This window comes from Lathyrus oleraceus, chromosome 4, assembly GCF_024323335.1.
Source record: "Lathyrus oleraceus cultivar Zhongwan6 chromosome 4, CAAS_Psat_ZW6_1.0, whole genome shotgun sequence".
NCBI classification, from domain to species: Eukaryota; Viridiplantae; Streptophyta; class Magnoliopsida; order Fabales; family Fabaceae; genus Lathyrus; species Lathyrus oleraceus.
Window position 1 is genome coordinate 468973679 of NC_066582.1, and position 72089 is coordinate 469045767.

General features: G+C 38.7%; 1 protein-coding gene and 1 long non-coding RNA gene across 6 annotated transcripts; one reads left to right on the forward strand and one right to left on the reverse strand.

Annotated features, from left to right (window-relative positions):
• Positions 1-44696: 44696 nt before the first annotated feature.
• LOC127076164 (NAC domain-containing protein 69) lies at positions 44697-50980 on the reverse strand. 5 transcript variants are annotated; one of them, XM_051017745.1, is made up of 6 exons: positions 50537-50968; positions 50188-50453; positions 49787-49933; positions 49316-49681; positions 48828-49136; positions 44697-44854 (listed from the first exon to the last, which is right to left on the reverse strand). In XM_051017745.1, the coding sequence occupies exons 1-5, from the start codon at positions 50712-50714 to the stop codon at positions 48870-48872; spliced, it is 1224 nt and encodes a 407-aa protein (XP_050873702.1). In that variant the 5' UTR covers positions 50715-50968; the 3' UTR covers positions 44697-44854; positions 48828-48869. The 5 variants fall into 5 exon arrangements, 4 of the variants coding, with proteins under 4 accessions (XP_050873702.1, XP_050873703.1, XP_050873704.1 ...); XM_051017746.1 differs by lacking the exon at positions 44697-44854 and adding an exon at positions 45691-46684; XM_051017747.1 differs by lacking the exon at positions 44697-44854 and adding an exon at positions 46698-47723.
• A 4525-nt stretch (positions 50981-55505) lies between these two features.
• On the forward strand, positions 55506-57191 carry LOC127076165 (uncharacterized). Its single transcript, XR_007786771.1, has 2 exons — positions 55506-56717; positions 56840-57191. It is a non-coding gene; the product is annotated as an uncharacterized LOC127076165 (long non-coding RNA).
• The last annotated feature ends 14898 nt before the right edge of the window (positions 57192-72089 follow it).

A 72089-nucleotide genomic window follows, 5' to 3' on the forward strand; every position in this document is an offset into this window, starting at 1 on the left:
GCTAAACAAAGTGTAACACCTCAAAATTTGCCCTCCTCTCTTGGGACTAGCTTAGCATATTGCCTTTCATTTTTTAGGACATTAGTCATTGCATATTACACATCATGTGGAAACAATAAGCAAGTCATCCTCCTAGGTCTTTATCAGAAGATGGAGAGGTTAAAAGATTCAAGCCTAAGGGCTTCATGAATTGATCACTAGCCATCTGAGGGTTTGTGCTTCAATTAGGGTTTCTTGGTTCCTCAAGGAGATTGATCATTATCTTGGTTGAAATGGTACATCATCATCATCATGGTCTTATCATCACCAAGAGATTCATTGTGCCTGATCAGTTCCTTGGGATTAGGGTTTTGACCTCTGGTCAACCCTAATCAGTTGAATTGTGCCAATCAGGGTTTGTCAAGGAGATGAGGTCTTTTATGAGATGGGGATCATTCTATGATTTTGTTGAGCTTGTGAAAGCTAGGGTTTCATTATGGAGCCATTTCATCAGGAGATTGAGGCTCAAATTCATCTGTGCATGACCAAGTCAACAGAAGTCAACCAAAAGTCAACTGATGGATTTGGAGGTGGGAAGTGATTAGAAATACTTCATTCATGTTCAAACAAGTCTCATTTGACATTTCAAACATCAACATTGAAGAAAATAAAGTCAGGACAAAACTTTCCAAAAATAGAAAGTGACTTATAATTCAAAATTGCCAAAAATGGAAAGGTTTTCTCCTCAAGATTACATCATCAAAAATGTTTCAAATGAAATTTTGTTGAACAAGAAAGTTGTAGATCTTGTTCTCCCATTTCCAAAAAGTCAAAGAACATGAATTTCTCATGTATGGTTGAAAAGATATGGATCAATCTTGGTCAAGATAATTTGAACTTCACAAGTGCATAACTTTTGAACCATAAGGCCAAATGAAGTGGTTCTTTTTGCAACATTTCTATCTTGACATGAGCTATCCAAAACATGCATCATATTCCATGCATTTTGATCACAAAAATATTGGCATTTTCATTTGAATTTTGGAGGGAAAATCCAAATTCAAAAAGTATGCATTGTTTTCACTTCCAAGCATTGCATTTGGATTCTACATGTCATTTTGAAGTGAATTGAAGCATAATTCGTGTACTGTAGCATCTATTTCATGCATGTAGGGTGCATTTGAAATTTGGCATAACACTTGGTTTTTACTTAATTCACTTGCATTTGCTTAATTGTGATTAGCAACATCATTAACAGACCATATATATAGCATAAGCATAACTGTTTTTGTGATTAACACATCAAATTCTCAGATCTAGATCCATTTGCAAAAATATTCACAATTTTCTCTCTCACTTTTTCTTCAAAATTCTTCACAAGCCTTGCATTGTTCTTGATTGCATCATCATCCATAAGCATATTTGGAGATTTTGGAAGCAAGATCCATTAATTTGCAAGCAGATTTGAGGACTGTTGAAGTTTTGCTCAAGAATGGCAAGTGGAGATTTAAGCTAGATCGTGCCAGTTTAACACTCAAACTTTCTTCCATTCATTCATCCAAGAGCTGAGGAGCTTCTGTTTGTGCCTTGCCAAGCCTGAAAGCCTCGATTTCACTTCTGCACTTCCAACAAGGTTAGAATTCGACTTTCATGATTTATGAAATTCATGGATGTAGGTTGTAGATCTTTCATAGGTGGTTAATCTGCACTTTAGATCATTGAAACCCATGCTGAAATGAATTAGTTATAAGGATTTTAAGTTTGATGGATGAATGTTCTTTGGCTCGAATCTCTTGATGCATGTAGAGTTAGGTTAAATTGAACTTAGATTCGTATTGCTTGTTGAAAGATCTATCCAATGGTGTGGTTTTTGTGAATTTCTGGACGAAAATGTTTTTGAGCTGATGAACGCGCATGAACATGAAGAACACTTAGGGTTTCATGTCCAGAAATGCTTTTGATCCGTCCTAGCGCGTTGTGCATGTGATTTCGTGTTTGTGGCCATGCAGTGGTACAGCGTGTCTCCTGCGTGGCTAATTGGTTGGTCCAGGTTGCTCGCCCTTGCCACATAGCCTTAAGTGAAACGGTGCGTTTCACTTAAGGGCGCTTCAATTCAAAAGCGCAGCCACTTCGATTCCTGGCTCTGGCTGTTTCAAATTTGGCGTTTGCATTTTTGCTCATTTCACCCATGCCATTCATGTACATACTTTCACATGTTTTTTAATTTTTCATCCATTTCAAAAATTCATAAGTGCATGAATAATGATCCAATTGGCCTGGGATATTTTGCACTTTGTTCCTCATCATGTCTAGTATTTTATGAGATTTTTTCCAGAAATTGTGCACGCATGAATTTTGTTTTGGCTTAGGGATTGTGTATGTATGTGCTATCTTGTACCCTGCTTTCCATATCCTTCATGAAATGATGAGTTTTGATCCAATGACTTTGAAATTTTTCATGCTTAAACTAGACATCCTAATGGACATTTTGGTATAGAGTTTGCATTTTTCTCATTTCTGGTTGTTGAGATATGATCTGTTTAATGTAGGTGTGACAATGTGTGTCACACCTTTGCTTTCTTGACTTGTGGATTTTCTTTTCCATGCCAATTCAATGCCAAATAATCTGATTTTTTGCATGACACTTCTTCTGGATGTTAGGTTTGATCATGAATTTTTGTGGAATTTTTGGATGCATTTCTGATTTGTTTGAGATTTTATTTGCTGATTAGTCATTTGTGGACTTTTGGATAGTCATGAACTTAGATGATTTGTGAAATGCTTGATGTTTATCATATGAACTTGAAATTTTGTACATTGATTATAGACACTTTGAAGTTTATTGTGGCTTTGGTTTGAGACATTTATCATTTGTCATCTCTGTTTTAGGCTTGTGTTAAGTTGATGTATGAAATTGTGCCTCAATTGAGCTTGTTTGTGCATACCCTGACTTGATGAATTTATTTGACTTGCCTAAACTTGTCCAAATGCTTTGAATTTTGGTGTGATGATCATGTAATGTGTTCTGTTTAGCCATGTTTTCTCTTGAGATTTATTGAATCATTTTGGAATTAATGTGGATTGGTTCATTCTGGTTGCTTCAATGAGCTTTCAACTTGCATGCTTTACCATATTTGACTTGTGAAATGAAATTGGTTGATGCTATTGATATGAGACCACTTGGATGATGTTCTTAATTGATTGAGCTTGGTTCTTGTCAATTTTCATGTTCTGTTTTGAATTATTTCTCCCTCTTTAAACCTAGGCCTTGTCCTAGTGGTTTGCTTCTCATGTTTGAGCTTGGTTTGCAGGTTAAGAAGCATATGGCCATGAGGGAATTGATTCACATTGCTTGAGTTGACTATTTGGTTTATCTTGACTAATCTTGACTTGTTTTGTAGGTGGATTTTAGCTCATTTGAGTTGAGCTTGTGCCTTGCACTTGTTGCTTGTTTGACTGTTGTTGACTATGTCTGTTGACCGTTGACTTTTAATTGTCTGTTTGACTTTTGTTGATTGTATACTGATTGTGTTGGATTGCTTTCAGGTACCTTAGTTGCTATAGTTCTTGAACTTTGCTTGGTTGCTTAACCATCTAGGTATAACTTCTCTGACTTCATGTAGTCTGGAAGACCTGTCCTGTTACTTGGGCAGGCACCTGTCTGAAGCCCTCCTTAAGAGGCAATGCTTGTGTTTGTTTATGTTTATGCCAAGCAGGAAAAGACCTTTGATAAGGCAATTGGCAGATAAAAGAGATGTGCAATCCATCTCCTGCTATTCAGTTGAGTCATCCCTTTGCTCATACACCTTGTGTTGATGAATTGTGGATATTAACCCAAGATCTATGTTGAGTCAGTCATATGTGGATAGAAGAGTTCCTGCTTTCTGAACTCCCACACCTTCTATTTGAGTCAAGCTCTCCCAGGCTAGGGATAAGAGCTGTGAGGCACACCCCTCACTTCCCATTTCATCTGCTTCACCCTAACTCTCAATGTTAGGGTTAAGAGCTAACATCACCCGATTCCAGTTGGCTTGTGTTTCACAACCTAACCTTGTGTGAGCCCACTTTGTTTGTATATAGTGTGTGCTAATTGTGTGTATGTTTGCTTCGTTTTGATTGTGATGTTTAGGATAGCTTGCTGCCTGTGCAAGTTAGATAGAAAACACAACCTAGGACCATTGTGGAATACATGATAACTATTAGGCTCGAGTCAGTCTCCCTTCTAGTTTGTCATTTCCCAGTCTCTGGTTAGGAGAAAGTTTCTCCCCTGTTGAGGGGAACTACGTTGCCCTGATCCTCATACCAGATGAGGTACGTAGGCAGAAGGTCGCACGAGATCTCTCCGGGCACCCTTTTCTTTTTTGCGTGTGTTTTGTTTGACAGCTATCAGGCTCGAGTTCCCGACTCCCTGTTAGTCTGTGCGTTCACCCTTTTTCTTTTTGTGTGTGTGTTTGCTTGACAGTTACTAGGCTCGAGTGCCAGACTCCTTAGTAACTTGTTGTTTGTTAACCTTCTTGTGTGTTAGGAGATGGATGTAAGCCCAGCGATTGGCATTCCGTATCCTATTGTTGTGTGCTTGGAGTCCGATATAAGTCCAGCAATTGGCATTTGGTTTCCAGTGTGGGTTTGTTTGGTTCGGAGTCTGATGTAAGTCCAGCGATTGGCATTCGGTTTCCATGTTTGCCTGTTTGCGTGTGTTTTGTTTCGGCGTGCGTGAGCCGAACTACGGTAGCTCTGATTCTCATTCCAGATGAGATACGTACGCATGGGATGCGATATCCTAGCGAGCCCTTTCCCCTCTTCCTCCATCTGTGTTGTTTTCAGGGTGTGTGTGTGATATTTGTGAGCAGTTTTAGCAACCTTTCTTCTTTCCTTCTGAGCGTGGATCCCGTCGAGTACGACGGATGCGTAGGGGTGCTAATACCTTCCCTTCGCATAACCGACTCCCGATCCCATCTCTCTTTGGTCGCGAGACCATGTCTTTTCCAGGTTTACTTCGAGCATTTCCTTTCCCTCTTTTGGGATAAATAACGCACGGTGGCGACTCTATTTGTTTTTCTTTTTCCCGCCGGTTGTTTTTCACGGATGCGACAGCTGGCGACTCTGCTGGGGACTTGGAGAAGTTGACCTCTTGCTGGTCCATCTTCCCTAAGCGAGTCTTTCCTAGCGCTCTAGGATAGTTTAGGTTGCTTGTGTCGCTCTATTTATTGCATTTATGATTATTATGTTGTATATATGTGCATATCTGTTTGCATGCATCATACTATCATTTTGCTGTCCTCTGTACAGGTGGTTCCTCTGATTTGGGGTGGGTGTTCTGAGTGGGGCTAAAACCCAGGCCCGAGTATACACCTAGGATTAGTGTGGTCTCACGTTTCCTCACTTGCTTTATCAGCATGATGTTGTGACGTGACATACCACAAGCCGGACGAGGTTCTTCTGAGTGAGCTCTTCCATTGTGGGGTATCCCACTTTGGTTGGGTTATCTCTTTAGAGCTGTTGACTTCGGTGACCGATCTTTCCCGGATCTTTGGTTTAGACGATCTTAAGAGAGCTACAATGGCACACCAGAAAGGGCAAACCCGTTGAGTATCTTTGCCCGATTGTCGAGACCATTATCCGCCTTAGGATGACCTGATTAGAATTCACCTGTGAGGGGAAGGTTGATTCTTACAGATGCATGGTCTGATGGTGACTTTGATGGTGACTAATGGTTCAGCCGTTGATCAGAGTCCTATTTATAAGTCGGATTTATGGATTTATTTCCGAGACGCCGGAGTTCCGTCCGTGGTATTTATCAGTGGGGATCCGTTTATTTCAGGATTCCCTGGGCTGGTACGGATGATCTTGTAGTAATTTGTTCAGAGGACTTTCTAATGATGATGGTGATGTATCTTCAGTTCCGTTTATTTCGGAACCCCAAGTCGGATTTGTGGTTACATATTCCTTCAGATGGTGGTGATCAGTTCAGAGGCTGTAACTCAGTGCAGTGGTTATTCAGATGACTTGGAGGATGGCACAATGCATTGCATTCATACATTAGCATCATTAACATTTTGCATTTACCTGCATCTAACACATGTTTATCCATATGCAGGGACATTTTTGATTGAGATCCTGGTTGAGAGACTTCTTTGCTCAGACATGAGGACCGGTTTGAAAGACGACGTTGTTTACAGTTTCTTTGACCCAGAGATCAGTGTGTTGAGACATATGATAGCATTGATTACACCCGACCATGTGGGGATGTTCCGTGAGGTATACGGTGGTATTCTGAAGTTGGTTTTCAGGCTCACGGACAGTGATAGGAGCGCCATCCATACTCTTCTCCAGTTTTATGACCCTGGTTTGAGATGTTTCGTCTTCCCGGATTACTTGTTGGGACCTTTGATAGAGGACTATGCTAGCATCCTGGGTATTCAGATCAGAGATCAGATTCCTTTCTATGTCACTAAGGAGGAACCTGATGTTACTGAGATCTCTCGTGCTCTTTATTTGAGCCCAGAGGTGACCAAGGGGGGTTTGAAGGAGAAGGGAAGGTTACCCGGTTTTCATTTGAGTTTCTTGGAGGCTAAAGCCAAGGAACATGTTGTTTTGGGTAATTGGAAGATGGTCTGTGCCTTGATTGCTGTGAGCATTTATGGGACCATCCTATTTCCTAATCAGAAGAGCTTCGTAGATATTAATGCCATTAGGCTGTTTGTGCAGAGGAATCCTATTCCTACTCTGGTTGGGGATGTATACTACTCGGTCCATAATCGGAACGAGAAGCGGCGTGGGGGATTGATCAGATGTTGTGCTCAGCTGCTGTACAAGTGGTTTATGGGGTATTTGCCTTCCAGAGGTGCCTTTGTCGCTCTTGATCCTACTGTCAAGTGGTCAGTCAGGTTGATGGGTTTGCGAGCCAAGGACATAGCTTGGACTCACAATGGTGTGGCCGGACGAGATTTCATCTACAGTTGTGGGAGTTTTCCCAATGTGCCTCTTATAGGAGTCCAGGGTTGCATTAATTATAACCCGACGCTTCTTAGGAGACAGATGGGGTTTGCTATGGAGGTTCCTCCTCTCGAGCGCGAGATTCAGGAGTCTTTCTATTTCCCGACTGAGGGTAATCTGATGCGGTTGAGGCAAGTGTCTGGGGCATGGCGTAATATTCAGAGGAAGGGCAAGGTTCCTTTTGGTAAGGTTAACAGCAGGTCTTTTCCTCCATTCGATGATTGGCTTAGGAAGAGGATTGAGCTCACATATCTACCATTTCCTGGAGGTGATCCTTGGTGTCCTACGATTGAGGGGCCACGTTCTTCTGTCAGCATGGAAGAGTTCCTTGAGATGAAGAAAGCCAGAGATCAGCTGCAAGCAGAGAAGACTGAGTTGGAGATGAGTGTTGCTAGGATTCAGATGGCTAATCAGGAAATCAAAGGGAGAATAAAAGATCAGGATAAGAGACATGCTCTTGTGGTGAAGCGCTTTGAAATAGACACCGCTTATTATGGCAAAGTCAGCCAAGCTTTAGAGTCATCCACAAGGGAGCACGACATCACCAAGGAGAGGTTGGTTAGAGCTTCGAAGGTCATTGAAGATGAGAAGAGGAGACAAATCCTTGTGAGGGATCAGAGGGACGACAGAGTCAGAACCCTTATCGTCGAATGGGAGGCAAAGCTGAAGATTAAGGAAACAGAGAATGTGAAGATCATTGCTGAGAGAGATCACTATCTTGCTGAGAGGGATCATTACTTCAGACAGATGAAGATTCACCAGAAAGAGATAGGGAGATTGCAGCAGGAGAACACTGAGCTTAGGTTCACGGTGAAGTTTACCAAGATGGTAGATGATGCAGAGCCTTCTGTGGGGCCTTCTTCAGTGTAGCCTCTTGTTATCATTTGTGTTGAATTACTGTCAGGCCTGTTGACGGAATTCACTTGTCTGTATTTTCTTTCTGATTCTGGAGAATTGTATGTGACTTGTATCAGCCTGATGTATGACTCTTGCACTTATTGTGCACTTTTGGTATACAATGATTATTTTCATTCAGTGATCGATCTTCAAGCTTTATTTGCTTTGCTTCACTCACACAGCACACACATGGTTGGGTGGTATCTTTGTTAAATCACATATCTCTGATTTGTATGATGAAACCAGATGTGATGTCAAAATATTGCCGCCAAATTATTATCTGTCTCGATGAAACCAGGATCGAAAGACAGAGTGTTCCTCATATGGGTAGACATTGCATTCATGCATGAATCATATTAACTTGTCTTCTGTTTCGTAGGTATCAGTTTCTAACCTGTTTGATTGACACAGGAATGACGAATCTCCCCAACGCCGACCTTCTCGAATTAAAAGAGATGATAAGGGAGTTGTCCAATGTTGTACGAGGGCTCGCCAAGGGGCAGAAAGCGATCGCCGAGAAGGTGGAGAGGATTGAAAACTGGCTGAGAATGGGGAAAACCCAGGGAGATGCTCTGTCGTCTGGAGTAAAGAATCCCTCTGGCGGTATTCAGCACAAGAAGGAGGTTGAGTCAAGTGATGGGCATGCCAAAAGGGGTAAAGATCGTTATCACCCGTATGCTGTTGCATTGACTATTCCTGCTGGTAATTCATCTGTACTACAGCAGCGGCAGTCACCTCCACAGAGAACACAGAAAGCTGGGTGCCAAGTGAGGAGAAGGATGGCAGATCGTCATTTCGATAAGCCGCCCGTGACTTATGCCTCTCTGTTTAAAAGGTTGATGGATCTCGGGTTGGTGCAGCCAAGGACATTGGTTCCAGGGAAACCGGATCAGAGGCTTGCAAGTTATGATGAGAATGTCAGGTGCAAGTTCCATGCTGGTGCACCCGGACATCACATTGAGGGGTGTAAAGCTTTTAAGCATGTTGTTCAAGATTTGGTGGATTCTAAAGCCATCAATTTTGCACTGATGTCGGATGTTAATACTAACCACATGCCGATGCATGGCCCTATGGGGTTGAATGTGATGTCCAAAGACAAGAGGAAAATGGAAGAAACGAGCGGGGATCAGTTAAAGATTCCAATGTCTGTGGTTCAGAAGCATCTGATGAAGAGTGGGGCTTTCCCTGGTGTTGATAACTGTTGTGTGGCTGTCGCCACAAATGGGCGTGCAATGATGAGGGAAACAATTCAAGGAATGATTGAAGTAGAAATGGACGATGTAAGATGTAAAGCACCCAGTCTGGCAGTTGAAACCGTCAAGGTGGAGAACGCCATTCTTGCTGAGAAAGAGAAGAAGTTGTCCATTTCTTCTTACAAACAAGCCCTAGAAGTGGTGAAGAATAGAGAGGCCCAAGGTTGGGGAAAAATCATAGACATTGTGGTGAAGGCGGATATGTTTGGGGTTGGCTATCAGCCAGATCAAGACTTGTTTGGGCAAAACAGAGGATGTCGCCCACCGTTCACATTCGTCAGTGCTGGAATGTTGGATCCAGGTCATGCCTGTACAGTAGGTGGAGAGATTGACAGTGACTGTGAACTGGACTCGTGGATAAAAGCGTGCGTACCAGGGAACCGGAAGGCCTCAAAGATCATCACTGTCACTCATCCGGAAGAGTAATATTTTTTGTTTTCAATTCTGTTTGCATGAAAACCGTACGTTTTGCCCGAAACGTAATGGTCCATTGTAAGGGCCATCTCATATGTTTCATTGTGCAACGTTTTGCATCATTAATAAATGGATGTTTTTCACATTAAAAGCGGTGTTCCTTGTTTTTCATTTATTTTTGCAGTTTTAAAAAAAAACAAATAAAAATGGCAATGTTTGTTTTCATTTTCTTTCGTGGTGCTTTGTCTCGTTCCGACTTCGAAAATGAATTCTACGGATCTCATTAATAACAATTTGGTTACACCTCATATGACTTCGACAATCCGATCTATCATGCCGAAGAAGAAGGCGAAGAAGATTGTGATCTGCTGGAATTAGCCAGGTTGTTGAAATAAGAGGAGAAGGTGATTCAGCTGCACGAAGGGCGAGTTGAGCTTGTTAACCTGTATACTGCCGAGGTCAAAAAGGAAATGAAAATTGGGGCCGCTTCAGAGGCGAGTCGAGAGCAGAATGGTAGCCCTGTGGAAAGAGCATGTGGATACCTTCGCCTGGTCATGTCGGGATATGCCAGGGTCGGATACCGGTGTCATTGTGCACAAGCTACCATGGAGAGAAGACTGTCCTCTAGTGAAGCAGAACGCCGATGCTACTTATCAGAGAGCCATGGTGACTTTGTTTCATGATATGATTCATCATGAAATTGAATGCTATGTTGATGACATGATAGCAAAGTCCCAAACAAAAGAGGGGCATCTGGTAGATCTGGCCAAGCTGAGTGGACCAGTTGAGATAATTCAGACTGAGGTTGAATCCGAATAAGTGCACTATCAGAGTGCGGTCCGATAAATTGCTGGGGCTTATTGTGGGTGGAAAAGAGGAATCGAGGTTGATCCTGCTAAAAAAAAGAAAAAAAAAGAAAGAGAAAGAAAAATAAGAGAAGTGCCTGAACTAAGAACAGAGAAGGAGGTTCGTGGTTTCCTAGGTAGATTGAATTACATTTCATGGTTCACATCTCATCAAACAGCCACGTATGAACCCGTATGAAAAAAGATCGAACGGTCAGGGGAAATGATGAGTGCCAAGGGGCATTGAAAAATAAAACAATAAGTTGCAGGAACCTCTGATTCTGATGCCTCCCATGGAAGGAACAACTGTTAATCTGTACTTGACGGCCCTCGAAGGGTCTATGAGGTGTGTACTGGGGCAGCATGACGAGTCTGGTCGAAAAGAGCATGCAATTTACCTTAGCAAAAAGTTTACCGACTGTGAAATAATACATTCACCGTTCGAGAAAACTTGATGTACTTTGGCATAGGCTGCTCGTCGACTGAGACAGTATATGCTGGTTCATACCACTTTGCGGATTTCCAAGATGGACCTGATCAAGTATGTGCATGAGAAGTCAGCATTGACCGGACGGGTTGCGAGAGGGTAGATGATTTTGACTGATTTCGATATTCAGTATACCTCTCAGAAAGCAATCAAGGGGAGTGTATTGTCTGATTACCTCGCCCGGTAACCCATTGAGGATTATCAACCGAGGAAGTTTGAGTTCCCTGATGAGGACATCTCGAGGTGCTCAAATCGAAAGATTGTGAGGAACCGATCCCGGAGGAGGGGCCTGACCCCGAATCCGAACGGATTCTGATGTCTGATGGGGTTAATGTGAAGGAGTTAGTGCTGCTTTGGTTACGCAAGAGGGATCCCACGTTCTTTTTGTTGCCCGGATGACATTTGGATGCACCAACAATGGTGGCTGAGTACGAAGCTTGTATACTGGTTATCGAACCTCGGTGTGTGCATCTACTGGGGCAAAAGCCTTTATAGCTGTGTATGGGATGGAAGTCGTGCTACCGGTTGAGGTGCAAATTCCCTCTTTGAGAGTCCTGATGGACGTGAAATTGCAAGAGGCTGAGTGGATAAGGACTCGGTAGGACGCGTTGAGCTTGATTGAGGAAAAGAGGCTGGCAGCCATCTGTCATGGGCAGTTGTACCAGCAGAGGATGAAGCGTGCTTTTGACCGAAAGGTACGACCTCGGGTATATCATGTGGGTGATATGGTGCTGAAAAGGATCCTTCCTCCTCAAAACGATCGTAGGGGCAAATGGACACCCAATTATGAAGGTTCATTCGTGGTCAAGAAGGTTTTCTCTGGCGGAGCCTTGTTGTTAACGAACACGGATGGCGAGGATTTTCCATCCCCTGTGAATGCGGACGCAGTTAAAAAATACTTCGTATAAAGAGACCCGCTGGACGAAAAGAACAAAATAGTCCAGGCAAAAAAGGGCATCCCGGCGAACCGGAAAAAATGAAAGGGTTCGGGCAAAAATTAGGGATTAAAGAGAAAAATTGTACACCCGGCAAGTCGAAAACCTGAAAAGGCGGCTTGGGCAAAAAAGGGTATCCCGGTGGACTGAAAACCCGAAAGGGCAGTCCAGGCAAAAGAGGGATTGAAACGAACAACTGCGTCTGGCATGATCGTTTACTTTGGTTAAGGCACCAGGATAATCTCCGGCAGGGATCAGTCGGAAACATCTTTTTCAGAAGGCAGAAGGCACGGAGGGTCTGAGGATATATAGGGTGTAACTGAGTTGGAACTCGATGAGATCACGGTTTCACATTGCCAGTAGGATAGATTTTCCTTTTGTGCGCAATTACCTCTTTTCAGGAATTGCTTCCTTTGTATTGCTCAGTTTTGAGCCACACCTTTTCAGTCAATAAATGCATGTTCAGTCAAATAAATTCTGTTTTTGTTTTTCATTACCGCTTTGATTGCAAAAACATCCATTTATTTTTGATAAAGAATCTTTGCATTTTTAGACATACAGGTCCCTTCCAATGCATGCTTATAAGATTGAAAATTTGAAATCTTATTCGGTAGGTTGAGTGACCCAAGTGTTGAAATCTTGACACGCCTGGGGCACGTTTTTATCTAACGATCTCTTTTGCAGGTGCTGTTAGATATTTTCACTCACTTGCAGGTTGTGATGTGGAAGCTTTTGATAAAAGAATCCCCGCAGAGTCCAATCAGGGACGAATGAATTGAAGAATGGTGAAAAGACGACGAGAGACGTACGACGATCTTGGATATTAATCAAGAAGACTCTTCAAAGTCTGAAGATTAGAAAGTTCGTACCAATCTAAGGAGTTCGCTCTCCGTAGAGTATGGAGCAATTGGGAATACAGGGTGGTGAATCAGAAAAGTCCAGGCGAGTCTGGGAGTTCTCAAAATTGGAAAGCTGACAGTGGGAGTTGGATATGGAATACCAGGGTTCGACGAGTCGACAGGTGTTCGGTACCAGACTTTCCTGGTTTCCCCAAGAAGAGTTGGGATTGTTACCTCCCCAGCAGATTCAAGGTCTGTGATTTCCCTAGCAGGGTTGGGATGGTTATCTCCCCCAGCAGGTTGGAGATCGGTGTTTCCTCAGTAGCCGGGCCTGAAGGTTGCTGTTTCCCAACGGAGGTATCTGTGGGTGGTGGTTTCCCCAAGCAAAGTCGGGATTGTTGTATCCGCAGCAAGTCAAAGACCGTTGTTTCCCCACAGTGTGCGTTGGTGGTTCTTTCCCCAGCGAAGTCCCCAAGCGGATCGGGTGCAGAGGAGGTTATTCCTGGTAAGGGTGGCCTGTTTCCCGGCAGCAGTGTTATTCCCCAGCAGGGTAGAGTTGGAGCAATGGCGAGTTCCTCAATAGAGTCCCTCGAGCTCCCCAGAAGAGTCCCTTGAGGGGGATACTTTTTATGCATTCATCATGCAGATAAGCATAACATATTGCATAAATCGCGTAGCATTTCGATGATTATGGAGCATTACGCTAAAAAATATATCATGCATCATTAGTTCAAGCATAAGCGCGACTCGAGCCGTGGTTACCGCTTGAGATTTGGTTTCGCCGGATGGTGAAGATGTTACTCTGAGGAGTTTAGCATCATGACGTCAGATCAACAATGTTCCCCAGTAGTACGATACTGGAGGAAACTTTTCCGTTGGACAGAGATGGAAATGAAGATCGCGATCAGCGCGACTCGAGCCGTGGTTACCGCTTGAGATTTGGTTTCGTCGGATGGTGAAGATGTTACTCTGAGGAGTTTAGCATCATGACGTCAGATCAGCAATGTTCCCCAGTAGTACGATACTGGAGGAAACTCTTCCGTCGGACAGAGATGGAAATGAAGATCGCGATCAGCGCGACTCGAGCCATGGTTACCGCTTGAGATTTGGTTTCGCCGGATGGTGAAGATGTTACTCTGAGGAGTTTAGCATCATAACATCAGATCAGCCATGTTCCCCAGTAGTACGGTAATGGAGGAAACTTTTCCGTCGGGCGGAGATGGAAATAAAATCAAAGGACGTTATGCGATCAGCGCGAAAGGGGGTTTCAATTGGAGAAAGGGAAGTGTTGAGGCATTTTCTGGAGAACGGGGTTCAAATGGAGATTGGAGTTGAAGATTATATCCGGGATGAGGTCCTCAGGATTATCTTTGGTTCATGTGTCACCTTAGACTTTGGCTGAGGTCAACAGAGGTCGTTATGGGTGTCTTCTGAGGAAGAGATGCACATGTTACCTTCCTTTTGTGAAGGTGTAACCTCTGATATGTCGCCATCAGAGTGGTGTGTTGGTGTTATTTCCGACGTTGCCAGCGGAATTATCACAAGAAAGCGGAGAACGGGGTCCAAATGGAAAAGGAAGTGTTGAGGCATTTTCTGGAGAACGGGGTTCAAAGGGAGAAAGGGAGACACGGGGTGTTTTCTGGAGGAAGGGGTTCACAATGGCGATCGCAAGTTATCGTCAGGCGACTGGGGTTCAAAATGGAGAGCGGGGTTCATTATTTGGCAAACGAGAATACTACGAAGATATCGGGGTTCAACTGCGGTGACCCGGGATCAGTCGCGCAAAAGGAAATATGTGTTCGGGGTTCAAAAAAAAACGAAAAAAGGTATCACTCAGAAAGTTCCGGGGTTCAAGAAAAAGTAAAAAATAATAATCCCCAGCGGATGTGGTGTTTAGGCCATGGTTATCCCTGTGTTACCATTTATTTTGGTATCCGGGTCGACATTCAGTTTCGGTGTTCAGGCCGACTTTCTCCGTACCAGACGGGTTCTTCTTTCAAGATTGTTTCTTCGCCGATTCTGACAGGCATTGTTAATTATTTCCCATCAGAGTGCAAATTGTTCGTTTGTTCTTGGTATTCAATCACTCTTCACCCTGATCATCTGAAAGCCGAGGCTATTCATATCGACAGGTTCACAGTGGATTGGATAGGGGCAGCTGTAACACCTCAAAATTTGCCCTCCTCTTTTGGGACTAGCTTAGCATATTGCCTTTCATTTTTTAGGACATTAGTCATTTCATATTGCACATCATGTGGAAACAATAAGCAAGTCATCCTCCTAGGTCTTTATCAGAAGATGGAAAGGTTAAAAGATTCAAGCCTAAGGGCTTCATGAATTGATCACTAGCCATCTGAGGGTTTGTGCTTCAATTAGGGTTTCTTGGTTCCTCAAGGATATTGATCATTATCTTGGTTGAAATGGTACATCATCATCATCATGGTCTTATCATCACCAAGAGATTCATTGTGCCTGATCAGTTCCTTGGGATTAGGGTTTTGACCTCTGGTCAACCCTAATCAGTTGAATTGTGCCAATCAGGGTTTGTCATGGAGATGAGGTCTTTTATGATATGGGGATCATTCTATGATTTTGTTGAGCTTGTGAAAGCTAGGGTTTCATTATGGAGCCATTTCATCAGGAGATTGAGGCTCAAATTCATCTGTGCATGACCAAGTCAACAGAAGTCAACAGAAGTCAACCAAAAGTCAACTGATGGATTTGGAGGTGGGAAGTGATTAGAAATACTTCATTCATGTTCAAACAAGTCTCATTTGACATTTCAAACATCAACATTGAAGAAAATAAAGTCAGGACAAAACTTTCCAAAAATAGAAAGTGACTTATAATTCAAAATTACCAAAAATGGAAAGGTTTTCTCCTCAAGATTACATCATAAAAAATGTTTCAAATGAAATTTTGTTGAACATGAAAGTTGTAGATCTTGTTCTCCCATTTCCAAAAAGTCAAAGAACATGAATTTCTCATGTATGGTTGAAAAGATATGGATCAATCTTGGTCAAGATAATTTGAACTTCACAAGTGCATAACTTTTGAACCATAAGGCCAAATGAAGTGGTTCTTTTTGCAACATTTCTATCTTGACATGAGCTATCCAAAACATGCATCATATTCCATGCATTTTGATCACAAAAATATTGGCATTTTCATTTGAATTTTGGAGGGAAAATCCAAATTCAAAAAGTATGCATTGTTTTCACTTCCAAGCATTGCATTTGGATTCTACATGTCATTTTGAAGTGAATTGAAGCATAATTCGTGTACTGTAGCATCTATTTCATGCATGTAGGGTGCATTTGCAATTTGGCATAACACTTGGTTTTTACTTAATTCACTTGCATTTGCTTAATTGTGATTAGCAACATCATTAACAGACCATATATATAGCATAAGCATAACTGTTTTTGTGATTAACACATCAAATTCTCAGATCTAGATCCATTTGCAAAAATATTCACAATTTTCTCTCTCACTTTTTCTTCAAAATTCTTCACAAGCCTTGCATTGTTCTTGATTGCATCATCATCCATAAGCATATTTGGAGATTTTGGAAGCAAGATCCATTGATTTGCAAGCAGATTTGAGGATTGTTGAAGTTTTGCTCATCAATGGCAAGTGGAGATTTAAGCTAGATCGTGCCAATTTAACACTCAAACTTTCTTCCATTCATTCATCCAAGAGCTGAGGAGCTTCTGTTTGTGCCTTGCCAAGCCTGAAAGCCTCGATTTCACTTCTGCACTTCCAACAAGGTTAGAATTCGACTTTCATGATTTATGAAATTGATGGATGTAGGTTGTAGATCTTTCATAGGTGGTTAATCTGCACTTTAGATCATTGAAATCCATGCTGAAATGAATTAGTTATAAGGATTTTAAGTTTGATGGATGAATGTTCTTTGGCTCGAATCTCTTGATGCATGTAGAGTTAGGTTAAATTGAACTTAGATTCGTATTGCTTGTTGAAAGATCTATCCAATGGTGTGGTTTTTGTGAATTTCTGGACGAAAATGTTTTTGAGCTGATGAACGCGCATGAACATGAAGAACACTTAGGGTTTCATGTCCAGAAATGCTTTTGATCCGTCCTAGCGCGCTGTGCATGTGATTTCGTGTTTGTGGCCATGCAGTGGTACAGCGTGTCTCCTGCGTGGCTAATTGGTTGGTCCAGGTTGCTCGCCCTTGCCACATAGCCTTAAGTGAAACGGTGCGTTTCACTTAAGGGCGCTTCAATTCAAAAGCGCAGCCACTTCAATTCCTGGCTCTGGCTGTTTCAAATTTGGCGTTTGCATTTTTGCTCATTTCACCCATGCCATTCATGTATATACTTTCACATGTTTTTTAATTTTTCATCCATTTCAAAAATTCATAAGTGCATGAATAATGATCCAATTGGCCTGGGATTTTTTGCACTTTGTTCCTCATCATGTCTAGTATTTTATGAGATTTTTTCCAGAAATTGTGCACGCATGAATTTTGTTTTGGCTTAGGGATTGTGTATGTATGTGCTATCTTATACCCTGCTTGCCATATCCTTCATGAAATGATGAGTTTTGATCCAATGACTTTGAAATTTTGCATGCTTAAACTAGACATCCTAATGGACATTTTGATATAGAGTTTGCATTTTTCTCATTTCTGTTTGTTGAGATATGATCTGTTTAATGTAGGTGTGACAATGTGTGTCACACCTTTTCTTTCTTGACTTGTGGATTTTCGTTTCCACGCCAATTCAATGCCAAATAATCTGATTTTCTGCATGATACTTCTCCTGGATGTTAGGTTTGATCATGAATTTTTGTGGAATTTTTGGATGCATTTCTGATTTGTTTGAGATTTTCTTTGCTGATTAGTCATTTGTGGACTTTTGGATAGTCATGAAATTAGATGATTTGTGAAATGCTTGATGTTTATCATATAAACTTGAAATTTTGTACTTTCTAGACACTTTGAAGTTTATTGTGGCTTTGGTTTGAGACATTTATCATTTGTCATCTCTGTTTTAGGCTTGTGTTAATTTGATGTATGAAATTGTGCCTCAATTGAGCTTGTTTGTGCATACCCTGACTTGATGAATTTATTTGACTTGCCTAAACTTGTCCAAATGCTTTGAATTTTGGTGTGATGATCATGTAATGTGTTCTGTTTAACCATGTTTTCTCTTGAGATTTATTGAATCATTTTGGAATTAATGTGGATTGGTTAATTCTGGTTGCTTCAATGAGCTTTCAACTTGCATGCTTTACCATATTTGACTTGTGAAATGAAATTGGTTGATGCTATTGATATGAGACCACTTGGATGATGTTCTTAACTGATTGAGCTTGGTTCTTGTCAATTTTCATGTTCTGTTTTGAATTATTTCTCCCTCTTTAACCCTAGGCCTTGTCCTAGTGGTTTGCTTCTCATGTTTGAGCTTGGTTTGCAGGTTAAGAAGCATATGGCCATGAGGGAATTGATTCACATTGCTTGAGTTGACTATCTGGTTTATCTTGACTAATCTTGACTTGTTTTGTAGGTGGCTTTTAGCTCATTTGAGTTGAGCTTGTGCCTTGCACTTGTTGCTTGTTTGACTGTTGTTGACTATGTCTGTTGACTGTTGACTTTTAATTGTCTGTTTGACTTTTGTTGATTGTATACTGATTGTGTTGGATTGTTTTCAGGTACCTTAGTTGCTATAGTTCTTTGAACTTTGCTTGGTTGCTTAACCATCTAGGTATAACTTCTCTGACTTCATGTAGTCTGGAAGACCTGTCCTGTTACTTGGGCAGGCACCTGTCTGAAGCCCTCCTTAAGAGGCAATGCTTGTGTTTGTTTATGTTTGTGCCAAGCAGGAAAAGACCTTTGATAAGGCAATTGGCAGATAAAAGAGATATGCAATCCATCTCCTGCTATTCAGTTTAGTCATCCCTTTGCTCACACACCTTGTGTTGATGCATTGTGGATATTAACCCAAGATCTATGTTGAGTCAGTCATATGTGGATAGAAGAGTTCCTGTTTTCTGAACTCCCACACCTTCTATTTGAGTCAAGCTCTCCCAGGCCAGGGATAAGAGCTGTGAGGCACACCCCTCACTTCCCATTTCATCTGCTTCACCCTAACTCTCAATGTTAGGGTTAAGAGCTAACATCACCCGATTCCAGTTGGCTTGTGTTTCACAGCCTAACCTTGTGTGAGCCCACTTTGTTTGTTTATAGTGTGTGCTAATTGTGTGTATGTTTGCTTCGTTTTGATTGTGATGTTTAGGATAGCTTGCTGCCTGTGCAAGTTAGATAGAAAACTCAACCTAGGACCATTGTGGAATACATGATAACTATTAGGCTCGAGTACGTCTCCCTTCTAGTTTGTCATTTCCCAATCTCTAGTTAGGAGAAAGTTTCTCCCCTGTTGAGGGGAACTATGTTGCCCTGACCCTCATACCAGATGAGGTACGTAGGCAGGAGGTCGCACGAGATCTCTCTGGGCACCCTTTTCTTTTTTGCGTGTGTTTTGTTTGACAGCTATCAGGCTCGAGTTCCCGACTCCCTGTTAGTCTGTGCGTTCACCCTTTTTCTTTTTGTGTGTGTGTTTGCTTGACAGTTACTAGGCTCGAGTGCCAGACTCCTTAGTAACTTGTTGTTTGTTAACCTTCATGTGTGTTAGGAGATGGATGTAAGCCCAGCGGTTGGCATTCCGTATCCTATTGTTGTGTGCTTGGAGTCCGATATAAGTCCAGCAATTGGCATTTGGTTTCCAGTGTGGGTTTGTTTGGTTCGGAGTCTGATGTAAGTCCAGCGATTGGCATTCGGTTTCCATGTTTGCATGTTTGCGTGTGTTTTGTTTCGGCGTGCGTGAGCCGAACTACGGTAGCTCTGATTTTCATTCCAGATGAGATACGTAGGCATGGGATGCGATATCCTAGTGAGCCCTTTCCCCTCTTCCTCCATCTGTGTTGTTTTCAGGGTGTGTGTGTGATGTTTGTGAGCAGTTTTAGCAACCTTTCTTCTTTCCTTCTGAGCGTGGATCCCGTCGAGTACGACGGATGCGTAGGGGTGCTAATACCTTCCCTTCGCATAACCGACTCCCGATCCCATCTCTCTTTGGTCCCGAGACCATGTCTTTTCCAGGTTTACTTCGAGCGTTTCCTTTCCCTCTTTTGGGATAAATAACACACGGTGGCGGCTCTGTTTGTTTTTCTTTTTCCCGCCGGTTGTTTTTCGCGGATGCGACACAAAGCAACCCGAAAAGATCATTTTCCTTTACCATTCATAGACCAGATGTTAGAGCGACTAGCCAAGCATTCTCATTTCTGCTATCTGGACGGTTACTCAGGTTTCTTTCAAATACCAATTCATCCTGATGACCAAGAAAAGACAACGTTCACATGTCCTTTTGGTACCTTCGCTTATCGACGAATGTCGTTTGGCTTGTGCAATGCTCCTGCAACCTTCCAAAGGTGCATGATGGCAATATTCGCCGATTTTCTCGAAAACATCATGGAAGTCTTTATGGATGACTTTTCCGTATGCGGGCAAAGTTTCGAAGAATGTCTTGAAAACCTAGAAAGAGTTCTAGAACGATGTGTAAAAGTAAACCTAGTACTTAATTGGGAAAAATGTCACTTTATGGTACAAGAAGGAATTGTTTTAGGACACATCATATCAAATAGAGGAATTGAAGTAGACAAAGCCAAAATAGAAGTAATCGAAAACCTTCAACCTCTGAAAACTGTGAGAGAAATACGAAGCTTCTTAGGACATGCCGGTTTTTACCGACGATTCATTAAAGATTTCTCTAAAATAACTAAACCTTTAACCGGATTATTAATGAAAGACGCTGAATTCATCTTCGACAATAAATGTCTAGAACCATTTCAAACACTTAAACAAGCATTGCTCTCCGCGCCCATAATGCAGACCCCGGATTGGAATGAACCCTTCGAAATAATGTGTGACGCAAGTGACTACGCCGTAGGCGCTGTTTTAGGACAACGAAAGGATAAAAAACTTCACGTCATATATTATGCGAGTAGAACTCTAGATGAAGCGCAAATGAATTACGCCACGACCGAGAAAGAACTTTTAGCAGTAGTATTTGCACTAGATAAATTTCGTTCCTACTTGGTCGGAGCTAAAATAATCATTTACATTGATCACGCTGCCATTAAGTACCTTTTAACAAAAAAGGACGCTAAACCTAGACTCCTAAGGTGGATCTTGTTGCTACAAGAATTTGATTTAGAAATCAAAGATAAAAAAGGAACCGAAAACGTAGTAGCAGATCACCTCTCTAGACTTGAAAACCTGGAACCGGAAAGAACATCGATCAACGATGATTTCTCGTACGATAAACTTATAGCTAATTTGGAAGAAAATAGAGCTGATGAACAGGTAGAGACCACCTTGGCTGTATGCGTTACACCATGGTACGCTGATTTTGTCAATTATTTAGTCGCCGGAGTGGTTCCACTTGATTTATCCTACCAACAAAAGAAACGATTCTTCCATGACATAAAACATTATTACTGGGACGACCCTTTACTTTTCAAAAGAGGCCCCGATGGTATTTTCCGTCGCTGTATACCTGAACAAGAGGTAGAAAGTATAATCCAACATTGTCATTCCGCTCCTTATGGTGGACACGCAAGTACATCCAAAACCTGCTCTAAAATCCTACAAGTCGGTCTTTATTGGCCAAACATATGGAAGGATGTGCACGCCGCTGTCAAGAAGTGCGATAGGTGTCAACGCATAGGAAACATATCTAGACGTGACGAAATGCCACAAAAAGGCATTTTGGAAGTAGAAATTTTCGATGTGTGGGGAATAGATTTCATGGGACCTTTTCCACCTTCTTTCGGTAACAAGTACATACTCGTAGCGGTTGACTACGTATCAAAATGGATTGAGGCTATAGCTTCTCCAACAAACGACACACGAGTAGTAATTAAACTCTTTAAGAATATAATCTTTCCAAGATTTGGTGTCCCAAGAATAGTCGTAAGTGACGGTGGATCTCATTTCATATCTAAGATACTCGAAAAATTATTGTTTAAATATGGTGTAAAACATCGAGTAGCAACACCTTACCATCCTCAAACTAGTGGACAAGTGGAAGTGTCTAATAGAGAAATTAAACAGATATTGGAAAAAATTGTCGCTACATCGAGGAAAGACTGGTCATCAAAATTACCTGAAGCTTTATGGGCATATCGAACCGCTTACAAAACTCCCATAGGAACAACCCCATTTAAGCTTATTTATGGTAAATCGTGTCACCTCCCAGTGGAGTTAAAACATAAGGCCTATTGGGCTATTAAAATTTTAAATTTAAACTATAAGGCCGCCGGTGAAAAGCGAATTCTAGATATAAATGAATTAGAGGAACTTAGACAAGATGCATACGAAAATGCCAGAATCTACAAGGAAAGAACGAAAAAATGGCATGATAAACGTATATCAAGGAAAACTTTCAAACAAGGCAATGTAGTCCTATTGTTTAACTCTAGACTTAAGTTATTCCCAGGAAAACTACGCTCTAGGTGGTCAGGCCCTTTCCAAGTCACTAATGTCTTTCCTAGTGGAGCTGTAGAAATTAAAGGAAAATCTATTGAATCATTTATCATAAACGGTCAGCGTCTAAAACATTATCATGATACTGAAAACAATGAAGACTCGCAAGTCCTGCACTTAGACGTATTGTCTCCAAAATTAATAGATTAACATTTAATAGTTTTATGTCGAGCTTGCGACATTAAACAAAGCGCTTCGTGGGAGACAACCCACAAAATTTTTATTTTTCTTTGATTATTCTTTTTGATTTTATTCAGTTTTCATTCTTCATTTTCTTTATTTTATTAAATCTTTCTCTTTTCTTTTTTCGGCATCTGGCCAAATCCTGACTAAATTCTTGTTTTTCTTTTCTTTAGTTAACACTAACCTGATGGGACATATTGATCGCATGGATATCAAATTCCGAGGGAGAGCTCAGAGACAAAAATTTGAAGAACTAGCTGAGAGAGAGATGCACCCAAGTTTTTATGCTGATGATTGTGCAATGACCGTTCTTGGGCTAAGAGATAGTGTCCTATATCTGCTGAGTCAAATAGGGTGGGAAACCACTCCTATTCTGAGACAATTTGTTACTTACCGGAGGCTAACTCTAGAATTCCTTAGCTCCCTGATTTATTTACCAAACCATGGAAAAGGAATAAATCGAGGTTTCATTCAATTCAGGATGTTCAATATGGAGTATCAGTATAACATTCAAGAATTTACTAACCTCTTAGGGTTCCCTACTTCTTTTGACACATTCACCATGAGCCAAGAAGACCTCTTTGGATATCGAGAGCTTGAGCATTTTTGGGGAAGTTTGACGGGAAATGACGACCCTGAGGAACATGAGTTTCTTTCTGGAAACATACATAACCCAACTTTTCGTTATTTCCACAAGATCCTAGCACACACTCTTTTTGGGAAAAGGTCAAACATTCCCACAGTATCACGTGATGAACTCTTCATAATATTTTGTGCTTCCCAGAACCGTCCAGTAAATGGTGCCACTTATATGTTGGCGAGTTTTGACCTCCTTATTCAAGATGACCGTGCACCGATTCAAATAGGAGGATTGATAACTATGATTGCTAATGCTATTGGATTGCGCCAACCCATGCTTGATTTGAACCCTTTTTGTGGTATTCAGCCTATGAATATACTTTTCCTTTTCAACATTATGTTTATAGGAAACCTTGGACCTGAAGAGTTTGAACTATTAATTAACAACCAAGCTTTTTACCTATTCACCATGCCTAGTCCGATGACTAGTGTCCATAACCGAAATAATTGGCTCTACAACCTGGATGGAATACCTTCTCCTGTTAGATCTGTTGAAACCATCCAAGATTATGAGATTCTTGACAACCAGATTCCTTATGCTGAGTCTGATCCGCAGACACCAACTGGTTACCATGATGCTGCCTCTCCACCTCATCCTATCCCGTCCGTAGAATCGGCAATACCTGATCTTAGACATCATATGCCCAGAACTGATTATAATACCGTTATTCAAGCCTTGATGTCAGAACAAGATGCCATTAGAGAAGAGTTAACTAAGATGGTGAAGGAGAATTGCGATCCAAAGCGCAACGGAAATTAAAATTTTCTCCTTTAGAGATCCTTACGAATGGTCATGATTAGTGATAGAATATTTACCTCTTGTGACGATTGAAACCTTTGGTGCAGATCTCTTTTGACGATCAAAACCTTTGATGCAGATCCACGGAGCGATCACGAACGTTGAACGATGACAACGTCTCTACTCAATCCACACGAACAGATTCCTTCAATCTCAGTGCTAGCTGGTACGAATGAAGGCTTTGAGTGTGTGTGTGTGAGAGAGAGAGAGAGAGAGAGAGAAAGAAAACGAAAATAATGCAACCGCAATGAATGCTTTTGCACAAGGGTTCTATTTATAGAACCACTTGTGTGGGCTTCAAGCTAAAAGGCCCACTTAAGTGTATTTTGGCCCATATCTTATAATATGCCCAAAATCACTTAAGCCCATGGTACCTTACCATATTTCGTATTCTACTCAAGTACACCGTACCTTACGATGTTCTATAATTCACTTAAGGGCACCGTACCTTACGGTATTCCTTAGTTACTCTATCTCTCATCAATCCGTCCTTTATGTGTGACCCTGTAGGTTTTCGCGGCATTGGCAATTATATTAAATCATGTATTTAACATAATAAACAGTGAGCGGTATCTAGCAACACATCACTGCTATCCAAGACACGAAAATGTCAAGTGATCTGACAATTCCTTTTGTGATAATACTTATGTGTATAATTACCCTTTTGCCCTTATGTCTATATTGAACACAAGGCATAGACCGTCTCATCCTTGTCTAGTTCAATATTGGGCCCATAGACATTTATCCTGTTATGCAGGATGGGCAAATTCCATCTAGGTCACTCATGTCCCTCAGCATGCTTCGTGGAGTACCCATCAACTGTCTTTATGGTTATCCAATTACGGACAACGTTTGATCAGCAATAAAGCACTCGACTCTACATCTAGGGTCCATAGTGGTTTCAGGTCGAAGAGTGGTATACACCATTATCACCATGAGAATAACTTATGACACTTTATATAACTTTCTATATAGTATTCTCATAACGGGTCAATCCGGTATAAATATTACTCTTAATATTCATACCTATGTTTAAGACTTGATAACTCCTTATCCATGATCCATGAGATGTGATCATCAGTCTATATACATAATAGTCTTAATGCTTTAATGTCATCCCACTTCACAATAAAGCTCGACTACGGATACTTTAAGAATAGTGTCCTCAGGTTTAATGTGATCTCATGATTAAGTCATACTTGATACATTAACCAGACTAGCTATTCTAGGGACTTTATTAAACAAACGTAATAAAGAAAAAATCTTTTTATTATTAATAAATAATTCGATACAAGTACCAAAAGTATTGGCCTCTAGGGCTTACACCAACAGATGGGACATGAATTTATGGAATACATGAGTAGAATGACAAATCAATTCCACGAGTTGCTACAGCGTGTCAATTCCTTTGCCCCTCCGACGAGAGATTCTACAAGTGGCTAGAAGAATTGGAGTTAACTAGTTTTAGTCTTAGGAAATTTATAGTTTCGTTTGACATTATTTTTATCTTAGTATTTACTTTTCGCATGTTTTAGTTTATCTTCAAATATTACATTATGTTTACTTTTACTGGCATTATTGGTTAAATTAAATTTTATTTTGATTTATGCACTATCTAAAATTACCAATAATGATATTTACTGTATGCTACTACTTACATGGCTTATTAGAGAAAAATATATATATTCTATGGTGTAGTAAAGTAGCATTCCTAGCAACTCAAAATGAAATAATAAAATAAAATAATAATAAAACAAAACATGTCACATATTTTAACCAATGCATGCTGCCTCCTGCTGTCACGACCGTTGCAAAACTCAGAAGTGTGACGATCGTCACACATGCTGTCACGGTCGCCACGCAACCCATGACGCCCGTAACACATTCTGTCACGAGTGTGACAGCGTGTTTCCTCGTAAACGTTGTTGACCGTTATGGTCATGACCGTTACTCCCTTCATCTCCCCATTCAACTCACCTCTTTACTCCGTTCCACTCACATTCGTCCCCATTAATTTTCTTCTCAACCACTCCTCTTCCCAATTTCAAACCTCTTCCTATAAATACCTACAATACATCTCTTCCTACACCACATCATAACAATAAACCTTTTTATACAAATATATTTCATCCTCTTTTCCTTCTTTCTACCTACCAATTAATATGGCGGAGAACCAACATCAAGAAGTGCAATTCGGAAATATTATTTTCCGATCTGAAGATAGTAACTATCAACGGGAGTAGTTCGTTCGGTTCCAAAAACGCGGTGTCATATCCACTAGGTACCCAGATTTAAATTGCTTACAAGAATTAGGATTACTTCAAGGTGTGCACTGGCTGCTTAGGCTATCCGATTTAACTTTTCTTTGCACACAAAATCACCCAACATACCCATCACTCACCTTGGAGTTTTTAAGCTCTTATTCATACACCACTCCAACCGGTGAGGACGAGTACTTAACCGGTACCGCAAAATTCCGTATGAACAACATCCGGTCCCACATAATCCTTCCGATAATGTAGCTGGTCCATCCTCCCGACATCGTCGAAGAAGAAGGCCTGCAATAAATGATGACATCATGGATGCTATTGAACATCAAGCCCAACGGCTTGATGCCATGCATGCGCAGAATAACGAAGTAATGCAACTGATGCGCCAGATGCAACAACAACAAGAAGAGAGGAATGCAATAACCGACCAGAGGTTCACTGACTTGCTTAACAGGTTTGATGACTTGGAAGTACGTCAACGATCACCAGGTCCCAGAACAAGAGGACGCAGGCAGAATTGAGTTTGAGTACCAGTTTTATTTATTTTTCCTTTTCTTTCGCTTTTCTTGAAACATTGGGGACAATGTTTCATTTAAGTGTAGGGGGGAAAACTTTGTTTCAGTTATGTTTATTTCCCTTTCAATATTTCCCTTTCAAGTATGTTATTTCCCTTTCATTAAAAAAAAATAATTTATTTTAAGTCAAGTCCCTAGTGTGCAAATTTTTATTATCTACTCCCCTCAATTTTCTTGAGCCATAACAAAATTTAACACACTCAATAAGTATAAAGGTTGCCTATTTTATAAAACCTGAGTGAAATTAAGACAAAATTATTACCGCCCCAACACTCTAAAAACCTCAACATGTTAGATCAGGCTAAGTACCTATTATACCAATCCCTTGAACTTTTAGTTCTATAGTAACCCCGAGTAGTTTATACGAGAAGTCGGCACCATCTTAATAGCAAACTACGTGGAGAGCCGATGAATACAAGTGAATGATTCCCAAAACAACATATTAAAAATCAGGAAATGCACTAATTAAGTTAGGTGATCCTTACCCGGTCATTTAATCCAAAGGTTGCGGACCCTACAAAAACATGGTATGAACGATCCATTGTGAGTTGGTTCAGCGGTTTCTGGTGTTGAACTTGGTAGGGCGAACTACGGTCCGATCCCCCGCAATTTGCAATAGACTAAATAACGAAGTTATCCAACTTATGTACCAGAACTTCTAGCTAAAGGGGGATCAGAATCGCTAACCGGTTACTCCACTATGTGCGCGAAAAGGTAAAGGGCTTAATGTGATTTCGCTAGAATGAAAACGGGTGAAATAAGAGTAAAAGAACTAGGCTGAGCTATAATAGCATGACTCGAACTGGTTTGCATAAGGTGAGGTTATCTAGTGTTGTTACGGTAGTTTTATATGTTAAGATTAAACTCAGGTTATTTCTAAACGAGATTTACTTGCAACCTATTACGAATTGATGTGTGTTTGGAAATTTCATCTGGCTAATATTTTAAATCGATTTCTACATTGTATTTTGCTTGAGGACAAGCAAAAGTCTAAGTGTGGGGGAGTTTGATAACATGAAACTATATCACATTTTTAGACTTGATTTAATTATATTATATCGTTATTTGATTCAATTTATTTTATATTATTCGATATTACTTGGTATTTTCTTTTTATTTATTTCAAGTATCATTATTTAAAGCACGTGTGAAAAAGAAAGAAGAGGGGTGCAAAAAGAGGATTTTCTAGGAAAAGCATCTCACCAAAGCCCAGCCCACGTTTGGAACAAGGAAAATGGTTGTGACGACCGCCACACTCACGTGCCGAGCATCACGCCCCTTTACCTAGTGTTACGACCGTAACACATGGTGTGACGGACGTCACACACCCCACTCCTATATTTTGGCATTGACGTGCGTAACAGAAGGACGTTCTCCCCTATTTTTCCTCTTGACTCGTTGACACTTTGGAACCCTACTGAAGATACTTTTGAGAAAACGGTTATTTTATGGATGAATATAAATAGACCTCAAAAGATCCAATTGAGACATCTCTTCTTCGTGCAATATTTTTCCAGTTTTGTAATTTTCTAGCATTCTAATTTCCAAGCATTTTATTTTCTTTTCTTTTCTAGTGAATTTCCAAAGCATTCAATTTATTTTCTCACGATAGTTTCTACACCGGAAACTATTGTGTGATTTTTATTGGATCTAACCTTACGTCAGATCATAGTATTTTATTTCCTTGTTTTTACTTCCCTGTCTGATCGAGAATTGTGAAGAACAAATTCAACCGACTTGTGGTGTTGTGTTCGAGCATCGAAGCTAAAACCAAGAATTCTAGTATTTTTACAGGTTCATTAATTAATTGATTTATTGTTTTAATTTACATATGCTATGTGCTGCTGTTTATATATATTGTTTGTTTGATATGGCCGTATTTATGCATGATTATTGTTTAAGCATGTTTAGCATGTCCGGCTAATTAATTTAGATATCGGTATGTAAAGTAAGCGGAATAAAGGAATCAAAACTGAGTTGATTTAAATTTATTTCAAAATATAGTCACTCTTTTTTCTGGTCTCAATTTACAAAGTTAATACCAAGGTTTTTGTACGAGAGTAAAACACATAAAGAAGTTAAAATCAATAGAACGACGGTTTGAGCTTTTAACTGGACAGTGTAAATTGAACATTAACTTTAAATCAGGGCGAAAGCAATTTTTAAGGTTAATTGAATTCTAATCATTTTCAAAAATTATTTTTAAAAGTTAAATGTGAGTGTCATACCCCAAAATTTGCCCATTAATATTTTAAGACATTTTTCAGGGCACTCCGACTCATTTTTATGACACTGATCTTAAAGGAACAAAGGCCTAGCTCACGAATGGCCCAATCCAGAAAATGGCCCAAACTGGCCTGCTCGCTAGGCGAGCAAATCCTTCGCCTAGCGAACGTTCGCTACACGCTCGCCTAGCGAAGCTGGCAGATAACAGAAAATTCTGGGCTTCACTCTGAGCCCATTAGGTCACAAAAAAGAGCATTATAAATACCAGCACTTCAGTAATGAAAAGAAAAAGGAAAGAGGACGAAAGGAGAACCCTAGCAAGCAAACCCTAGCGCTCACAGACGGCAAACCCTGGAGGCTAACCTTGAGAATTTCGAGTAACCCTAAAGGAAACCCTGAAGGAAAGCCGGCGGCAGCAAGGTCACTTCCGCTCAATTCGATCCGATCGGCCAATTCAAGGTTACAATTCGATTACAAACAGGTTGGCATTGCTATTACTACCTTATGTTCTTAATTTGCATATGGTATCATGATTGAATTTATGAAACTATCTTAAGTTTTACATATGAATTTAAGTATGCATGAACATCTGTATGTCTAACCACATAATCTCTGTAATGGATGCTATAAGGTGTGAAGCTTGCTGACATTATGTTGTTATCAAAACCAGAACCCGCAGCCGCTCGCTAGCACATCGCTAAGCGAGCATGCAGCGAGTATTCGCTAAGCCTTCGCTAGGCGAGGCAGCGGCGACCGGGACAGTCGCTGATTTTTCTGTTCTGTCCTTTGCCAACCTGTCATGTTTTTATCATAGCCATGCATTGTTTATCTGACCCTATTGCTGTTCTGGTTTCTTTTGCGGTGCAATCCTTGATTGCACCCTGACTTGGTACTCTAACCCGTTTGCTGAATTTTGTAAAGGTTCACCTTTCCCAGGAAAAGATTGCTGTCTAGGTCTTCCACTTTATTTGTGGGATACCCTTGTGGAGTTTCACCCTAAATTACCTAATTAATTTTAATGTATTAATTTTAATGTATTAATTTTAATGTATTAATTTAATGTGGAGATTCATCCTAATTACCTAATCGATTGTAAAATACGGCCTCTAAATATGTGATCTTGGACCTCTCTTTTGCCTTACGATATTACAGTACCACGGTCATGTCCCGCGAATGTGGGGATACACTTAGCAATGGCCCTTCGATTAAATCATCATAAAATAAATCATAGTCCCTTGGATGTTGCCTTCGAATATATGATTTCGCCCCTCGATGACCCTTCGGTGTAGCCTACGGTTAAATGATGATCGTCCCTTCAAATGCTAAGGTATCCTTACAACTGTTGCCTTCAATGACCTATCGATGACCCTACGATGACCCTTAAACATCCAAAGGGTAAAATTACTTACTTCTCAATAGTAAGGACAATTTTACCCTCATAAGGATAGGAAACGTTCATAACGACCTTAGGAAGGTATAACTCTCAATTGCTGGATCATAACCTAAAACATTTCCCACCCCTCACACTTTGCAAATCCTAGAAAATCACCACTTGGTATACATTCATACTAGAATCATTACCAAGTTACATTTTTCTAAACCGTTTTCAAAATCAAACGAGATAAATACTTTGTATACATTCATACGAGAATCATTACAAAGTTAAACTCTCTTTTCGAAACATTTTTTAAACAATTCACGAACACTTTTCAGACAAAAATATAAGTGATCCAGCAATTAAGAGCCCATGGATAACCATGGATACAAAGGGTGCTAACACCTTCCCTTTGTATAATGTACCTCCCGAACCCAAAATCTATTGAGGTCTTTCCTGTTCTTTTCCACCTTTCCTTATTGGATAAAAGAAAAGTCGGTGGCGACTCTTGCTATCCGCGACATTGCGATAAAAAGCAAAATACCCCAAGTCAGTTCACCGTATGACAGAACTGGCGACTCTGCTGGGGATACTTTAAAAGAGAGGTTACCTTAAAAACAAGATCACTTATTCCAAATTGTCTGATTTACTTTTAAGGGATTGCTTGGGTATTTTTGAGTGAAAGATCCTACACCCGGATCTAGTGTACCTTAGGTAAGTAGCAATAGATCATCGCGACTATCCGGCGTATACTGGAATGGTTAAAATGATGGCTACGGTTAATGTGACACTTTGGATGTCCTGATGTTCCTCATGTTCACTTGAGGAAAAATTTGGCTTCCGCGTGGTGTCATTAAAGCATTAACCAGACCTTTAGAACCCTAATTGACTCATCCTGGCCATTAGAAAGTAGTGAGATAACTGACTTCGGTTCCGACTGGGGTTGGTTGAGACTCGATACTACACTCTTTGAGATTGGACTTTAGGGAAGCTTCGGTCAACCACTTGGTGTTGCACTGAAGTGGACTTAAAGGAAGGTCGGTGATTTGAGATCCTTCTAGAACCCGGTTACTATTCTAGGACAGGTTGAACCAACTAAACTTCAGTGGGGAGGGTACTTACCTATGGAACTCATGCAAGCCTTAAAACCTAGGAATGATGGTTGTGTGACTTGCTTGTGCTTGTTATTTATTTAACCTCATAACATCTTAACATCATAACATCATGACATCATAACATTATACTAACCATTTCAAGGACTTAGGGATTTAACTTTGCTCTGTTTTGTAAGGCTATGGCTCCCAGGAAGACCATCCGGATCAATTTTGTAGCAATCTCTCCTCAACTGAAGAATTTAGTGTCAGAGCTCCCCGATCATGCCCAGTTCATCAAGAAACACGGTTCTCTCCTCAATTTGGTTACCACTGGTTTCAAAGAAGATATGATGAGACTTTTATTCCAGTTCTTCGACCCTAAACATCATTGCTTCACATTCCCAGATTATCAGTTGGTACCTACACTGGAAGAATTCTCCAGACTGCTTGGGATACCTATCCTTGATCAAATACCTTTCAGTGGTTTAGAAAAGGTTCTGAAGTCTGAAGAAGTTGCCGCAGCTTTACACATGACGAAGTCCGACATTGAAGCTAATTGGGTAACAAGGAGTGGAGTTAAGGGTTTACTTGCCAAATTCCTGACAAATAAGGCCCGAGAATTCTTAAAAGTTATGAATGTCCGTGCTTTCGAAGACATCCTGGCATTGCTAATCTATGGCTTGGTGTTATTCCCTAATCCAGACCAATTCATAGACATGAATGCTATTAAGATATTTGTCACTCATAACCCTATACCTACCTTGCTGGGAGACATTTTGCATTCCCTCCACACTCGTACCATGAAGAAGCAAGGGACTCTCATGTGCTGCATACCTTTGTTGTCTAGGTGGTTTATTTCGCACCTTCCTCAATCAGTCTTGAAGAACGAGCAGAATTTGAAATGGTCTCAAAGGATAATGTCGCTCTCCCACCCAGACATCTGTTGGTGTCCTCAGTTCAAGGAAAATGTTACCATCATTGACCGTTGTGGCGAGTTCCCTAATGTACCACTCCTAGGAATAAGAGGAGGTATTACTTATAATCCTGCTTTAGCTCTGCGACAGTTTGGTTGTGCTCGAAGAGATGGTCCACATGAAATGATCATCGAAAGCATCATGTTCGACTATGACAACGATTCCCAAGGCCTCCGTCAAAGATTTGTACGAGCTTAGGGCATGGTGAAGAGAGGTACGTTAGGACAGAAAAATTCTATTCCTATGGAACCTTATCTCAGATGGGTACGCGCCAGAGCTCGTGAACTTGTCATGCCATATCTTGCAATCGGACCTCAGATTGTCGAACCTGAAGCTGAAGGAGGTGCTCCTCAGATCATTCCTTATCCAGATATGCCTACCAATGTTGAGGAACTAAAGAGATCCTGGATCCAGTTGAGAGAAGAAAGGGATACTTTCGAGACTCAGTTCGTCGCAGAAAGGAAGAAAGTGTTAGAACTTACCAGTCAGCTTAATGAGGAACGAAGACTTAATGCGTATCTTCGCCCAAAAAGAAGTCGCCCCTGGGAGACTTGAGCTTTCATTGTATTTTTATTATTATTCCTTTTGTAATGAACATTGATCAAAGAAATTAGCAATAAACATTTCTCTCTTGTTGGTGATTTACGCAAAGTTAAATTCCAAAAGTCCTTGAAAACATTTCATGCATTGCATAACATAACATAACACTGCATAACAGGTATTCTACAAGTTCAATGTTCTCACGGTCTTCATTACAAACAGAAAAATGGATCTCGAACAAACTGTCAAAGATCTCCAGACTCAGAATGCTCAATTCAAGGAGATGATGCTAAGCTTATCCAAGGGGCAGGAGGAACTGAAGGCTCTTTTGCTCGAAAAGAAGAAAGACAAGAAAGCTGTGAGTTTCATTAACCCGGGAAGAAGGCGTAAAGGACAGGCCGCAGGAGTCAAGTTTGGAATCCCGAATGGTTCAGAAGAGGGGGCGGAGAATGATTCAGAGGAAGAGAATGCTGATTTCTCCAACCCTGAGGATGACGATGAAGGTTATGAAAATGAACAGTACTCTCCAAGAGATGATAAGTACAAGTTGCTGGAAGAACGTATGCTAGCTATGGAGGGTCAGAAGGCGCCCGGTCTGGATTTCGAAAGTTTGGGTCTGGTCTCCGATGTGACCATTCCTCGCAAATTCAAAATCCCCACTTTCACTAAGTACGATGGTGCGTCTTGTCCTCAGATGCATCTGAGAGCTTATGTGAGAAAGATTCAGCCGCATACCACTGACAGGAAGCTATGGATCCATTTCTTCCAAGAGAGCCTGTCTGGCACACAGTTGGAATGGTATTATCAGCTCGAGAGCTCTGACATCCGCACCTGGACTGATTTAGCAACAGCTTTCTATAAACAGTACCAGTATAACTCTGAACTAGCACCTACCCGGCTACAGTTGCAGAATATGACTATGGGAACTAAAGAAAGCTTTAAAGAATATGCTCAAAAGTGGAGAGATTTGGCTGGCAGAGTCAAACCCCCTATGACTGACAGAGAATTGGTGGACATGTTCATGGGCACACTGACCGGCCCATTCTACAGCCATCTACTGGGAAGTTCTTCATCAGGTTTCACTGAACTTATATTAACAGGTGAACGTGTTGAAAGCGGCATCCGAAGTGGAAAGATACAGGCGGCTACCTCTGCAAGCACCAAAAGGTCCTATCAGGGGAGGAACGAATCAAATGCTGTGTACGGTCAAAAGGGTCGTAACAAGAAAAACCGTGACCACGACATTGGAGCAGTTATGATTGCAGCACCACCATCTCAAAACTTCCAGCCCAAACAAGACAGGCCAAGAAGGCAGTTCACCAGGATCAATATGACCTTGGCACGGGCACTGCAGGGAATGCTAAAGGCAAATTTGATCACCCTTAGAGATCCTCCTACAAATCCCAACACTACCTCTTCTCGTTATAATCCCAATGCCAGGTGTGCATATCACTCCGATAGCCCCGGGCATGATACAAACGATTGCTGGTCATTGAAGAATAAGATTCAGGATATGATCGAAGCTGGAGAAATTGAGTTCGAGCCTCCGGAGACTCCTAATATCATCACTGCTCCTATGCCTAATCATGACAAGACTGTTAATGCTATGGATGACGATTCTCACATTTCCAATGTGGCGGACTTAACATCTCCTCTCCCAATCATAAAGAGGAATTTATTGCAAGCTGGTTTATTTCTAGGTTGTGCTGAAGATTGCAATCTCTGCATACTCCGGCCCGAGGACTGTTTGAAATTGAAGAATGGTATTCAACGGCTGATGGACGATCGTACAGTTCTCTTCGAAAGGATTCCTAAGGCGGAAAACCCTATTGAAGAAATATCTGTGATTGCTAGGTCCAAAGTTCCAGTGAAGATTACCGCTACCAGGGCGCCTGTGAAGATTACTGCTGAGCCCAGGGTTGCTCCCCTAATCATCACTGCACCTGGCCCGATCCCGTATTCCTCAAGCAAAGCTATTCCGTGGAATTATGGCAGTGATGTTTACGTCCATGGCGTGAAGCAAGTGGATAATGCTGCTAATACTAGTGGCATTGTTGGGACTAGTAAAATTACTCGAAGCGGAAGGATCTTCTCTCTAGAAATCTCACCTCCTGTCCTTGAAACTCGAGGAAAGGAACCAGTCAATCCTTCTCAGTCAGAGGCACCGGTCGAAGTTACTCCCGAAGATGTTGCCAAACAAGAAATGGAAGAAGTGCTGAAAATCATTCGCAAGAGTGATTTTGATGTTGTAGAACAGTTGGGGCATACCCCGTCTAAGATCTCGATGTTATCCTTGCTGTTATCTTCTGAACCTCATGCCAATGCATTGATAAAATTCTTGAAGACCGCTCATGTACCTCAGGAGACATCTGTCGATCAGTTCGAACATTATGTTGCTCACTTGGCTGTTGACAATGGCCTAGGCTTTTCCGACGCTGATCTGACACCAGCAGGAAAGAATCACAATAAAGCCCTGCATATCTCCATTGAGTGTAGGGGAATCACTTTGTCTCATGTGTTGATCGATAATGGCTCTTCCTTGAATGTGTTGCCGACAGCTGTGCTGGATAAGCTGGATTGTAAAAGCATTGAACTGAAACCTAGTGACATTGTGGTACGTGCTTACGATGGTGCGAAGAGTGTTGTCCATGGCGAAGTAGTCCTTCCTATCAAGATAGGACCTCAAGTCTTCGACACTACCTTCCATGTAATGAACATTCGTCCTTCCTATTCCTGCTTATTGGGACGCCCTTGGATTCATGGGGCAGGCGTTGTAGCCTCGTCTCTCCATCAAAAGTTGAGGTATCCCACAAAGGGCAAAATTGTCACCGTGTGTGGAGAAGAAGAGTACATTGTCAGTAGTGTGCATACCTTCAGATACGTCGAGATGGATGGTGAATTCATTGAGACTCCTTGTCAGTCATTTGAAGTAGTTCCTCCGACTAATCCTGTCCTTAAGCCAACTTCCTGTGTACCCAAGGTTATTCGTGCTCCTCCTGCTATGATTTCTCTGAAGGACGCTCAAGCCGTGGTTGAAGATGGTGGTCGTACTGGCTGGGGTCAATTGATCGACGTACCGTACAAGTCTGACAAATTTGGCCTGGGGTTCAGCTCTGACAAGAGTCAAATTAATGCTGTAGAAGATGCTGACAGCGATTGCGACCTGGATAGCTGGATTTTCCCAACAATTGGTGACGGACTCAATAATTGGAAGGCTGAAGACACTATCCCGATTTCCTTTAGTCAGGAGTAATTGTTATTGTCTATTTTGGTGTTGCAAATTTTTGTTTTTTTTACAATTGAACTTCTCCAAGCGTTGTGTCTATGCCCGGGGCACAATAGCTAATTTGTTAAGGGTTTTGTCATTTTCATAAGCATATTCATATTCAATAAATCAATGGACTTTTTGCATTCAAATATTGCGCTCTTTGTCTTTTCTGTCATCTTCCAAACAAGCTATGTTTTCTTACACACACTCACGTAAAGAATTGCAGATCCATACCCACTCTGGATCCTGTTGACAATAGTTCTACTACTGTTCATTATGACTTTGAAAATCCGATCTACCAAGCCGAGGATGGAAGTGAGGAAGATTGTGAAGTACCTGGAGAACTTGCCAGACTGTTACTGCAGGAAGAAAGGACTATACAGCCACACGAGGAGTCAGTTGAGACTGTAAATCTGGGTACTGAAGTAAACAAGAGAGAAGTCAAAATAGGAGCAGGCTTGGAAAACAGTGTCAAAGAAAAATTGATTCAGATGTTACATGACTACGTAGAGATTTTTGCTTGGTCTTATGAAGACATGCCAGGACTGGATACTGATATAGTCGTGCACCGGCTGCCAATGAAGGAAGATTGTCGTCCTGTTAAGCAGAAGGTTCGTCGCATGCGTCCTGAAATGTCTGAGAAAATCAAAGCCGAAGTTATGAAACAATTTAACGCCGGTTTCCTAGCCGTTACTTCTTATCCTCAATGGGTTGCTAATGTGGTACCGGTACCGAAGAAGGATGGTAAGGTGCGAATGTGTGTAGATTACAGAGACTTGAATAAAGCGAGTCCCAAAGATGACTTTCCACTCCCGCACATTGATGTTCTGGTAGACAATACCGCTCAACATAAAGTATTCTCCTTCATGGATGGATTCTCGGGTTATAACCAGATTAAGATGGCACCTGAAGACATGGAGAAAACTACGTTTGTGACGCAATGGGGCACTTTCTGTTACAAAGTAATGCCATTCGGTTTAAAGAACGCCGGGGCAACGTACCAGCGTGCTATGGTGGTTTTGTTCCATGACATGATTCATCATGAAATAGAAGTATATGTGGATGACATGATAGCCCGATCTAATACTGAAGAAGAACATCTCGATCATTTGTACAAATTGTTTGAGAGGTTGAAGAAATACAAGCTGAGATTGAACCCGAACAAATGCACCTTTGGAGTGAGATCCGGTAAACTCTTGGGATTTATTGTCAGCGGTAAAGGAATTGAGGTTGACCCGGCTAAGGTGAGAGCTATCCAAGAAATGCCAGTGCCCCGTACAGATAAGGAAGTCAGAGGTTTCTTGGGACGTTTGAATTACATTGCCCGGTTTATCTCCCATTTAACTGCTACCTGCAAGCCCATCTTCAAACTACTAAGGAAGAATCAAGAGATGATATGGAATGAGGAATGTCAAGAAGCTTTTGACAAAATCAAGAAGTATCTTCAAGAACCTCCAATTCTGATGCCACCAGTTGAAGGAAGACCTCTAGTCATGTATTTAACCGTGTTAGAAAATTCAATGGGGTGCGTGTTGGGACAACATGACGAGTTTGGTCGAAAAGAGCATGCCATATACTACCTTAGCAAAAAGTTTACCGACTGTGAAACAAGATACTCACTGCTCGAGAAAACTTGTTGTGCTTTGGCCTGGGCTGCTCGCCGACTGAGACAGTATATGTTGTATCACACCACTTTATTGATTTCTAAGATGGATCCTATCAAATACATATTTGAGAAACCCGCTCTCTCCGGAAGAATAGCAAGATGGCAGATGATCTTAACAGAGTATGACATCCAGTATACTACTCAGAAAGCAATCAAAGGAAGCGTGCTAGCTGATCATTTGGCTCATCAAGCGGTGGATGATTACCAATCTATGAATTTTGAGTTTCCAGATGAAGATGTCATGTTTGTTACCAATCATGAAGAACATGGACCGGATGAAGGACCCGCACCGGGATCCCGATGGACTATGGTTTTTGATGGATCTTCTAATGCGTTGGGCAACGGTGTTGGTGTCGTAATTATTTCTCCCAGGGGTTGCCATACGCCTTTCACTGCTAGGCTATGTTTTGATTGTACCAATAATATGGCTGAGTATGAAGCATGTATTTTGGGACTCAGAGCTGCCATAGACCTAAGGATCAAGTTTTTGAGTGTGTACGGAGACTCAGCATTAGTAATCAGTCAGATCAAAGGAGAATGGGACACTAAACATCCGAATCTCATCCCTTATCGAGAGAAGGTGTTGTCACTAATCCCATACTTTGGAGAGATTACATTCGAACATATCCCACGAGAAGAGAATCAGTTGGCAGACGCATTGGCTACCATGTCATCTATGTTCAGAGTCAGATGGGACAATGAAGCTCCCATGATCACCATTGAGCGATTGGATGAACCAGCACATTGTTATGAGCTTAATACTGATGAAGTGGAAGAGAGACCTTGGTTCCACGAAGTAAAAAGATATTTAGAAACTCAGGAGTACCCTGAGGGGGCATCTATCAATGATAGAAAATTCCTGAGGAAGTTCTCTGCTAAATTCTTTTTGAGTAATGGAGTATTATACAAACGTAACCACGATTCGACTTTGCTTCGCTGTGTGGATAAAAAGGAAGCAGAAAAGATTATGGGAGATATGCACGACGGTATTTTTGGGACTCATTCTAGTGGACATACGATGGCCAAGAAGATTCTGAGATCAGGGTATTATTGGTCTACCATGGAAGCTGATTGCCACCATCACTCCAGAACCTGTCACAAGTGCCAGATATATGCGGATAAAGTACATGCACCTCCTGCTCCATTGAACGTGTTGACCGCACCTTGGCCCTTTGCAATGTGGGGCATTGATATGATTGGGGAGATTAAACCTACTGCCTCTAATGGACATCGCTTCATCCTTGTCGCTATTGATTACTTTACAAAGTGGGTAGAGGCCGCCTCATTTGCTTCTGTCACCAAGAATGTGGTGGCACGGTTCATCAAGAATAGTCTTATTTGTCGGTATGGTATCCCTGAAAGGATTATCACCGACAATGGTACTAATTTGAACAACAAGATGATTACTGAACTCTGCACGCAGTTCAACGTAAAACACCATAACTCTTCTCCGTACCGACCAAAGATGAATGGCGCTGTAGAGGCTGCTAATAAGAATATCAAGAAGATCATACAAAAGATGACGGTGACGTACAAAGACTGGCATGAGATGTTACCGTTTGCTCTTCACGGTTATCGCACTTCAGTACGCACTTCGACAGGAGCAACTCCTTTCTCTTTAGTCTACGGAATGGAAGCCATTTTACCAGTGGAAGTTCAGATTCCCTCTCTAAGAATCATGAAAGAGGCGGGCTTAGATGAAGAGGAATGGATTCAGACTCGACTCGATCAGATAAACTTGATTGATGAGAAGAGACTTGCGGCTGTTTGTCATGGACAGATATATCATAAGCGCATGACCCAGTCATTTAACAAAAGAGTCAAGAGACAGGTGTATCAAATTGGCGACTTGGTGGTAAAGCGCATCACTCTACCACAAGGTGATCCCAGAGGCAAATGGATTCCCACGTACGAAGGGCCGTTTGTAGTTAAGAAGGTATTCTCTGGTGGAGCCATGATACTAGCTACAATGGACGGCGAAGACTTCCCGCATCCCGTGAACGCAGACATAGTCAAAAAATACTACGCATAAAAGAGACCTGCTAGGTCGACGTACCTAGGTAAAAGTAAGGGCATCCCGGCGAACCAAAAAGGTTCGGGCAAAAATTAGGGATAAACATAAAAAATGTGCACCCGGCAAGTCGAAAACCTGAAAGGTGGCTTGGGCAAAAAGGGGTATCCTGGTGGATTGAAAACCTGAAAAGGCGGTCCAGGCAAAAATTAGGGATTAAAGCGTATGACTATGTCCCGTTCTCAGACAGCTTCATCCAAGTTCAAAGGACTGAACAAGCTAATCACTTCTATCCGACAGCAGGAGATGAGAGGCTTGAAGACATAATGGCAGTAGTGGAATTAAAGTCAATAGGACATTTTCGGCATAACTTTCTCTTTGTTTTCTTGACAATTTCCTCTTACTAGGATTTTTGTCTCCTTGTACACAAATTGCCTGTTTATAGGTCCTCTTTCGAAGTCAATATAATTTTAGTTTCAAAATAATGCTTTTGTTTTACTTTCTCTGTTTTGTTTGCATAAGCGTCCATTGATTTAATTCGAATTAATATATGCATTTGGATATGATCGATGTTTACCAAAAATGCGTGCATAAAATAGAAATAGCGATTACTACTAGACTTCAGGATCGAGGAGAAGGTCTAATCATGCTTTCCAATGAATCCGTTGCTAATCCTATCCCTCAGCAAAGCCAGTCATTCCCAGAAGAGAGTGGCATTACTAGACAAATGGGTCATCTCTTCCACCCCCAGCCAGGCTTCTGTTGAACATTTCTACCATCAGACAGAAATCAAGCATCCCCGGCTAAGAAAGGGTCATCGATACCAGTATCTCCCAACCAGAAGATTGAGATTTGTTTTCCCCAGTAGAGTCCTCTGGAAGAACTTTTCAGATGCATAATTCATTCATTACATCATTTCACAGCATACGCATGCATACATCGTTCGCAGTTATTTTCGAAAGCATAAAACATCTCATGCATCATGACATGGCATGAAGCTAACTTTATTTTTCAGGTCAAGTATTCCCCTGATACAGTCAAAACAAAGGTCCATTCAGACGGACATCCTCATCAATTACGTTCAGGATTCAAATACATCTTTCGGATACACTCCATGTCAACATTCATCCTGACGTCCTCCTAGTGATGGCATCTATAAGCCCATCCCAGACATTTATTGCAAATACAACATATACAAATACTATCAGATATAGCCTAGCGTACGGTTCATTCTGATTCAGCTCAACATATGACTCTTTCAACTCAGATGCGATCTAACGTACGATCCATTCCGACCTTCAACAACTCCAATACGGTCCAGCATACGACCCATTTGGACCTTCAAGGCCTCGGATGCTACCTAGCGTACGGTACATTCTGAAGTGTAGTCTGGCGTATGACTACCCCTTTATTATCAGATGCAGCCTAACGGATGGCTCGTTCTGCTACTCAGAGACGGTCTAGCTTACGACCCGCTTAGATGTTCATCCCCTCAAATGCTACCTAGCGTACGGTACATTCTGAAGTGTAGTCTGGCGTATGACTACCCCCTTCATCACCAGGTACAGCCTAACGGACGGCTCAGTCTACAACTCAGATACGATCTAGCATACGATCCATTCTGATCCTTCACCCCCAGTAACGATACAGCCTAACGGACGGCTCGATCTGCAACTCAGATACGATCTAGCGTACGATCCATTTTGATCCTTTATCCCCAGCAGTGTATGACTCATTCGGATTCTTATCTCATTTTGATTCGGCACAACATATTACTCCCCCAACAAGTCCGATACGGTCTAGCGTACGACCCATTCGGATCTTCATTCCTCAGATACTACCTAGCGTACGGTACATCCCGAGGTGTAGTCTAGCGCACGACTACTTTTCGTCAGATACAGCCTAACAGACGGCCCATTCTGCAACTCAGATACGATCTAGCGTATGATCCATTCTGATCTGTTATCCCCAGCGGCGTATGACCCATTCTAACTCCCCAGTGAAGTCGACGGCCTAATGAATGACTCACTATACGGTCTGGCGTATGACCCAGTGACACCCATGACTTCAGATATCTTCTAACGTACGACGCACTCTGAAGCTCTCATCACCAAACTTCCTAGATGGCATCTTTAAGCCCATCTCCATCAAGACTAACTAATTGACAAGTGCAAATTTTTGGGGCGTTCTAAGTGTTCAATAATCTTCCACCTCCAGACCACGAATGGCGTACATACCATTCTGACTCTCTCGGTTCAAGAATATTGAACAGGGGCAGCTGTCATACCCCAAAATTTGCCCATTAATATTTTAAGACATTTTTCAGGGCACTCCGACTCATTTTTATGACACTGATCTTAAAGGAACAAAGGCCTAGCTCACGAATGGCCCAATCCAGAAAATGGCCCAAACTGGCCTGCTCGCTAGGCGAGCAAATCCTTCGCCTAGCGAACGTTCGCTACACGCTCGCCTAGCGAAGCTGGCAGATAACAGAAAATTCTGGGCTTCACTCTGAGCCCATTAGGTCACAAAAAAGAGCATTATAAATACCAACACTTCAGTAATGAAAAGAAAAAGGAAAGAGGACGAAAGGAGAACCCTAGCAAGCAAACCCTAGCGCTCACAGACGGCAAACCCTGGAGGCTAACCCTGAGAATTTCGAGTAACCCTAAAGGAAACCCTGAAGGAAAGCCGGCGGCAGCAAGGTCACTTCCGCTCAATTCGATCCGATCGGCCAATTCAAGGTTACAATTCGATTACAAACAGGTTGGCATTGCTATTACTACCTTATGTTCTTAATTTGCATATGGTATCATGATTGAATTTATGAAACTATCTTAAGTTTTACATATGAATTTAAGTATGCATGAACATCTGAATGTCTAACCACATAATCTCTGTAATGGATGCTATAAGGTGTGAAGCTTGCTGACATTATGTTGTTATCAAAACCAGAACCCGCAGCCGCTCGCTAGCACATCGCTAAGCGAGCATGCAGTGAGTATTCGCTAAGCCTTCGCTAGGCGAGGCAGCGGCGACCGGGACAGTCGCTGATTTTTCTATTCTGTCCTTTGCCAACCTGTCATGTTTTTATCATAGTCATGCATTGTTTATCTGACCCTACTGCTGTTCTGGTTTCTTTTGCGGTGCAATCCTTGATTGCATCCTGACTTGGTACTCTAACCCGTTTGCTGAATTTTGTAAAGGTTCACCTTTCCTAGGAAAAGATTGTTGTCTAGGTCTTCCACTTTATTTGTGGGATACCCTTGTGGAGTTTCACCCTAAATTACCTAATTAATTTTAATGTATTAATTTTAATGTATTAATTTTAATGTATTAATTTTAATGTATTAATTTTAATGTGGAGATTCATCCTAATTACCTAATCGATTGTAAAATACGGCCTCTAAATATGTGATCTTGGACCTCTCTTTTGCCTTACGATATTACGGTACCACGGTCATGTCCCGCGAATGTGGGGATACACTTAGCAATGGCCCTTCGATTAAATCATCATAAAATAAATCATAGTCCCTTGGATGTTGCCTTCGAATATATGATTTCGTCCCTCGATGACCCTTCGGTGTAGCCTACGGTTAAATGATGATCGTCCCTTCGAATGCTAAGGTATCCTTACAACTGTTGCCTTCAATGACCTATCGATGACCCTACGATGACCCTTAAACATCCAAAGGGTAAAATTACTTACTTCTCAATAGTAAGGACAGTTTTACCCTCATAAGGATAGGAAACGTTCATAACGACCTTAGGAAGGTATAACTCTCAATTGCTGGATCATAACCTAAAACATTTCCCACCCCTCACACTTTGCAAATCCTAGAAAATCACCACTTGGTATACATTCATACTAGAATCATTACCAAGTTACATTTTTCTAAACCGTTTTCAAAATCAAACGAGATAAATACTTTGTATACATTCATACGAGAATCATTACAAAGTTAAACTCTCTTTTCGAAACATTTTTTAAACAATTCACGAACACTTTTCAGACAAAAATATAAGTGATCCAGCAATTAAGAGCCCATGGATAACCATGGATACAAAGGGTGCTAACACCTTCCCTTTGTATAATGTACCTCCCGAACCCAAAATCTATTGAGGTCTTTCCTGTTCTTTTCCACCTTTCCTTATTGGATAAAAGAAAAGTCGGTGGCGACTCTTGCTATCCGCGACATTGCGATAAAAAGCAAAATACCCCAAGTCAATTCACCGTATGACAGTGAGGACGAGAGTTAAGCATTTAAGTTTAATCATATAATCTAAGTCAACAGAGCGAGAGTTTGAGACGAGGGTGTTTAAACGGTTAGTATTTTCTCAAAAAGAGTTTCTATAGATTCTATTGTTTTCAAAAAGTGATTTTAGATTAACGAAATAGTGAGAGCATACGTTAATATAAAGTCATAGTCTGATTCAACAGAGCGAGAGTTTGAGGAAAAGACTTTTAATTGATAGTGTCTACTGAAAAGACTTGTTTTAAAATTAAGAAAAAGACCAACGAAGATTTGATTCCCTAATTACGACAAACTACATACCGATATCCGTGTTATTTGATATTTAATCTAGATCTAAATTTAGTTTTACTTTTCCCCCTAATCACTAAAGTATCATCCGCCTTAGCTTTACGCAGTAACCCTAGAAAAACGGTATATCGATTCATTAAGTCCCTGTGGGATCGATATCTTTTAAAACTACGCGATTAGACTGTGCATTTGCAGTTAATACCCCGATAGACTCATAAAGTCGCGATCATAAATATCATAATAAATATCATATAATAATTAAAAAGCATTGACTTGTAAGTCTTCTTAAAATGCTTATCACACAAAAACATAAAATACGAGAGCATGTGTTGTCTCTCAGAAATCTCAATATAAAACAAAGAAATTGCTCCCTAGTATTACATATCAGAGCATAATCAAAGCTAAAATAAAGGAATTAAAAGAAAAAAGCTCCAGGAATAAGCTTACACTCACAGCAGTGACTCTACTCTTGAGTATCTGCACGATGCCCATGTAAAGGCAACATTCAAACAGATGGGGTGAGAAATCACATTCAATAATAACATGGATATACTGAAAGGTAGGATACCAACACATAACATAATCTACACAATCTGAAATCACAGTGTATCAATTACATTCTCACACCAACTCATTCACATAGCAATCACACACCATATTACACACAAATCAATATCATATGTATTTATCTCATTATGCATCTTATACTCAAAATGCAACTAGATACAACTCTATGCATGTGGTATCAACTCAACAATGGTTCACCAGGAAACAAGTCTCCTCTATGAACCCATGAGCCATCTCTCTGAGCTCCAAGACCCCTATCTGAGCTTGGGACAAGCCATTAGTCCCCTCTCTAAACTAGCAAACTGCCGCTTGACATAACTCAACATGAATGCATGAACATGTAAACAAAATTTCAATGGGTTAATACCAATGTTTTAAAAACCGAACCGGAGATTGAACCGGTGAAACTTGCGGTTTAAGATTCAATTGTTTCAACCGGTTAAACATACGGTCGAACCGTTTACTAAATAAACTAATAATATAAAATTAAATTTCATAAATATGTTACACATAATCATATGATCACAACTTAATAAAATAATTATTTCAAAAATTCATTACAAATTTAATACAACAATATCGATAATACATATAATAACATAACATAGTTCTACACTTCATTTCAACATTCATTTAAGAATAATTGGACCAAATTAGAGAATTACAATAAACTAAGTTAAATTAATTCAAATCGAAATTAAAATAATAGAATATAATAACTAAAATAGTGTTCAAATGATTAAGAATATCTAAATTAAATAAGATAAAATACCAAAAATAAATAATATAATACAATATAATTTATTTAAAAAAATGAATTTGAGTTGAACTACGACAAATAAATCTTAATTGACAACAAAAAACAATATTGACTTGAACGATAATCAATATTGAGTTGGATATCGTGACTATGTTTGAAAGGGACAGCGTGATGATGATGGAGTATGGTTGAAAGGAAAACTATAATAGAATGATAAAATTTAGAAGTTCGTATGGTTATAAAAAAATACGTATTTTTTTTATGATTGAGAATGTAGGTTAAATTTTGATATTGACATATTAAAAAAAATAATTTAAAATGGTCAATTTGATGCATTTTTTTGAACCGGACGGTTTTTTAAAACCGGTTCCGGTTCTTTGGTTCAAATGATTTTGGACGGTTCAACCCGGTTTTTCCAGTTTTACTTCGGTTTTGACCCACTAGCGATTTTGAAAGGTTGACCCAACCAGATTCATCTCCGGTTCCCGGTCCAAATGGTTAAACCGGGCGGTTCGGTCCGATTTTTAAAACATTGATTAATACCCCTCTTCTGATCCTAACATACATGCATTGACAAACTTGCATAATCCCCTATTCTGGATTACCACCACAACAACTCAACATGATACTCAACATAACAACACAACTCGAGCACGTATAATAATTCAACTCAATAAAATTATTAACTCACATATATGCAACTCACTTTTAAATCAACAATACACATCTCAACATGTATAATTTATCAATTCATACTCACAACTCATAAGCAAATTCATCATAGCAATCAGTAATGTTACTTCACCAAAACCATAACACATCATCGTATAAACATAATGATTCGCTAATCGATCATACAAATCATCCCAAACATCCCTACAATAGGTAAATTACTACAACTCAAACATTTCACCAAGCACTATTATGAGGTATCTCTGCGTGTTATCTTTCTAATGCTTCAAATGGTGTATCATTTAGACCTATGGATCAAAAGTTACGGTCAAAATCGTAAGACAATGCCACAAAAGAAAAGCATAATTTTTTACCATTTGGCCTATAACAATCGATTGTCATCTGGTGCAATCGATTGTCATCTGATGCAACGATTATCACTGAAACACATTTTACTACTGAAGTAAAAAAAAACACTTTTCTAGGCATGATAATTAATTGTCATCTAGCACAATCGATTGCACTATTATTTCTTTTAAAAATTTCAACTAACGCAATCGATTGTCACTGTAGTTTTTTCAAAAAATTATAGTTTTAAATATGTGCATCAGAATTGTTTAATTTCCAACCCCCTCCCTAACGCTCCCTAACAACCAATTAGCTTATTTCAAGTTTATAACATAGTAAACCAAGTTGCTACTATAATCTCTTCACATCTTCACCAATTAACATCAAATTAACAGTTTAACAAGCATACTCATGGATCCAATATTTTTGCAACTCCCTAAAACTTTCAACATCATCAATGGTAGAAAATACATGAACACACCGAAACAGAATTTCATTCATACATTGACACGTGAAATTCAACACGCACAACAACATAAAATTAAATAAGATCATCAAATTCTGAATTCTCAACGAATCAATTAATCTTATTGGGAGGTTAAGGACTCTTTTACCCTACCTCTCATGCATAAGCTCTTTTTATCAAGATTTTTTCAACAAAATTCTTCCAAGCTCTATCAATAGATGTTAACAGTAACGCAACAACATAGGAACAACAATTCATACCAACAATTATGCACAAAAACACATAAACTCTACAACGAAATAGCACACAATTTTCACATCAATAACATAAATTTGATAAAATCTCAAAGCCCTATTGGAGGTTAAAGACTCCTCAATTCTATCCCTTATACATATATCCTTTATTGAGATAGTCTCTCCCTTATCTGATTATCCTAACAGTAGCGCAAAAATTCTAACTTTTATTCTCTAAATTCCTCCAAATTCCTAGCTTTGCTCTTGCACCTTCTCAAGCCTCCTCTCTATTCCCAAATTCTGATTTTACGTATGATAGAAAACTCCTTAAATTAGGTTATATCTTAGTTTATATAATTAGGGTAATCTAATTAAAATTAAAATTAATATATAAAATAATTTAAAATTTATTTTTTATAAAAAAAAAGTCAGTTGATTAGAATTATATAGATATGACATTTAAATACTAATTTTAATACAACTCTCCTTTTAAATTTAATTAATAATTCTTTTTTGTTCACGTAATTCTAATTTATTTTATATGTGAAATCCACTCAAGCATTGGATTACACACTACTACATTTGACTAAAAACAGTCACAAGTGAAAACTTAACATTACTTAACCAAGATTTCTAACTTTCTAACTCATGGAGTACTTAACATTACCAAGAATATTTATCCCGAAGTTTCATCCTTTGCCCACCACGTGAATTATTTGGTCATTGTTTTCCTACATATTTATTAGTCAATTTATAATGCTTGTTTGGCTTTCTTTTGGGAGTTTGTTATGCTCCCCACTATCTATCATAGTTAGTTACATCATCTAAGATAAAGCAACACACTATCTACCTGACTTTATTATAGTCAATCAATTTTCATCCTAAAGCTTATTCCTAACTCCCATGAATTATTCACTCCCTCCCATAAAAATAGTCTTATTGTACTTTTTTTTTTTTAATATAATTATTTTTTTATAATATTAATATAGCATTTATTATTATTTTTATAATTTAGCAGACCTCTCATCCATCCACGTCTCATACAATTGCAATTGCAACAATCATGAATACAGCGTCCCGATCCAGACACTCGGTCGAGCAATATCGGCGTTCCCCAAAGAAGACATGACTAACAAAAAAAAAGTTAAGTTGTGCTCTAGCACTTTAGAGAGATAGTTCAAGAATTGTTGATTAAAAAAGAACTCAAAGAACAAATGTTCCATAGATTCATCTTCCTTGTGACACAAGTCACACATATAGATGGTAAGTGTCAACCTATTTGATATTGATTATCATCTGTATGCATTTTTATAACTAATTAATATTTTATAGACTTGTATGTTAAATTTAAATACCCTGCAAATGAATCATTTGATCAAGCATGCTTCTGCTTGGTTTTCTAACCTCAAAATTGGATCTTCTGTGTTTGTGATCGTCTTGACACGTCTATTTGTGACACGGAGATGGATGATACTGGTTTTTGTCTCTTCTTGGTGTTGAATAAGAACTAGAAATTTCGACACAGCTCATCTCCAAAGGTTTACCAGCAGTTGAGTCACAAGAGGATGCCTCCACTCCCCCAAAATCGTCACAATAGGTACTCTCATGTTCGTCTCTCTCGTCATTGTTAAAAGATAGAACATGAGTCCTTACATATTCGCCCGAACTAGGATGTTCAAGATACATTGTTGAAGTATCTAGAAAATTGCGTAACTGTCATATTTTAGAATAGAAACATCAGAATATGAAGAAAAAAGCACTTTGGAATCTATAAGAAAACAGCAAAATACCTAGCATTGCAAAAATGTGGCAAAACTCATATCAGCACATTCAGCAAATGTAGATACATAAAGTTCCGAATATCAATTGGTCTTTGAACAATATATATTTACCGGCGCTGCAGAGACTACTTCAACATCTGCGTCGCTGTTTTTATAGTAGACCATTCTCAACGACTCGGGCTCGATGGAACCGTTGACAAAAGTCTGTCTTCGTTTTTCACTAGTAACGAATTCCCTGTCAATCAACATTGAGTTGACGAACTTATCTTCCTCTTCAATAGTTTCAAACGGACTCTGATAGTCGATATTCTCATTTCCAAAATAGGCATCGGGAAATCGGAAGTTTGACACAGAGACCTCCCGCTCATTTTCAGAGATTGAAGTTTGTCGCGTTGAGAAGGGAAAGTATCTACCTGTCTGATGTGGCTCTTGAAATATCGATTCCATGTTCATTTCCGATAAAGGATCGCTTATTACCTGAAACAACGATAAGTTCTTAGAATCAATTCTTCTACTCGTGGCGAGTATCTGAATATGTCAAAGTCAATTCTACATCTCTAAAATCATGAACGAATTGCTTACATCTGGAATTCCTTCTACTACTTGATTTTCGTAGTAGTCGGAACTAATGTGTCTGCTAGGCTCCCCTTCATCACAGATCATTATATCAGCTTCCTCTTCGGGGTTTTTCTCCGCTTTCTTCATCAAGCGGCATAAAACAAAAGTCCTCTACAAAAATTTGCAACAACAAATCAAGCCTATGCATCAAAAGTAGAAACTTGTCTCAGAACATTCCTCTTCACAGAAAATAACTGACAGTGTGTTTGGTATGATGATACAGCAAAACACAATTTCAACAAAATTTTCAAACAAAGAATAATCTTCAAATTTCAGAACAAACATTCAGATAGGAAAAACATTAAAAAAAAAAGTGTCAATAATTGAAACATCAAAAGTTAAAACATTCTTGTACGAAAACAAACCTGAACATCCTCAAAGTTGACAGCATGATACTCATGAATAACCCAATTGGTCTTAACACCAGGAACACGACCTTTATAATAAACAAGAGTCTTCTTAGTCCCAATAACCTTATCACTACCCCTAATCTTAACGTTCCTGTCATTACCAGTAGCCTTCCAAAATCCATACTTTGTAGCCCGGTTAAACCTCTTACTGTTAGCATATTTATAATCACGCGGAGACAGAAAAAACCACTCTGGATCATCCGATTTTATAACAGAAAAACCTGAAAAAAAGACCAACAACATTAAAAAGATCAAATTTTTATCACAGACTAATGACGGGTTTTGTCTGTTTTTGAATATTTACCTGGTAACTCCCATGGTTCGAACTTGCATACATCAACTTCCGCTATAACATTGTTAACAACGGAAACATTGCCGAGTAATTTGTTAGTTAGATAGTGGTTAACAAGCTCTTGATCGGTAGGACGGAATCTGAATCCAACAGGAACAAAACTGTGAATGGGAAATGAACAACTTGTCATTTGTTTGAAGTGTGTTTTTGGTTTTGCAATGAAACAAAAAGTGAGAGATGAAAAAAATAGAGAGTGGTGTTAGAAATTCTGGTGGCAGATTTGTATGGTCACAGAGTTTTGAATTTGATCATTTTCAGAGAATGCTTTTTGTCTTAGTGCAGAAGTTATGAATGAAAAGGAAAACAAAATATGGGAAATGTCTGTGTTGCTACTTGCTAATGTGCTACTATGAACACAGTCCCTATTTATAGAAGTTTTGAACAATTTTTAATTATATAAACAAAATTAATAATATAAATAATGTGTCCCTCTAGTTCCAAATAGGAGAAAGAAAATTGTGTTTATATTTTGTTAATTTAATATTTTTCAATTAAAAAATACATGTTTATATGTTATAATGTTTTTTAAAATATTCAATAATATGAAAATATAATTTTTCAAAAATCAACTAGCTTGTAAAAAAAAAGGTGCTGATAACCATAAAAGTTCTAGTTTTAAAACATTGTTTTTTAGTATATTTAAACCAAATCTTTACCAATTAGATTAACCTAAATTACTTTATTATTTCTACTTTATTTTTCGTCTTTAACCATTAACATGACGTGTTACAAAGTTGAATCAGAAACATTATTAGTGGAACTTTTGTTTTAACGCAAAAAGGGAATACAAGAAATGAGTCAAGTTTGAAGTCAATAGGGTATGAGAGAAGATAGTTCTTATTATATTGTGTGAAAATGTAACGTAGAAAATGTATACTTTTAAGAACTATATTCATTTTTGGATAAAACTTAATGAAGTGGATTTGCTTATTCCATGTAATTACCGCGTAATAATTAAACTATTATGAGAAAAAGAATCTTCCACACTATCACCACTCACTTTCCACGAAATTCACATAAGGTTATTCATGTACTATATATTATTATACTTTTATAAGCTGTTATCAGTCTCTATCACTCTATTAATGTTATAAATTATGAGTAATAGCTATATACTAATTATGGGTATTTATTATTGGTTTCAAATCATTTATCTATTTGTTTGTAAGAAAATGTTTTTTATTCCCTTTGTTTCTTTCTACCTGTTTTTTTCTTCAGTGTTTCATATATTATTTTTTAAAGTTTAATGAAAAATTGTTTATTTTTTTTAATAATAGTTTTAAATGTTTAATACAAAGAAAAATATATAAAATGAAATGATAATTAATTTATTAATTAAATTATAAAAAGCAAATAGTTTTATTAAAAATAAAAAATTTATCAATTTTTTTTGTATGTGTTGTAACATTAAAAGGGCAAGTAAAAGAAATAAAAAGAGTATATTTTTATGGTAGAAGAACCCAATTCAGACAAGGACCATTTCTAGTTGTTAGTGACCTCTTATTCATACAGGGACTATTTATAGTTGAAAAATTACCCAAAAGCCATAAGCTACATCATATATGATCTAAAGGGTTATTGGTCCATATGTATGCCTCCATAAGATTCTATTGCAAGATGACTATAAGCACTCTAGGTAACACTAGAGGTGGCTAAACTTCAATATAAAAGAAGGAGTAAATGAAGAAGTGTTGAAAGTTTTGGAGGTTGGGGGTAATTTATCCCTTCTCAAACAATAAATGGGTCAGTCATGTTCAAGTGTTCAAGTAGTATCCAAGAAAGGACGGGGTAACAAAGCCACTAGAAAGCTCATTTCACACTCACATCCATTGACCAAATGCTTGAGCATCTAGTCAAGCACTCTCGTTTTTGTTATCTTGATGGTTATTTAGGATATTTCCAAATCCCCATTCATCAGAGTGACTACAGAAAACAACATTCACTTGCCCTTACGATACATTTGCCTACCGGTGAATGCCATTTAGACTATGTAATGCGTCTGCAACTTTCCAGTGCTGCATGATGTCGATTTTCTCTGACTTCTTAGGAGACATCATGAAAATCTTTATGAACGATTTCTCGGTATATGAATTTTGTTCTGATGTTGCTTAGCTAACTTCCTAATTCTTAAGAAACCCTTAAAGATACCTTAAGAAGGTCATCAACTCCTTCAAAAATAAAGATAACTAAGCTTAGAGAATATAAGCGGTATAATAAAAGAAGTATCTGACCTACAAGAAACCTTTAAAAAGTTTACCCAAAATAAAAAGATGGTTCACCTAATTTTTATCTTGTAAAAATTTCTCTTTAAAATGAAATAGTATAAATGTTAAGAACAAAAACTAAAAAGAAGCATCATATATATATATATATATATATATATATATATATATATATATATATATATATATATATATATATATATATATATATATATATATATATATATATATATATATATATATATATATATATATATATATATATATATATATATATATATATATATATATATAAAATAAGAGAATATATTATTTAGAATCGTTATGTTTTAATTGAAAGGATCTAAAGGTAATCACCTTAGATCTTCTGTGACTAACGACACACCTGGACCAAAGAAGATGTGGGCACTAAAGGTGAAACCTTGACGTTTTGCTTGTAGACTTTGCTGCTTGAAATTATTGACAATTATTATTGAAAGCAGTGCAAAGAAACAGTATACCTTAGAAGCATACATTTGATAACGTCTTTGATCTTGAAAATGAACGATGATGGAAAATACCAACAGCTGTGATCAAAGTATTTTCTTTGAGAGAATTCTCAAAGCATATGATTTGTAGTGATCATTTGAATGAATATGTATGTAATGGAACAATTCATTTTGTGGTTTTACCGACTCATCAAAATTTAAATGTTTCTAACCTATAAAAATGAGTATTTTAAGTGTTTTATAAACAAGGAGTGCAAATAATGACAATGGATGGTACTACAACAAGAAAAATCAACATAAGGCCCAAGTGCACCAAGAAGCCAAAAACATGCAAGCTCAATCGATTAGAAAAGCTCGAAATAACTAATTTCATATCAAATCCAAGCATAATGTGTGCCTCAAGCAAACCAAATCTCATCATTCATAAAGATCTCACAAAATCCTGAGATGTTGGAAAATAAAATTGATTAGAGTCATAATCTAATCGATTAGGAGACTCAAAAAAGGAGATTTGGGATTTGATTTTTGAGCATCATAATTTACACTTAATGCTTGCTTGGACTACACGCTCAAAACCTCTGAAAAATGCGCTATAAAACGGTATCTTATTCTTACTCTTTTTCACATACTTTCTATCCAACATATTCAGTGAGACTATTCTTGCAAAAACATCATGAGTCCCACAAGATTGAGTTCCAACTTCAGCCTCTCACTAGTGATTTCACAATCAAATAACAAGATATTAGATTCTTTCAACACTTTGCCAACCGAACGTGGAAAGGAATGGTGCGATGAGGAAATAGTTGGGAAATAAGGAATGATTTATTTGTGTATGGTGAAAGTATTGTATGGACCATAGTTGTGTTGTTTGTATCCATATGTTAGGTGTATCTGAATCAAAGAGTGTCAGTGGCGTTAACCAATAAATGGTGTGGCCAATGCAAGGATTGTAGGATTTTGCCTAGATCTAAGGATCAAGACATACAAAGAGGGTTACCAGAGCATGAGGCTCCATAGGGCAATGGTATGAAGGGTGCTAGAGCATGAGGCTCCACAGGGAAATGCATGAGGTTTTCCAAAGTATGAGACTCCATAAAGAAAAAATAAGAGAAAATGGGTTTTCCAGAGCATGAGGCTCACCAGGGCAATGCATGAGGTGTGCCAGAGCATGAGGTTCCACAGGGTAATGCATGAAGTGTTTGATTCAGAGGTGGGTGTTTAACCATGAGGTGTTTAACCCAAAGAATATATGATAAAAAAGGAGGTGATGTTTTATCCAAAGAGAATTTGGATTATTGATGTTGAATACTGAAGTGTTGAAGTATTGAGATTGGGGAAGAAGACTTATCAATCATTTGATTTGAATTGCACTAAAGTCTAGGAATGGAGGTGAATACTTTGAATAATTGGGGCATAAGCCCCATACTCGAAGGTACTCTAGACAAGGATATGAATAATCTCTCTCATCATTTTTCGTTGCTTAAGACTTATGGCACACAATTCGTGTCAAAATTGACAAGTGTTGAAGAAGAACATTTATTGTGCTTGAGTAGTGATCCAGTGTCCAGATTGTCTGCAATATCTTATCTGACTTATGTTGACTTGAATGTTAAGTCTTGAGTTGTCTTTGTCTTGAAAAATCAAATGCAAATCTAGTATAGGGGACTAGTATCTTCAAGTGATCAAGAGACTTTTGCTCTCATGATTAGACTTAGGGAATAGACACATATCAAAGGATTTAGTTAATCAAAGAAAACTTTGATCAACTTAACCAATCATGGTAAAATTCAGTCGAAACACAGGCATAACGAATTCCAAACCAAAATTCTAAGGAAAATCAATATCATGATCCTAATTCTAAAATATCCTAAAATCCAAGGGAGCGTGGCATATTCATTAAAAACTAACTAAAAAGTTGATCCTAAATGTCTGATCAAAATTCTAACAAATCACTAATGATCAAATTCCAATTAAAAGGTTAATCCTAACAAGTTGAAGATTTGAATTCTAAACAATGTAATTTGATTAAGAAAACATGAATTAAGAAATCACATTATTTCTAAGTATTTCACATTAAAATGTATTAAAAATATTCTACAAAAGAGAACAAAATAAGAAAAATAATATTTAAAAAAATGGAGAAAAAAAAGAGAAAGAGAGAAGAAAAAAGGGTGCAGCGCTGCATGCAGCGGGTGAAGAGAAAATTCTCCTTGGGCATGGCTATGAAGCCCACATAAAACTAACATGGTTCAGCGAGGGGGTGCCTGCGCGTTGAGGGAGTGTGATTAGTAAAAGCATGGGCCTGGGGCCCGATGCCACAAGTGCAAGGTATCCAAAGAGAGGGGTTCAGTAGCCATTATATCATTATCACATGTCACGTGCTCAGAACATTTGTTCTTCTCTCAAATCACATATGACCTGAGAATACTATCTCCGCCGCGCCGTAATTCGCCACCAGCGGCGGCGGAGACTCAAACCACACGATCCACACGATCCACACAACATTCTCTTCGTCTCATTTTTTTATATTACCCTACCACATTCAAATTCACACTTTAACCTTCAAATTAAACCATAATCCATAAGAACCCTAAGTTTCTATTTTCAAAATTCAATGCAAGGAGAGAGTGATTTGGAGTCCAAACCATATGGGTTTGGCTCCTTAATCATCAAACTACATTGCGGTAACACGATCTAAGGCTCCATATGTGTTGTTTAACTGGTGCGTGAAAGATGCAGAGGATTGGATGGAGAGTGAGAGCGGTTTAGAGAAGGATGGGTGATGATTATGAGTTCTTTGTGCAAATGATTGAAGTTAAGAATTTATAGGGATTGGAGTGTTTAAAACTGTGAGGTTCTGTTATATTCTAACTGTGCAAATCAGTTACAAGTTAAAACTCTGTTAATTATTCAGTTAGAGTTAGTTTTAGTTCTGTTAAAAATTATGTTAATTATGTTAGTTGCATGTTGGGATTTCGGTTAGTTACTTGAAAAAGTGTTAAGTTAGTTGGGGTGATTCACATGTAGGTTAGTGTAACTGAAGGTTAGTTAAGGCTAGGAGAATTGAAGCTCTGTTAGAAATTATTGCATTGATATTGTGTGATTTTCTACAGTTAATTGCTAGAATTATAGACGCATCAGTTAGCATTAGATTTGGTGTTAAGCTAGTAGAAGGTTCAAATAGGATGCCGTTAGTTATAGGTTTAGCAGATGAAATGAACAAGTGATAGCTAGTTAGAGTCAGTATTAACAAACTGGGTTAGTTTGTTAGTATAGACTCTTGTTGTGAATTGATGTGTTGATGTTGTATTAATGATGTTGAATTGCTGCCAAGCCCTGTGCCTTGCTTGGAATTGCTTTGGTTAGGCTATTACGGTAATGATGATGGTTAGAATCCAGTTAGCATGATTCATGGACTGTCAGGTACAAATTCTATTTTCCCTTGAATAATGTAAATGAGATGAGCCTATATCAATTGATGCTAATGTGGAGTTGTTTTGAAATTGGCTTGATTTGCTAATCGTGGATCATTTGTGTCCTTGTAGGGTGGAAGGATAAGGTTGGGCATGGATTGAAGAATTTACTCAAGGCTCGGAACCTTTGGCAAAAAAGATAAAGGCTATGGATAGCTTGGGGAATGAAGAAAATGTCCTAACTAGGATTAGGACTAGTAGAGTTGACTTTGATCAACTGGTTCACCAAAAAGTCAATAGTTGACCAGAGTCAATCGTAGGTCAAAGTTGTGATTTTTGTGTGTGTAGGTTTTGGACTTTTGGAATGAATTGTAATGGCTTGTGATGTGAAGGACCCTGGATGACCTTATAGTGAAAAAAAGAGATGAATTTGTATGGTTTGTTCTAAGTTAAATTGTAACTTTGTGTTGATCCTTTGAATTAATCTTGTGTAAAGCTATCGTGAAATGAATAAACCTCAATGAAAGGATTACACATAAATAAAGGACTAAATGTATTGCAAATGAATCCACCGCAAAGCTCCACAGATGATCAGCATAATCCATGCAAGCCTTTATCAAACCCCAAAAACCAAAATGCAAAACACATGATCCATAAATGTCAAAAAGTCAACAAATTAGGGTTTTATGTCTTGGTTCATAAGATAGGTTCTCCAACTTGAATGCACCACCAAAGTCCCTAGGACTTGTTCCTGGGCAAACCCTAGTTTCTTGTCAGTTATTAGTAACACAAACTTTTGAATCCATGATGTCTATTTGAAAATTTTAATATGAATGGATGACATGAATGACCTATTTGCAAGTAACTTTTTCCCCAACTTTCAAGATTCATAACTTCAATTTTGAGGCTGATTCTTTTTGCACAATATCATTTGTGATACCCTCTAAAAGTTTGCTTCAAGGATCAAAGTCATATTATGCATGGAAGGCCATGAAATTCTTTAAGACATTACAAGTCATTTTTAGCCATTTGGGACATAGAATTTCTAAGTTACATGCCCAAATTTTCGTGCCAACTTCAACATGTCACAACTTTGTGCTCAAGCATCCAAATGCAACCTTTCTTGGCACATTATAATCTTTGATATGATGTCAACACATTGCAAGAAGAACGGGATCAAAAAGTCTCATGAATAAGATGTCCCATGGGGTTCAACAAGGTGACTTGAAATTGAAGAAATCACCATGATCCGAAATTTGAACTTCACTAATCTCAACTCCAAGTCAAACTAGCACGCGCTTTGGACCTAAACATGTTTAATCAATTCTCCAGAAGTTAATTGACCCTCAAAATGCATCATTTGGTTGAATTTTGATGGATTGCAAGTCTTTTTTCTGACTTCATGATCAAATTTGTTTTGAACGAATTAAGCTTGATTCCACACGTATTTGGATCCCAATTCATTCTCTATAAATAGAGGAAGCTACTACATTCATTTCCAAGCTTTTAAGAGCCAAGAAACCCCTACTTCAATCTGAAATTTTCCAGAAAAATTCAACTATCGTGTTTTGAATTCCAACTTGTTTCAATCCAATTTCTTGATTCCATTAGCATCTTTGGTCTTCTCTAAAGCTTTTGCAACAAATCCCAAGCTCTAAGACCTTCTGAAGTGACCAAACTAGATCGAGTTTCATCAACCTCTGATCACCATTTGGACAAGGTAGTTCTGAGCATCATTTAAACTCAAGCAAGTTACCATAATGTAGTCATCCACTCTCTGATGCTTTCCCCTAACTTATTTGGTGTTGATTGATCGTCTTCATCATTTAAATTAATTTTTCATGGCTTGCTTGTTTCTGAAACTTCTCTGAAATTCCCCGTGCTCAGTTTAGATAAATAAATTTGGCGCATGTGGTTGAATTCGTGATGAGGAGGCGATCATATCGGTGGTGGTCTCGTGTTCTGAATTTACCAAATGATGAAACTCCAGTGAGGGACCATCGGGCAAGATGACCGGAGTTATCTCAGATCATCTGAGTTTGGCTGGAGACGTTGGACATTTGAAATGTTTTGATTGGTTCAATTTGAATTAGATCTCGTGTTTCATTTTTGTTAATTTCTATCATGTGCCCCAACCTTATGATTGTTGGATCTACCACGTCAATTAATGAGGTCAGAGTCAACGCTCCGTGTTTTTTCTGATTTTATTTCTTTTTCTTTTTTCATTTTTAATTGGATTTTCTTTTAAAGTTCATAGAAAAATCATCTTTTATTCGAAAAATCCCAAAATAATTTCTAAAATTTTCTTTTATTTTTCTTCATCTGATTTTTATTTTTCCACATTTTATTTTCTTGATTTGTTATTTTTCTTGAATTTTCTCTTTTCTCCTTTATTTTAATTGGTTTAAAAATACTTTTATGTATTTTAAAATTCTGGAAAATTTATTTTATGCTTATTATTTTATTTCCAACCTTTCATAATTTTCTTGGTCATTTATTTGGTATTTTGAAGGGCTTTGTGGATTTTATCTATTATTTCCCTTTTAAAATTCATTTAAAAAATATTTTTAATTCATTTTATTGCATTTTATGTTGGTTTGACCTTCGTGGATATCTGTTGGCCTTGGATCATGGTTGTTTTGATTATAGGTCTCATCAAACTCAATAGATTATGGGTATTGATGGGGTAAAAACCCTAATCCACCAAAATGGATGATTGAATTTGATGATGACTTGATCAATCCTTTGATCCAATTTGGATTTGGTTTCTCTTGTCCTCTTCTTCTTCATCCCCTTCTCTTCCTTTTTCTTTTGATTAATTGGATGGTTTGTGTCCATCTTGATCATGATATGTGGATTGATGCTTGATGAACTTTCATCATTTCAAATCTACCTATTAATTGATCATGGATCATTTAAGGTACCTTGGATTGATGCATAAGTGTGTCCCAAGTATCATGAAGTATGAATTGATGTAATGGACCACTCTTCTAGCCTTTGTGCTTGATCAATTTTTTTTTGTGGCATAGCTTTAGAAAAATGGTTTACATATCATTTTTTTAGCATGTATTGACACAAATGTTATTATTGATCAGCCTTAGATAGTTGTGACTTCTACATAAGTCCAATTACGATTGCTTAACATAGTGCTAAATTTGTCCCGAAAGTAAGTCATTTTCACAAGTGATATTGGAAGTCTCCTACTCCTCATGGTATCGTGTGAAAAATATTGTTTCCTTTTCACCTATGAGAGCTAGTGGCATACTTGTTGATTTTATCCAAGTTGGAGTCTTTGTCATGATGATGTAGAGGTCCATATTTTCACACTGGTGGGTGAATGGTTGAGTGCTCTCCCAAAAATGACCAATTATCTTTACATTCTTGATTACTAACACAATTTAGTAATATTGTATTGTATTAACTTTATCTTAATGTCATTTATCTTATGTTCTTTATTTCTTTTGCCATTTACTTTATGTTTTTATTTTAGCATCCCATATCATATTATTCTTGCTTATGTTATTTGTCCTTTATCCATTTTGATTTCTTTTTCTTTTAAAAGACACTAATGAAGAAAAAAACCCTAAAAATTTTGGTTCTCTTGATTCCTGGACTTAAGGTTACTATCATTGGCATTATTTTGGAGTTATGAACTTAGAATTAGGACTTTGACCCTTGCTTTGGTAGACTGTGATTTGAGACCTTGGGATTCAGCTTGTAGCTTTTACTTTGGACTTCTTTTGAATACTTGGCTTGATTACTTTGGTTTCATTTGATGCATGATATTATTTGCTTATTTGGCTTGTTTGAAGCTTAATCCAAAGGAGGTAATTCTTGCTTGACTTATGTCACAAGACTTGCTATCTCTTGGTTAGATCTTTCCTCCCTAGCTTTTACTTTATGTTCTAGGATAGTCTCTTCCACTTCTCCCCTTCTTTAATTTTCAAAATCTTCTCTCCTTTTTCAAAACCTTCTTGTTTTCAAACTTGAACCACTTTCACAATAAACCTTGACTTTTGTCAAGTGACTTTCAAAACCTTTTCTTAATAAATGCTAACACACTTTAAGCATATTCAAACCAATTTCAAAAGACTAAAAAATGCATAACTTATTCAAACTATTTTGTACCCTCTGTGCACTTTTTCCTTTTAAAATTTTTCTCAAGGTTTAGACATGAGTCATGTCCGTAGCTGAGATATAATTCTCCTATCCCTGTAGTATTGATGATATTTATTTTCCACCTAAAGAGGGCTAGTGGCATATTTGTTGACCTTGACCCAAGTTGGAGCCCTTCTTTGTGATGATGAAAAATTCTCATACTTGTGGGTGGTTAGTTGAGTTTCCTTAAAATGACAAAGTGCCTTTTCATTAAAAAGAATCAAAATAAATATTTTTGTTACTTTTACCATAAACTATGAGGTTTTGGTCCTCCATTTCACTTTGTTGGTACGTAGGCATGAGACTCAGAAAATCTCAACATACAGAAAATTATAAAAAACATATCTCTTCTCATCTCCCCAATCTTTTGCAAACAATACCTTTTTAAGCAAACATGCACAGATTTATTCAAAGAGATTCCTATAAATTATTATAGATGTTTAGGGTGTTAATATCTTTCCTTTGCATAATTAACCCTCAGACCCTTATCTCTTTTTTCTAGTTTTGTTTTAAAACTTTTTGGGGTTTTATTCATACTTTTTCCCCTTCCTTTGCAAATAATAAAAGCGTGGTGGCAGCTCTTACTTTGTGAGTTAAGTTAATCAATAGCTTAATCTCAATTTTTTTACAGCTACGCACATTAGCTTCCTACTCTCAAAGATAGTGGAACCTCATTTCGATGTGCTTGCTTCATCCATGCGCTATCGGATTCTTTGCTAGATTGATAACAGACATATTGTCGATCTTCAGGGTAATCGCTCCATGATTCTTCATGTAATCTCTTCGACTAAATTCACCATCCAAGTTGCTTTACATGCACAAAGAGAAGCAATTAGTACTCTGCTTCACACGAAGACGGTGCTACTATTAGTTCTTTTATAGAACTCCAAGCATTTGGTGCACCGCCTAGCATTAACACATAACCAGTTATGGATTTTCTATCCTCGGCATCACTACACCAAGTTGAGTCGGTGTGTCCCACTAGCTTGCATTTTTTTCCTTCATCAGCTGCAGGAAACAAAATGTCATAGTTAAGAGTTCCTTTCAGATACCTTAGTATCTTATTCGTTGTTGCTAGGTGTGATACATTTGGCTTCTGCATGAATGTACTCACCATACCAGTATTTAATGCTAGATTAGGCCTTGTGTGACATAGGTATCAAAGTTATCTAATGAGTCTTATGTACTGTGTTGGATCAACATCACCTTCATTTGTGTCTTTTGACAGTTGCAATCTGAGCTCAGCTGGAGTAGAAGTTGGGTTGTAACCTTGCATCTCGAATCTCTTGAGTATTTTTCCTGCATATCTTCTTTGTTGCATTATGAAGTCTCTACTACTCTTGTAGAATTTTATGGCAAGGAAATATGTGAGATTTCCCAAATCTGATATTTCAAACTCCTCACTTAGGTCATGTTTGAAATCTTCGATCTCCTTCTTGAAACTTCTTGTTATCAACAGGTCATCGACATAGAGACATAGTATAAGCAACTCATTATTGCTTATTCTTACATATACTCCATGCTTAGTTGTGCACTTCATAAATTACTTCTCCCTTAGGAAACTGTCTATCTTCTTATTCCAAGCTCTTGGAGATTGCTTAAGTCCATACAGTGATTTATGCAGCCTGTATACCTTATTTTCTTTGCCATGTTTCATAAACCCAGCTGGTTGTGCAACATAAACTTTTTCATATACGCGGCCGTTCAGGAATGCACATTTCACATCAATCTGACATATGTGCTCGTTGTTCATGTTTGTTAGACCAAAACCCAACCTGGTCGTTTCGATTCTAGCCACAGGTGCGAAAACTTCATCAAAGTTGATTCCTTCCTTCTGAAGAAATCCTTTAGCCACAAGTCTTACCTTGTGTCGATTTACTTTACCTTTGGGATTCAAATTCATCTTGTTTACCCATTTCACATTGATTGCCTTCTTGCCTGAGGAAATTCGAATTCGATGGATTCCAGTTCCTCATTCATTGCTTTCACCCCCTTCGAATCCTTCAATGTGTTAGCTACAGTGACCAGTTTTACATCTACATAGAAAGCATAATGTACCAGCTTACCTTCATCATCGACCATATCCTGATGTAATAACACAAATATGTAACCTTATAGGCATGTGTCTTATCCTTTTAGGTCTGCTTGTGCTTGCTTGACCTCTGACTTCTTATCGAACTTGTGTTTCAACTTCACTTGTTAGTTCTTCGCATAAGACTCCTATTGAATATTTCTTGACATTTCTAGTATAATCTCATTCCTTAAGCTCATATATGATCATGTCCCTGTTGATCACTACTTGATTGTTCACTGGGTCGAACAACTTGTAACCTCTAGTCGAATGATATCCTATTAGGATCATCTGACTCGACTTGTCATCAAATTTTCTTTTCAACTGATCTAGCATATGTCTATGTGTTATAGATCCAAATACTTTCAGATGACTCAAGCTAGGCTTGACACCAAACCAACATTCTTCTGGCCTAATTCCATCTGGATTCTTCGTCGGAAATTTGTTCAAAATATATATTATTGTTGACGTAGCTTCTCCCAATAATTCTTTGGATAAATGCTTTCCTTTTAACATACTTCTCACCATATTCATGATGGTTCTATTCTTACTTTATGCATCACCTTATGAATAATCTCGACTTTCTCACATAACATGTTGAAATTTTTCGACACATATTCTCCACCACAATCAATCCTTAGAATCTTGAGCTTTCAACCATAGATTTAAACTCGGCATATACCTCGATCACTTCACTTTTCTTCTTGATCAGGTAAGTCCATAGTTTTCGACTAAAATTATCTATGAATGTGACAAAGTATCTGTTACCTTCAATAAATTCCACCTGGATAGGACTACACACATCAGAGTATATGGCTTCAAGGATTACCTTCGACTTGCTTCTTGCATCCTTGTTGAAGTTGTTCTTGTAAGGCTTCACCTACACACATTCCTCACATACTTCATTTGGAATGTCAATTTCTAGTAACCCTGAAACCATATTTCTTCTCTTCAGATCTCTGATATCTTTGAAGTTGAGATGGTCAAGTTTATAGTGCCATATCCATTCATCACTACTAGTTGCAGTTGCAACGTACTTGTGCTCCATCACATTAATTTCAATCCTGAAGGTTATATTCTGATACATATGTGCCTTTAAAATTAACCTTCTACCTGAGTCGAGAACTCTCATCATCTTGTCTTTTATCGACACTTTGTAGTTCTTTTTTACCAACTGCCTTATGCTGAGAAAATTGCTTTTCATGCCTAGTATATACAATACATTGGATATTACTGACATCTTGTCATCTTTCCTCATAATCAGAACATCACTAATACCTAAAGCTACTAGAGTATTATCATTTACAAATTTTACCATGTTCTTCATTGAGGCTTTCATGTTGACAAACCAATCTTTCCTACACGTCATGTGTGATGAGCATCCTGAGTCCAAGTACCATTGGTCCTAGAATCTTTCTTCATCTCTTGTTGTGACCATCAATAATATCTCTTCTTTTTCATGCTTTACAAACTTTGCATCATTATCTTGATTCTTTTGTTTTTCAGGACAATCGCTAGAGTAGTGACCATACTTCTGACAATTGAAACATTGAATATGACTTTTGTCAGGTTTTCGACCACCATCTCTTCCTCTACCTGCAGCACCGACTCTTTGGTTGCTTTGGTATGTGATCTTTCTTTGATTCGATCAACCTCCTTCTTGATGATTTCGACCAGTCGAATTTTTGTAGCCTCCTCTACCTTTGTTGTCGAACCACTTCCTTTTACCTTTCTTTTCTCTTGTAGATTGTGCCTACAAAGCCATATCACTCATCGACTTGTCTGCAGCTCTTTTAGTCATTATTTGTTCACGAGGTCCAAGCGTCCCTTCAAGCTCTTCCTTTGTCAATACAAATATTTTGATTCTTCTATGGCTACTACCACGTGGTCGAACTTTGGCGCCAATGACCTCAAGATCTTTGAAATAACTGATCTTGATGTCAACACTTCTCCACATACCTTGATTTGATTCACCAATTTTGTAACCCTAGTGAAAAAATCAGTTATGCTTTCACTGTCTTCCATCTGAAGCAATTCATACACTCTTTTGTGAGTTTGTAACCTCACTTCTTTCACCTTTTCTACGCCTCCAAACAATTTTTCAAGAATTTCCCATGCTTCTTTCGCTGATTCAACATCCCTAACCTTTTCGAAATTGTCTGCATCAATGCATTGATGGATCATAAAGAGAGATTTATAATTTTTATTCTTCAATTCTTTATATGCAGTCTTTCCTTCATTTGTCGCGTTCACTACAAGCGGCGTTACTCCCTCCTTCATATGATCCTAAAGATCTTGATAGCGAAAGACAATATTTACCTGCTTGCATCGATTCTTGTCATTCTTATTCTTCAAAATTAGGGGACTCGTCAGAAAATGCCCTTTCGGATGATTCATCACCATCGTGTTTTGCTTCCCACGTATCACTCAGTCAGTGCTCTAGATACCAGATGTTTAAAACTCATCAATTTCCCTTCAAGATATTCACTAAAATCTATGGAGAATTTTGAACCAAATCTTGATGAAAAGTAATCAATCTTTCTAATGATTACTCTTTTTGTTCTTCACTCTTCACTCGAGTGAATCAACCACACTAGGTTGCAAAATTATATCGTTGCACAATTGTTAATGGAAGAAGAAACAAAAGATGAAAATTTGGAAGAAAAGGAATTAGGGTTTTATCAAAATAGGGGAAGAAGAAGAAGAATTTTTGCAGAGTAACTCTCTACTCTCAAACTGATATTTTATTCAATTGAGCAACTACACTTCTGTTGTCTTACAATCACTAAGAGTTACTCCTTATTTATAAATTTTGGGCTTGCTTGCTCCTCAAGCAAAACCCAAATACCTAATTCATTTAACACTGCAAAATTATGCCTAAGTAAAAATTCATGTTGATGTTAATTCTTCAACACTTCGACAACTAGGTGTTTCGACAACAACATGTTTCGACACCATGAATTACATTCTCAATAGTTTTTTAAATTAATTTTTCTAACCGATTGAGATTGATATAGGAATGTGTTGTGTCTAGTTTTTTGAATTTGTGCATCTATTCTGAAACTAAGTTAGAACATGAGTTGTGTATCATAATCAAATTAATGTGATATAACTTGCCAAGGCTTAATGAATAATAGTTCTTTGCAGGTCTGAACAAATTAAGATTTACATTTGTTTCATGTACTTCATAGTGTTTAATGCTCACCATTTGTCAAAACATAGAGTAACAAAACCTATTTTCACTTATTGAACTATCAAAAAACTAATTCACAATACCTCATGCCATTTTATCACCAATTTTGTATGAGCTTGGATTTGTAATTAAAATTGTGTTAGCGGTACCTTGAAACAGATACAAGATGAATTTAGGCCTCTGAAATGATGAAGTTACCCAAACTCATTAGTTTTCATTCTTGTTTGTGCTTTATTTTTTCTTTATTTCCTCTTTTTTCATTTCTTTTTCCTATATTTTAATTCATAAGAATACATGAAATTTCTTTTTTTAACACATAACAAGAGTATAGTACATGTTAGCTTTAATTATGATTTAATTAGATTCATTTTTAGAATTTAATTCCATTTTATTTTCAAATTAATTTCATTAGAAATTAGTATTCATGATGATTCATTTCAATATGCTTTAGTCCTTAATCAAATCCATGTGCTTGAAATATCTTTAACATGATCTTTGTCTCTAATTGATTGGTTGATCAAAGTCATCTTTGATCAATTAATCACTTGTCTATATCATTGCTTGCTTCCCCTATCCAAACAAGTGATCATAAGTCCCTTGATCACTTGGTTGAGTTATACCTTTGTACTTGCACTACACTGGGTCACTCAAGTTAAGACTTCATACTCAAGACTTTGAAAACTCTGGACATCAAGACTGGATCGTTGTTGAGTATCCTCCAAGCACAACAAAAGATTCTTCTTTCAACACTTGTCATTCACGATGCAAATTTCATACCACGAGCCTTAAATAGTGGAGAATGAATGAGAGGAGTATCCATATCCTCATTCTGAATATCTTTAAATATGAGACGCCTGACCCGGTTATTAAAAGTATTCACCTTCATTCATAGATTTTAGTGTAATTCAAATCGAATGATTTTCAAGCTTCTTCCCCACAGACAACACTACAACAATCAACATCAACAATACTTGTCTCTTTGGACCGAACATAACATTATCTTTGACATCCATACAGTCTTTGGGTTAATCATTGATCGGTCACAATTTCCATTGCATTTCCACCGTTATTCCGACATATTTTCGTCACTTTGGTAAGATTTATGTTTGTATTTAGTTGCTTTGGAGTCATTTATCATGTTTTGTTGGTTTGGTATCGCATTGCATTCGATTACAAGTTTATGTCAAAAAGATCTCGTTTATGCTTCGTTTGGTAGTGTCATTGTTACAGGCCATTGCACAGGTTTAAAAGCAATAATGGTGAAGTTATGGATACTCAGAAAGGCAAAAATATGAAGAAACAGCAGGTCAACACGGGCACCCGTGTGCCACAACACTGCCCGTGTTGTTGATCAGGCAGAGCAAAATGGGAGAAGAAAAACAGAGATCAACACGGGCACCCGTGTGCCACCACACGGCCGTGTTGATTAAAACAGTGCATTAACACGGGCACCCGTGTGTAGGAACACGACCCGTGTTGTTGCCTTTGTAGCTTGTGCTGAAAATAATTATAATGGAGAGCAACACGGGCACCCGTGTGGTGACACACGGCCGTGTTGATTGGACGCAGCTTGGAAACCCTAACTTTTGCTTTGTGAACCGATTCTGCTCATTAAGGGTAGTTTGGACCTTTTGCTTGGAACAGGATTGTGATTGTTAGGGTTTTCACACAATTGGGTTTATGAATGCATCATCTAGGACTAGTAACTTTCGTAAATCACCGTAAACCTTGATATTATGTATGATTAAAACCAATGATTAATTGAATGGACATTTGAGTAAGAATTGGTAGTTTAATAGTTTCTTCCTTAAGGACTTAAGTAAGAACATTCTGAGGTTAGGTGATTGAATGTTTCATATGTATTAAGGAAATCTTGACTGAATTCATAACTGGTTAAATCAACCACTCACCCTAGCATCTTTTATCTTAATCAATTACTTTTACTATTTTTGTGTTTACTATTATAAATTCCAAAACAACCAAACTATTATCCTTTTGTTCTAATAGAATCAAATTAAAATAAGTATTTCCTACGCAATCCTTGAGATCGATACTTGGAAATAAAACTCCTTATTACTATATCGGTAAAAATAGTACACTTGCTATTTTTGCGATCAAGTTTTTGGCGTCGTTGCCGGGGATTGCCAAACTATATATTTTAATTTCTATTCTATCGAAATTTTGTTGCTCGCATACTAAAATTTTATCTGTGACAATTTTGGTATTCAATTCTAATATTTGTCTAACTTGTTTATGCGAGGTAAGGCCTCAGCGGATTTTCCTTTTGACGCAGATCCAGAAAGAACTCTTCGAGCTAGACTAAGACAAGCTAAGAGAAAGAAACTAGAATTAGCAGAGAAAGCGGAGGGAGAAGTTGTTTCAGTGCACTCAGAGAATTCAGATTCAGACACGGAAACAGTTCCTGAAATCATGGCTGCTAATCCACCACCACCACCACCAGAGAGACTCCTCGATGACTATGGTGGAACCAACACCCCGGGTGGTCGTATGACAATTGTCAACCAACCGGTTAATATGGAACAATTTCAGCTGCATCCCAGCACCATTAATCAACTCGAAAGACGGTCATTCTCTGGAAGGGTGAATGAAGATGCCAACAAGCATCTGCAAAGATTTTTAACCATGAGCACAACACTGAAAATTCCTGGACATAACGAAGAAGCAGTCCGACTTCGTATGTTCCCATTCACTTTAGCAGATGAGGCTGAAGAGTGGTTCTATTCCTTACCCGCTGGTAGTATCACTACATGGGAGCACATGGAAACAGCCTTCTTGCAAGAGTATTTTCCCGCATCTGTGTCATTGTGGAAAAGATATGAGATCCTAAACTTCAAACAGAAGGAGGGTGAGTCACTAGGAGATGCCTACAAACGATTCAAGAGAATCCCAGTGGCTTGTCCTACTCACAACATGGATGAAACTGAACAAATGCAATTGTTTGTCAATAGTCTTCGAATTCAAACGAGACAAATCCTTGATTCAGCAGCTGGTGGCTCAGCCAACTTTGCAACAACCACCGGTATGAAGAAGATAATTGAAGTTATTGCCTCGAACGAGCATTTAGAGTTATATGACAAGGTTTCAAGCAAATCTGCAGTTATTGACTTGAAGCTTGAAACAAATAAACAGGTGAAAATTGAAGAAGTTGTTGCTGCAGAGGTAGAGAAAAGGTTGAGAGCACTAAACATAGGTGCTCAAAAAGTGGCTCAAGTGCAACAGGCACCGAGTAAAGTGTGTGACATTTGTAATGGACCACACAATATTGTTCATTGCTTTGCAACACCGCAACAGATCGAAGATATAAAAATTTTAAAGCAGAACAATCCCTACTCCAACACATACAATCCGGGGTGGAAAAATCATCCCAACTTTGCATGGAAAGATCAAAGAGGGAACGTGCAACAGCAGGCACAGGGTCAATATCAAAATCAATATCAGCAGCAACAACAACAGGTACCTAAGAAGGCAGATTGGGAGATCGCAATTGAAAAGATGGCAGCTCACAACATCCAATTCCAAGAGGAGACTCGAAATAATCAGAAGAACACTACAACATCCATAAAAAATCTTGAAATTCAGATGGGTCAAATCGCCCAACAGTTAGCCTCAAACTCCCATGCACCTGGCACGCTTCCTAGTGGGACAGTTGTTAATCCCCGTGATCAAAGTCACATTAAAGTTGTGGTCACCATAAAAGGAAAAGCTAAGGAACTACAAGTTGACGAACAGGTTGAAGAAGATGGATTGTTGGAAGTTGACTTGGAGATTAGAGAAGAGCCAAAACAAACTGAAGAAGTAGTGGTCAAGCCGACAAGCCAGCAAGAGAAACAAAAACCAAAGATCATTCTTCCTTTTCCGACAAGAACAAAGAAGAAAGATCTTCATGAAATTTTTTTTGAGAAATTCTTAGAATTATTCAAGAAGCTCGAGATCAACATACCTTTTGCTGAAGCTCTGGAACAGATGCCGATCTACGCCAAATTCATGAAAGACATCATATCAAAGAAAAGGTCGATCGACAGCGAGCCAGTCATGCTAACTGAAACTTGTAGTGCTATTTTGCAGGGCCTAAAAATTCCGATGAAGAAAAAAGATAGAGGTGCAGTCACTATTCCTTGTACCATTGGAGATAGATCATTCAAAAAGGCACTGATCGATTTGGGAGCAAGTGTGAGTCTAATGCCCATCTCAATTTACAAAAAACTTGAGTTAGGGGAGGTGCAGGATACTCGCATGACACTGCAGTTTGCGGATCATTCTATGAAGAGACCATATGGTATAGCAACATATGTTCTGGTGAAGATTGATAAATTTGTATTTCCGGTGGATTTTGTAATACTCGAGATGCCGGAAGATGAGGAGATTCCTCTCATATTGGGAAGACCTTTCCTGGAGACTGGAAGATGCATGATAGATATTGAGGAAGGAACCATGACCCTCAAAGTTTATGATGAAAAGCTCAAAATCGATGTGAGGGGTACTATGAAATTCAAGGATGACGAAGGGGCGAGTAAAAGTATTGAAGTGTTAGATACAGTTTTTGCTCAATCTATGCAGATTACAACACCCAAGCTTCCTTTGGAGAGAGTTTTGAGTTTATCTATTGTTGAGGATACTGAAGGAATTGATGAGAAAGAATCCGAAGTGGTAGCGATGTTAAAGGAACAACCGCCTTGGGTTCGTTCCCGGCCGCAACGGTGGGAGGAGCTTCGACCTAAAACATCTTCAGAATCAAAACAGGATATAAAAAAGGGGATAGAGTTGAAACAATTACCAGAACATCTCAAATATGTCTTTCTTGGCAATGAGGAAAAATGTCCAGCAATCATCAATTCAGGTTTGAGAGAGACCCAAGAAGGAGAGCTAATCAAAGTCCTAAAGAAATACAAGGGTGCTATTGGGTGGGCGATGGACGATTTGAAAGGAATCAGCCCGACGATGTGTATGCACAAGATTTTGATGGAGGATAATCAGAAACCGGTCGTCCAACCTCAAAGAAGACTGAATCCAGCTATGAAAGAAGTTGTTCGCAAGGAGGTTGTAAAACTTTTAGATGCGGGGTTAATTTACCCAATATCTGACAGTTCATGGGTGAGCCCAGTTCATGTGGTACCAAAGAAGGGAGGGACAACTGTGATAAAAAATGAGAAAAATGAGTTGATCCCCACCCGTACTATTACAGGTTGGAGAGTTTGCATAGACTATAGAAGACTAAACACTGCTACAAGGAAGGATCATTTTCCTTTACCTTTTATCGATCAGATGTTGGAAAGATTGGCAGGTCATGATTTCTACTGTTTTCTGGATGGGTACTCAGGGTACAACCAAATTGTTGTGGCACCTGAGGATCAAGAAAAAACAGCGTTCACATGCCCGTAAGGAATCTTTGCTTATAGAAGAATGCCATTTGGTTTATGCAACGCACCTGCGACATTTCAGAGGTGCATGACATCCATATTTTCCTATATGCTTGAGAAGCATATGGAGGTGTTTATGGATGATTTTTCGGTTTTTGGATCTTCTTTCGAAAATTGTTTGTATAATCTGTCACTTGTGCTGGAAAGATGTCAACAAACCAATCTAATTCTGAATTGGGAAAAGTGTCACTTCATGGTGAGAGAAGGGATAGTACTAGGTCATAAAATTTCCCATCAAGGGATAGAAGTTGACAAGGCAAAAGTGGAAGTAATTGCCAATCTCCCTCATCCTGTGAATGAGAAAGGTATACGGAGTTTCTTGGGACATGCAGGATTCTATCGTAGGTTCATAAAAGATTTCTCTAAGATCGCAAAACCTTTGACTAGCCTGCTTGTGAAGAATACTCCGTTTCTGTTTGACAAGAAGTGCAACGAAGCCTTCGAGACTCTGAAAAGTAAATTGGTGTCTGCTCCTATAGTGATCTCGCCCGACTGGTCTTTACCCTTTGAGATAATGTGCGA

Bases quoted from the DNA above. Each gene is read 5' to 3' on its own strand.
- LOC127076164 (XM_051017745.1), bottom strand. From the start codon at position 50,714: ATGACAAGTTGTTCATTTCCCATTCACAGTTTTGTTCCTGTTGGATTC. The intron at 50,454-50,536 runs GTAAATATTCAA...TCTTTTTTTCAG, and splicing joins CGAACCATGGGAGTTACCAG to GTTTTTCTGTTATAAAATCG. The intron at 49,934-50,187 runs GTTTGTTTTCGT...AAATTTTTGTAG, and splicing joins TCAACTTTGAGGATGTTCAG to AGGACTTTTGTTTTATGCCG.